The 72,089-nt window shown below is 36.8% G+C and overlaps 2 protein-coding genes and 1 pseudogene across 3 annotated transcripts; 1 reads left to right on the top strand and 2 right to left on the bottom strand.

Moving 5' to 3' along the window:
* Nucleotides 1-17,674: 17,674 nt before the first annotated feature.
* Nucleotides 17,675-22,511, bottom strand: LOC306869061 (uncharacterized protein). The gene is made up of 3 exons (XM_079415645.1): nucleotides 22,475-22,511; nucleotides 22,203-22,270; nucleotides 17,675-19,649 (listed from the first exon to the last, which is right to left on the bottom strand). Exons 2-3 carry the CDS (start codon nucleotides 22,211-22,213, stop codon nucleotides 18,059-18,061), a joined length of 1,602 nt encoding a protein of 533 aa, XP_079271771.1. The 5' UTR covers nucleotides 22,214-22,270; nucleotides 22,475-22,511; the 3' UTR covers nucleotides 17,675-18,058.
* A 3,271-nt stretch (nucleotides 22,512-25,782) lies between these two features.
* Nucleotides 25,783-33,290, bottom strand: LOC306877110 (annotated as a pseudogene). The gene is made up of 2 exons: nucleotides 33,220-33,290; nucleotides 25,783-27,385 (listed from the first exon to the last, which is right to left on the bottom strand). The product of its transcript is annotated as an uncharacterized misc_RNA (transcript).
* A 5,146-nt stretch (nucleotides 33,291-38,436) lies between these two features.
* Nucleotides 38,437-70,372, top strand: LOC306877022 (uncharacterized protein; the record flags this gene model as incomplete). Its single annotated transcript, XM_079428544.1, has 27 exons — nucleotides 38,437-38,442; nucleotides 38,720-38,767; nucleotides 39,317-39,376; nucleotides 39,509-40,219; nucleotides 42,786-42,866; nucleotides 45,140-45,193; nucleotides 52,058-52,114; nucleotides 52,202-52,252; nucleotides 52,936-53,001; nucleotides 53,111-53,182; nucleotides 54,050-54,094; nucleotides 54,168-54,248; nucleotides 55,594-55,668; nucleotides 55,750-55,818; nucleotides 55,935-55,955; nucleotides 56,548-56,607; nucleotides 57,563-57,658; nucleotides 57,736-57,786; nucleotides 58,695-58,745; nucleotides 58,972-59,025; nucleotides 59,100-59,198; nucleotides 59,386-59,472; nucleotides 60,107-60,190; nucleotides 60,345-60,384; nucleotides 60,466-60,520; nucleotides 65,686-66,019; nucleotides 68,529-70,372. 27 exons carry the CDS (start codon nucleotides 38,437-38,439, stop codon nucleotides 68,940-68,942), a joined length of 2,922 nt encoding a protein of 973 aa, XP_079284670.1. The 3' UTR covers nucleotides 68,943-70,372.
* Nucleotides 70,373-72,089: the final 1,717 nt, after the last annotated feature.

Genomic DNA, 72,089 nt, shown 5'->3' with positions numbered 1-72,089 from the left:
ATGAGCCAAGAAACCCTGATTTTATGTTGCATGTTGTTTTATTAAAGGCAGTAATGTAGTTGCTGATGCAGAGATTTGATTGCTAAGTACATTAGCACATGCATGTGTACTATTGCTAATGATGACCTGCACAAAATTTGAGTTAATGTCATGTTTTTAATTATATCACCAATACACATTACTAGTTTGAACAGTTTTGAGTGTTTGCAGTTTAATTTTACATTAAGAAAAAGATACTTTTTAGTAGACTCCAATGAACTTCACATCACTAATGCCTTATAAATATTAGATTTTTTTTAAATCTTGAACCGTTCTTAGCAAATGGTTTCTCAAATGAAATAGGTTAACTTTCATGCGTTATCACTGCCATATCATACTGTACAAAGAGCCATACTGCCAGCATGTCATTTTACAGCATTTTTTTTATTATTATTTTTATTTTTTAAAATGTGAACATCAAGTTAAGTGAATTTAATTATATAAGTTTTGGTAGACCCCATTACTCAATTAAATTGAGAGAATAAGTTACTCAATGAGTTCATTCAGCTTGCAGTATCAGGGTTTCCCATGTATAATAATAAATATCTGACAATATAAATACATTTTGAATTATTGTTATATTGTTTGTGACATCAGATGCTGCTTTTTTCTAAACAAATATGATATGGTTTGAAAACAATGCATATTACAGACTCACGGATAAAAGGAGGAGGACGTTCAATACTGTGATAGGAGGCAGGGCTGTCATCACTGGAGTCAGAGTCATTGTCATGGCGATCCATGTTACTGCCTCTTAATAAGATATTCAACACATTTATGTGTAAGTAAATTAAGCTAGCAATGTTCAACAAATAATTTACCATATGTCACACAGTTAAATAACATCAAATTTTGTGATGCCCTGTTAATGAGTTGATGAAGGACTTTAATGAACACAACTCCATTTAAATGGCATCCTTAAACTGTATAAGGGAGAGCATTTTAAAGGTTGAAGTGGGGGCTCAAGGAACGTGGTTAGGAAACGCTGGAATAGAGGATTCTATTACATTTAGCTTTAAACCATTCCCATATAGCTTAAATAAAAGATAAACTAGGAGTAAATCTTAATGTTCGAAATTAAGTAAAAACAGCAACAATAAAGATACAGTATGCTTCTTCCTGCTTTCTGTCTGTACGTTCCGCCCAAAACAGGTTGAGATCTGACTTTGATCGATTCGTTTTGCTGATTTCTATTAATGAGGATTTCATCATTTACATTTGTTACCGAGGTTTTGCTATGTCGAAATGGGTTATTGCGGGCTGCGAGGAGAGTCTCAGCAGCATACAGTATATAATAAGGTTATTTTATTAGTTTTTTTTTTTTTTTGAAAGATTATTTTTAAAAATGCAATGGAATAGTGATAAATGGAACAATGAATTATTTTAGCTAAAGAATTCCTTTTAATAAATGCCTTTCGATTTTCAAAGGTATTTTCTTTTAAATGAAATGAATAATTTATCCACCACACACCTGTTCAGATTCTTTTTTCATAGATTTACATGGGGATCAAACGGTTTGGATGGTCTGCTGATCCTGGAGTTTCCATTGAGCACATTCATTTATCTTGCATATTCACTAGTGCATCTATTGTATGCCTTACTATTGTTTTTTATGGGATGTATTCTACATTTCTGTTGCAAATTTTACTGATTTGTCTCAAAAGATAATATTATCGAGCTATAGCTGGATGAACGGGTTTTGTTGAATTTGCTTCAGAGGTGTGTAGAGTATCCAAAAAACTTTACTTATGTAAAATTAGAGATACTTACACAAGTGAAAGTAAAAGTAATACTCGAGTAAGAGTAAAAAAAGTGTCCAAAAAAAAAAAACTATTTCAAAAACTAAGTAGGCCTAGTGAGTTACTAGTTACTTATGTCACAAAACAGAAGAATGCAACATGTATTTAAACAATGCCTGCATCCCAATTTGCATACTATCCATCCTAAATTCAATGTGATATTAGGGTGGATAGTACACGGGACGCAGGACGCAGGAAATGTTTATTGCAGGTTTTGGCAGACAAGAGATGATAGCAAGTAAGTAGGGATTGGTAGGTCGACACCCAGTGTTCTGGAGCGTTGCTTGAAATTAAGCTGTCACGTGACCTTTGTGCCGTGGACTCAAATGCAAAGCACGTCGATTTGCCTTGTCCCATACCTGCTATACTTTTAGTGCAATCATATTGGTCATGCATATGCAAGTTCTACTTCTGAATATAGTGCATTATTTAATTCTGTTCGGTTTTTCTTATATTAGTGTTTTATTAGTAGGCACTGTATGTCTCGTGTGTTTGCACTATATCCATACTTTCTAAAATGTAAAATGTAAACTGACTTGCTAGTTGCTAATGAATCTAATTCTGTTCTGTTTAATCTGTTATGTTATAATTCCAACTACAATATTGTTGTAAAGCATTAACCAACAGCAATAAAAGCCCATGATTATGCATGACACAATCGCATACAAGGGACTAAGTGCAGTGGACTATTGTGAGGAGCTCGGAGACACAAGGTGATCTGGACTTAGAGAGGTAATGCAAGTTATTGGTTTTCATTGTCCAGGTTTATCAGTTTGTTTTCGGTAAAGAAGTACTTGAGAAGTCCTAAGAGATCATGCATTATTATTGTCATGATCCCAGTTTAAATGTCTTTACTGTTGTTTCTTGGTCTGCGGTAACTTTTCTTAGTGCAATATCTATATAGGACTGTAACATAGATGAGTGAATTGGTTTTTACTTTTGCAAGAAGTATCGGTCCCACTTTATTAATTTGTCCATATGTCAGAATGTTAGCATGCTGTATATAAGTTCCACACACTAGCCCAATGACAGAATTTGGTTAATGTATGTACTGTAGGTCTTACTTGTATACTTTACAAATTGCATCAATGTAAATCAATTAATTATTTTCTAACATTGAGATTTTATGTTCACTAAGACATGCAATCATTGTCATTCATTTAAGGAAACAATGTGCTTTATTTTGAAAAGCTCTATACAAATGACTATACAAATTAAATGTGTCTGTCTCATGGTGACAAAACACCCTTTTCTATACACATACATTATCACAGCACTGTATCATTGCAATACTCTTTGAATATGCTTAATTTCAATACAGGTGAAGAGAACTGACCAGTCAAGATGTCCAATAAGTAATATTTTCTTGTTCAAAGCAACTGATTTGAGCATATATTTTTTAACACTTTACACAAGATTTCATTGGTTTCAATTTATTTTGATGGTCCGTTTAACACATTCTGTAGACCAGGGCTGTCCAAACTCGGTCCTGGAGGGCCGGTGTCCTGCAGAGTTTAGCTCCAACTTGCCTCAACACACCTGCATGGAAGTTTCTAGTATGCCTAGTAAGACCTTGATTAGCTGCTTCAGGTGTGTTTGATTAGAGTTGGAGGACTCTGCAGAACACAGAGTCCCTCCAGGGCCGAGTTTGGACAGCCCTGCTATAGACTATACGTAACATTGCACCTATATTTCTACTAACTCTCATTAGAGTGTTAGTAGTGTATTAGTAGACTGGTAGGGTTAGGGTTAGAATTAGTTTACATGTACTTGCAAAGTTACTTAGAGTCAGTAGAGTGTCTGTTGAAAGATCGTCACAATAAAGATATGAAGCAGACAGTCTACACCAGGGGTGCCCAATCCTGTTCCTGGCGATCGACTGTCCTGCAAAGTTTAGTTCCATCTCCAATCAAACACACCTGCCTTTAATTTTCACGCGATCCTGAAGACCTTAATTAGTTGCTTCGGGTATGTTTGATTAGAGTTGGAGCTAAACTTTGCAGGACAGTCAATCGCCAGGAACAGGGTTGGACACCCCTAGTCTACACTGAGAGTGTGTTGACATGTAGTTGCAACATTACTTAGTGTCAACAGAATGTTCAATAGGGACCATCAAAATAAAGTGTTACCCATTTTTAAACCTTAGTTAACTACATTAGCTAAAACAAATTAAAAAGGAAAACAATGCAAAAACAAGGAAAACACAAAGCACATAAGAGTCCAAGAGAGCAAATTCCAATTGACATTATAATTTAACCTACTGCACCTTCTCCATCAGTAGGGCGGGTGCTCGTGCAACATAAGCAATAATGTGCATTCAAGCAACAGATGAAGGGAAGTTAGCAAAGAGCATAAAAAGGGCTTTTTTTCTTTCTTTTTTGGCTGTATTACTAAATCACAGATAACAATTATCAATAGCATAGTAATTAACAGAATGTATTTTCTTTGTGTCTAAGGCCAATGCTGTCTAAATCTGATATTTCAGGGAACTCAAAGCTCTTAATGATGAACTGCAGAGAAGCATCAAGGAACTGAACTCATAATTTGACGAAAAGTTTCCAACTCTGAATCGTAAAATAAAGGAGATGAATGACGTCACTGATGAACTGCATTCCATGCACAAGGCCACAATGGTGGGCAGTTTGTCAGGAGGCGTAATAGGAGCAGCAGCAGGAATCACAGCACTGGGTTTGTATTTGGCCCTGTTCACATTTGGTGTTTCGTTAGCTGTTGCTGGTGTTGGAGCAGGTGCAGCAGTAACAAGTACAGCATGTACCGTCACCAACATGATCAAGCAGAAAAACCTACGACAGACTATTAAGAAGATCACAGATGATTTCCAGAATATAATCAACCCAATAATTAAGCATCTAAAGACCATTTCTGACATCATAGAAGAGATTCAGATGAAGAAGTGGGCTTCTAAATCAGATATGATTTTTTAAACACTCGCGACAACTGTGGGTTCTTTGGAAACTCTTTTAGCCTTTTTATCAATTGCAACTGAATTACAAATGGCTAAAATTGAGAATGTAGCCACAAGAACTGCCAGAGCTCTCAAAGTGGCTGGAGAAATAACTAGTAGACTCTCTCTTCCACTTATTTTTCTTGATGCTGTTGGTATTGATCTAGATTTTAAAGAGATCATTGAAATTACTCAAGTAGCAGACAGAGAAGAGCGGAACAAATCCAATCAAATACTTTGAAATTTATTTGTCAGGCGAGAGGACTCTGGATTAAATCGAAAGTGCCGGAGACACAATTAACAGAGAACAATGTGTGCAGTGTGGTGGGATGCATGTATAACGAACATCACGAGGTGTATCTGTGAGTCTCACCCGCAGGTGTTAAAAACTAACACTGAAACAGTTTATAATTTACTGTTTGAAAAAATATTTTTTATAGTTTATTTTCAACATAATTAAGAACCTAATCACTTGCTCAGACAAAAATCTGTAATATATAACTGTTTGTTGAGAAGTGGGACAAAACAGGGTGCAATATTGAAAAAAAACCTTACTCAGACAAATGAAACTACATTTGTGTATCTTACATGTACTAAGCTACTGAGCTATGCTTTGATTCAACCTCCCAGCTTTTTTTTTATCAAAATGTGCTTTTTACCTTTTGCAATCAAACAATCAAAATGTTTTTAGCATTTCAAAACACATTCTCAAGTTAGCAAACAGATTTCATGTTTAATAGAGGAAGTTGTGGCCTAATGGTTAGAGAGTCAGACTCGTAATCCAAAGGTTGTGGATTCGAGTCTCAGGCTGGCAGGGAGAGAATGTACTCTCTCCACCCTCAGTACCAGGACTGAGGTGCCCTTGAGTAAGGCACCGAACCCCCAACTGCTCCCTGGGCGCTGCAGCATAAATGGCTGCGCACTGCTCCGGGTGTGTGTTCACGGTGTGTGTGTGTGTGTTCACTGCTGTGTGTGTGTGTTCACTGCTGTGTGTGTGCACATTGGATGGGTTAAATGCAGAGCACGAATTCCGAGTATGGGTCACCATACTTGGCAGTATGTCACTTCACCATACTTGGCAGTATGTCACTTCACTTCACTTCATATAATGATAAAAAAGAAGGCACTTCTGGTCTTCTTTTCAGAAGCAGTGTGGATAATTAAAGAGTTGGCAAAGAATAATTCCGATGTTGCAAGAGAGGTGACTGCAGTAGCAGATAAATTTCTCAAGATCAAGGATATTCAACCAGAGATGTTGTGTAAATTCATGCATGAAGGATTGTCAGGGAATCAGCAGGTTTTTATCAGGCAGGGGACAGAAGAGGTAGTTTAGGAATATGAGTCAACTGAGGATGAGATGGATTGTTAAGTATATATGTTTTATGTTCTGCAATGGAATGCTAGAAGTCTAGTAGCCAATAGGCAGGAATTTAAGAGATTTATTGATGCATTTGTTGAAAAACCTGACGTGATTTGTGCCCAGGAGTCATGGCTTAAACCTTGTTTAGATTTTGTTATACCAGGATATGAAAGTCTTAGAGCAGACCAAGTAAATAGGATTGGAGGTGGATGTGTCACTTTTATTAAAAATGGTTTACAATATAGTAAAGTAGAGATCAGCATAGAGCTTGAATGTGTGGTTGTTATAGTATGGTCAGAGCAGGGAAGGATTTCTATAGTTAATTATTATAATCCAGGGTTGCAGTTAGAAGAAGAAATACTGGAAGGAATAATGGCTAAAGTTGAGGTGCCAGTGATTTGGGCTGGGGATTTTAATACACATAGTGGAATTTGGGGGAGTAGTACTCGAGATAGAAATGGGTCAGTCCTGGAGGATTTTATTGATAATCATGGATTGGTAGTCTTGAACGATGGCAGGCCAACTTGGTTTCAAACAAGTAGTGGTGTAACCTCATGTATTGACGTAACATTTACTTTCTCTGAGCTTGCCATAGTAGGAGAATGGGATATAATGGATCGGTATGCTATTGGAAGTGACCATGTTTCAATTTTAAGTAGGATTGGGAGAAGGCTAATTAAAGAACCGGGTTATAGACCAAAGAAGTATAATTATTCAAATGCAAGGTGTCAGTCCTGTGTCTTGTTTCCCCCTCCTCTCGTGTCCATATTTGGCCTTCCTGTTCCTGTCCTCGTTCCCTGTCCTCATGAGTTAATTTGTTCCCAGCCCTGCGTTTAATTGCCCCGCACCTGTTTCGGTTCTTCCTCGTTGATTTCCCTGTGTTCTTAAGCTCTGTGTCTCCCTGTCTCCCATGTCCTGTATTGTTCGTCTGTTCCCGAAGCTCCATGGTCCGTGTGTTTGGAAATCTCAATAAAACGCCGTATTGGAAATCTCCGTTTCTCCTTGCTCCTGTGCAAACGTGACACAAGGTGGGATGAAAGTCGCACTCTTTTTGTGACTGTTGAGAGACTGACAAACCCCCCAAGTCAGATTCCCAGTGAAATGCTCTCCGACAGCAAATGCAATGAGTTTGCTTCCTTCTTTTCTGAGAAGATCAATAATATCAGAAAGGAGATTGGCACATCCTCAAGTTATGCAGAGGTCACACAGATTCGACCGCAATTTTAAAAAGAATTGACTATGTGTGTTTTTAAAAAAATTGATAACAAAATTTTGGAAGAAATAGTACAGCACCTTAAATCTTCAACCTGCTATATTGACACACTTCCCACATCTTTTTCAAAAATGTGCTTAACTGTTTAGAAGCTGATCTCTTAGAAGTGGTGAACGCCTCACTTCTTTCTGGGACTTTTCCAAACTCCCTCAAAACTGCAGTTGTTAAGCCCTTTCTGAAAAAGCGCAGTCTTGATAACACCATGTTGAGCAACTATAGACCCATATCAAATCTTCCTTTCATAGGTAAGATTATTGAAAAGATAGATTTTAATCAGCTGAACAACTACTTAAAGTCAAATGGATATCTGGACAATTTTCAATCTGGTTTCCGAGCACATCACAGCACAGAGACAGCACTCATTAAGATAATAAATGATGTTCGCCTCAAATCTGATTCTGGCAAAATATCAGTGCTGGTACTACTAGATCTTAGTGCTGCGTTTGACACTGTCGATCATAACATACTCTTAGAGAGACTGGAAAACTGGGTCGGGCTTTCTGGGATGGCACTCAAATGGTTCAGATCATACTTAGAAGGGAGAGGTTATTATGTGAGATAGGAGAGCATAAGTCTAAGTGGACGGCCATGACATGTGGAGTCCCACAAGGCTCAATTCTTGCACCGCTCTTGTTTAGCCTGTATATGCTCCCACTAAGTCAGATAATGAGGAAGAACCAAATTGCCTATCACAGCTATGCTGATGATACCCATATTTACCTAGCCTTATCTCCAAATGACTACAGCCCCATTGACTCCCTCTGCCAATGCATTGATGACATTAACAGTTGGATGTGCCAGAACTTTCTTCAGTTAAATAAGGAGAAAACTGAAGTCATTGCATTTGGAAACAAAGATGAAGTTCTCAAGGTGAATGCATACCTTGACTCTAGGGGTCAAACAACTAAAAATCAAGTCAGAAATCTTGGGGTGATTCTTAAGACAGACCTTAGTTTCAGTAGTCATGTCAAAGCAGTAACTAAATCAGCATACTATCATCTCAAAAACATTGCAAGAATTAGATGTTTTGTTTCCAGTCAAGACTTGGAGAAACTTGTTCATGCCTTTATCACCAGCAGGGTGGATTACTGTAATGGGCTCCTCACCGGCCTTCCCAAGAAGACCATTAGACAGCTGCAGCTCATCCAGAACACTGCTGCCAGGATTCTGACTAGAACCAGAAAATCTGAGCATATCACACCAGTCCTCAGGTCCTTACACTGGCTTCCAGTTACATTTAGGATTGATTTTAAAGTGCTTTTACTTGTTTATAAGTCACTCAATGGTCCAGGACCTAAATATATTGCTGATATGCTCACTGACTATAAACCGAACAGACCACTCAGATCATTAGGATCGAGTCAGTTAGAAATACCAAGGGTTCACACAAAACAAGGGGAGTCTGCTTTTAGCTATTATGCGGCCCGCAGTTGGAACCAGCTTCCAGAAGAGATCAGATGTGCTAAAGCATTAGCCACATTTAAATCAAGACGCAAAACTCATCTGTTTAACTGTGCATTTGTTGAATGAGCACTGTGCTATATGTCCGAACTGACTGCAATGAATTTTAAGTATAATCATTTTCTTTAAATTTATTTTAAATCAATTTCTATATCATTTTAAAATTCCTTGTTTTTATTATTTTTATTTCCATGTTTTTATTGATTTTTAATGTCTATTTCACTTTCTTTTATGTAAAGCACTTTGAATTACCACTGTGTATGAAATGTGCTATATAAATAAACTTGCCTTTCCTTGCCTTGCCTTTTTGCTATCAGGCTATGGAAGCGCTTACCAGATGGAAGCAAAGTGAATAGACGGTTACCAGGGTGATTTGAGCCTTGATGATTTTAACAGCTCTACTTTTGCAGAGTTTGAGGTAGATGTCCTGCAGAGAGGGGAGAGCAGACCCTGAGATGCGCTCAGCTAAGCGCACAACTCTCTGTAGTGCTTTGCAGTCCTGATTGGAGCTGTTTCCATACCACACTGAGATGCACTGAGTCAATACACTTTCTATGGTCCCTGAATAGAATGTTTTCAGGATTGCTGGTGAGACCCTGAATTTCCTCAGCTGTCGCAGATTATACAGTCTTTGACTGACTTTCTTAACCTGTGTTTGGATGTGTGTAGTCCAAGTCAGGTTCTCGGAGATGTTTACACCGAGGTACTTGAAGCTGCTCACCCTCTCCACAGGGGTCCCACTGATCATAAGAGGAGTGTAGGGCTGCTGCTGTCTCTTCCTAAAGTCCATGATCAGCTCTTTAGTTTTGCTCACATTCAGAGAGAGACAGATGTCCTGGCACCATGATGTGAGTCTCTCTACCTCATCCAAGTATGCGGTCTCATCGTTGTTGGAGATGAGGCCCAGAACCACAGTATCATCAGCGAATTTGATAATAGATGTGGATCTGTGAGAGGACACGCAGTCGTGCGTGTAGAGAGAGTAGAGCAGGGGACTCAGACACAGCCCTGTGGGGCTCCTACGTTCAGGGTGATGGAGTTTGAGGTGAACTGGCCAACTTTCACCACTTGAGGTCTGCCGGTGAGGAAGTCTTGAATCCAGTCACAGAGTGAAGAGTTTAGGCCGAGGTCAGTGAGTTTAGAAGCCAGCTTTTGATGGGGACTATAGTGTTGAAAGCTGAGCTATAGTCAGTGAATAGCAGCCATACATAATTCCCATTGTTGCTGTCCATGTGTGTGAGGGAAGAGTGGAGGATGTGAGAGATTGCATCGTCCGTAGATCTGTTTGGGCGATAGGCAAACTGAAGAGGGTCCAAAGTATCAGGGATGGAGGAGCAGATGTGGCTCTTTACAAGTCTCTCAAAAACCTTCATGACTATAGATGTGCAGGCAAGAGGATTTATTGTTCTTTGGCACTGGGATTATTCCGGATTTTTTGAATGAGGTGGGAACCACGGAGGTGGCAAGGGACTCATTAAAGATAGAAGTGAACAAACCAGCGAGCTGATCTGCACAGGACCTCAGAACACGGCCGGTTATTCCATCAGGTCCGGCTACTTTCCTGACATTCACTTTCTTTAGCGCCCTCCGAACCTCATCCTCTGACACGGTGATTACAGGATCATCGCTGCTCTGCCTGCTGCTTCCTGACATGCTGGACGGCAGAGACGCGCCGCCGCCGTTACAATCGAAGCGGCCGAAGAAGGTGTTTAACTCGTCAGCCAGCAACGGATCTGCTCTCACCTCCGCGGAGGATTTGTTTCCAAAGGCACAGATGGTCCTCAGTCCCTGCCACATCCGTCGAGAGTCATTGAGCTGGAAATGAGACTCAATTCTCTCTCTGTATCTGTGTTTAGCGGCTCTTACTGCGCGTCGAAAAGCATAGCATAATGCTTTGTACTCGCTCATATTCCCGGTCAGAAGAGCCTCATTGTAAGCGGCAGTGCGTGTGTTAACCGCAGCACGGATTGTTCTGTCCACCCACGGTTTCTGATTGGAGAATGTCCTTATCGTTATTGTTTCTGTAGCTTTCTCGGTTAGCGTGTTTACAAAGCTTAATGCTACATCCATGAACTCGCTGATGTCAGAAGAACTCGCCCAGAACATGTCCCAGTCGACGTCATCAAGAGCCGCCTGCAACATAGCCTCTGAGTGGGAGGACCAGCGCGTCACTACTCTCTGCACCGGGGGATCCTGAACGAGCCTTTGTTTATATTCCGGTGTAAGGAAAATGGGGAATGGTCCGATTTGCCAAAAGCCGGAAGGGAGCGGGCTTTGTAGGCATTCTTAAAGTGAGAGTTGCAATGATCCAGTGTGTTTGGTCCTCTAGTTGGACAGGATACATGTTGGTGAAAGTTCGGCATGACCTGCCTGAGGCTAGCTTTGTTAAAGTCTCCCGCGATGATAAAGGCAGCGTCAGGATGTTTGTTAATGTAGCCGCTGAGCACATTGTGAAGTTTAGACAAAGCCAAGCCGGTGTCTGCCTGTGGTGGAATGTACACAGCAGTAACAATGATCGATGAAAACTCCCAGGGCAGATAAAATGGGCGGCAAATAATGGAAAGATGTTCCAGATGAGGCGAGCAGGAACGCGACAGAATGGAGATATTCCTGGGATCACATCATTTCTTGTTAATCATGAAACACACTCCTCCACCCCTGGATTTACCAGCCTCTGCTGTTCTGTCCGTCCGAAAAACAGAGAAGTTATCACTCGGCATTACAGCAGTGTCCGGGACCGAGCGCGTAAGCCATGTTTCAGACAAACAAAGGATGTTACAGTCCCTTATGTCCCATTGGAAAGTTATCCTGGCTCTAAGATCGTCCATCTTATTCTCCAAGGATTGGACATTTGTGAGCAGAATGCTCGGAAGAGGAGGATTATGAGCCCTTTTCCTGAGTATTTGATCCAAAGTAGGCCTAAAGCAAAACAGTACAATTCTGAAATATTTTCACTATTTAAAATAACTGTTTTCTATTTGAATATATTTTAAAATGTAAATTACTCCAGTCACACAATCTTTCAGAAATCATTCTAATATTCTGATTTGCTGCTAAAAAAAAACTATTATTATGATGATGTTGAAGACAGCCGAATAAATTATTATTTAAAACAGTTGAGTAATTTTTTTCCAGGTTTCTTTGATGAATAGAAAGTTCAGAAGAACAACATTTATCTGAAATAGAAATCTTTTGTAACATTATAAATCTCTTTATCATCACTTTTGATCAATTTAAACCATCCTTGCTAAATAAAACTATTAATTTATATAATTTATTTTCCAAAATAAGTAAAATAAAATAATAATAATACGGACTCCACACTTTTGAATGGTATAGTGTGTAATGTTACAAAAGCTTTTTATTTCAGATAAATGATGATCTTTGGATCTTTCTATTCATCAAAGAATCCTGAAAAAAATTACTCAACTGTTTTAAATAATAATAATAATTCAAAAATGTTTCTTGAGCAGCACATCAGTATATTAGAATAATTTCTGAAGATCATGTGACTCTGAAGACTGGAGTAATGATGCTGAAAATTCAGCTTTGATGACAGGAATAAATGTAATTTTCCAATATATTCAAATAGAAAGCAGTTGTACATAGTAAAACTGTATTTTGGATTAAATAAATGCAGGTTTGGTTAGCAGAAGGGACTTACTCTACTTTTAGTCATTTAGCAGACGCTTTTATCCAAAGCGACTTACAAATAAGAAAAAGTAACTAAAACTAAAAAGTTAACACTGTAAATACACACATTTAAGAAAATAAATAATTGACAAATGCATACAGCATTTCAATACTAAACATTTAAATGAAACAAAAAGCTAAAAACAATTCAAAATAGGAAAACAAAAAGGTATGAGTATAATAATGCTTTAACATAACACTAAGCCAAACATGTACATACATATAAAAAAAATTATATTATTTCATATCCATATCGTATGAAGTACTAAAATAACTAAAATGAAATAAAACTAAAACAGAATAAACAACCTATACAGACATCAACACTGAACCAAGCACACGTTTTAAAACAACAACAACTTACACATAGTAAGAAATGGTTATAAAAACTGAAACAGAAGTGAAACTAGTAGGAAAGAGGAGAAATCAAAAGTGATACTTGTATCCTTTGCCGGTGTCCCTGTCTGGTGGAGTCGCACGGTAGAGTCGATGGTCTTTATTTACAGTTGGGCAAAAAAGTATTTAGTCAGCCACCAATTGTGCAAGTTCTCCCACTTAAAAAGACGAGAGAGGCCTGTAATTTTCATCATAGGTACACTTCAACTATGAGAGACAGAATGGGGGGGAAAGAATCCAGGAAATCACATTGTCTGTGAAAATAAGTATTTGGTCAATAACAAAAGTTCATCTCAATACTTTGTTATATAAGCTTTGTTGGCAATGACAGAGGTCAAACGTTTTCTGTAGGTCTTCACAAGGTTTTCACACACTGTTGCTGGTATTTTGGCCCATTCCTCCATGCAGATCTCCTCTAGAGCAGTGATGTTTTGGGGCAGTCGCTGGGCAACACAGACTTTCAACTCCCTCCAAAGATTTTCTATGGGGTTGAGATCTGGAGACTGGCTAGGCCACTCCAGGACCTTGAAATGCTTCTTACGAAGCCACTCCTTCGTTGCCCGGGCGGTGTGTTTGGGATCATTGTCATGCTGAAAGACCCAGCCACGTTTCATCTTCAATGCCCTTGCTGATGGAAGGAGGTTTTCTCTCAAAATCTCACGATACATGGCCCCATTCATTCTTTCCTTTACACGGATCAGTCGTCCTGGTCCCTTCGCAGAAAAACAGCCCCAAAGCATGATGTTTCCACCCCCATGCTTCACAGTAGGTATGGTGTTCTTTGGATGCAACTCAGCATTATTTCTCCTCCAAACACGACGAGTTGAGTTTTTACCAAAAAGTTCTATTTTGGTTTCATCTGACCATATGACATTCTCCCAATCCTCTTCTGGATCATCCAAATGCTCTCTAGCAAGCTTCAGACGGGCCCGGACATGTACTGGCTTAAGCAGGGGGACACGTCTGGCACTGCAGGATTTGAGTCCCTGGCGGCGTAGTGTGTTACTGATGGTAGCCTTTGTTACTTTGGTCCCAGCTCTCTGCAGGTCATTCACTAGGTCCCCCCGTGTGGTTCTGGGATTTTTGCTCACCGTTCTTGTGATCATTTTGACCCCACGGAGTGAGATCTTGCGTGGAGCCCCAGATCGAGGGAGATTATCAGTGGTCTTGTATGTCTTCCATTTTCTAATAATTGCTCCCACAGTTGATTTCTTCACACCAAGCTGCTTGCCTATTGCAGATTCAGTCTTCCCAGCCTGGTGCAGGTCTACAACTTTGTTTCTGGTGTCCTTCGACAGCTCTTTGGTCTTGGCCACAGTGGAGTTTGGAGTGTGACTGTTTGAGGTTGTGGACAGGTGTCTTTTATACTGATAACGAGTTCAAACAGGTGCCATTAATACAGGTAACGGGTGGAGGACAGAGGAGCCTCTTAAAGAAGTTGTTACAGGTCTGTGAGAGCCAGAAATCTTGCTTGTTTGTAGGTGACCAAATACTTATTTTACCGAGGAATTTACCAATTAATTCATTAAAAATCCTACAATGTGATTTCCTGGATTCTTTCCCCCCCATTCTGTCTCTCATAGTTGAAGTGTACCTATGATGAAAATTGCAGGCCTCTCTCATCTTTTTAAGTGGGAGAACTTGCACAATTGGTGGCTGACTAAATACTTTTTTGCCCAACTGTATATTTGAATTACTTTTTTTGTATTAATGTAAAAAGCAAAAAGTGTACACTAGCGGGTTGAGAAGGGCACAAAGTCAGTGGGGTATATTTATTTTATATTTTGTGTATCTTGGTCTTTGTTAATACGGTATTTAGTTTGATTTATGATTTAAGTTATCTAGTCTTAATTTGTAATGTTGTGTTGCTTTTTTTTGTATAAATTTCTCTTCCAAAATGCCAATATTATTGTGTTTGCTTGTTTCAGCCGTTATGGTGTTTTGTGGAGACAATGCAAGGACAATAAAAAGGAGAAAAGGCAAGCGTCAGTGCAAGAGCAAAGAGCTACCTCCCAAAATGCTGTAAGACAATGTTTTCATGCATTACTCACTTAAATGTGAATTATTGGGTGTTAACACAAAGATGTGATTCCTGCACTATGAAGCAAAGTTGTTTTATAAGCAAAACATGTGTACACACATTGCACAAACTATTAAAACTACATATCAGTAGTGGTTAGTATTATTGGAAATGCATGCAAAACAAATTGTACGATGCAATACAATTTATTATTATTTATTTTAATTTTTTCCCCTGTAGATCAGTTTTCAATCATCTCGAAAAACAATTGGTTGCACTCTATCTGAGAGATTTCTCTCTAGTCCAGCAATGCTTGCAGAGATTGCATCTTATCATCGGGACATTTGAAGAAGATTTCAGACGTGCTACAGGAGCATTTACAAATGCAACATATGCTGAAGTAGCTGGAGGCTTGATGATGGGTTTGGGGTTAGTTTTAGCTCCAGTTCATCGGTGCATTTCTGCTCTTATCACAGGAGCAGGAGTAGTTGTGCTTTCAGGCGCTACAATCACTGATCAAATCTGGAACAAGAAGATCATGAGCCTGCAGGCCAAGTTAATACAAGACACTGAAGCTGAACTGAGGAAATTTCAGTGTAAAATCAGCCCTATGATGGACAAGATGAATGAGATCAGCCAGCATGTTCATGAAATATTGAGAGACCTCAGTTACCCAGAGCGTGATGTTGGGTATTTAAATAAATATTTTTCATCTGCCAGTGAATTAGTGCGCTTCATACAGATATATGACATTAGTGTACTGGCTGCGCAGATACAGTCTCAAACGTCATGTTTGATTGGAGCCCATTTCGTCGGAGTTCTGCCAGTTAGAATGGCACTTGATCAGATGTGGATAGAAATGGTTCAGTTACAGAATGCCATGGAAGAAATGACTAAAACAATAGACAGAATAGCAAATCAACCTGACTAAATAACGTCATTTACATACATTCACATGTACGATTACAAACACTGCTTTTACTCTGCATTGCTGAACAAAAGAATTGGTGCTTTGGGCAGAATTATTCAAATTTTATGTTCCCATATAAGACTTGTACATTTTAATACAAAGTAAATGTAAGGTGAATTACATTGCTATCTTTAAAATAGCCCTGTTTATTTTAGGAGAACTAAACAGGGAAAAAAAACTAGCAAGAAACATAAATGTGTTATATTGTGTGCACATGAACAGTATTTATGGTTATCAAAATGTGTTTGCCAAATGCATGACTTTAATAAACTGAAGGTGTTTTGTGCTGTAGCTCTCATCTGTCTTGTTTTGAGCCAGGATAATTATCCACAATTTGAAAAGTGTACATACATTGAGGACATCTAGTGGTGAAAATGATAAGTAAAACGAAAACTGAAACACAGGCTAAAGATCTAAAGCCAGTTGTGTTTCCCAAACATATTTTATTAGATTGTTGCTGGTCTTTTTTAACAGTTAAGCCAAATACAGTTTTAAGAATTTTAGCAAAACAGAATAATAAAAACATTATATAATTCAGCCATAAATTGTCTCGCCATGATAATAGCCACACTCTTGTTTTCCCCTAGTTTTATATATATATATATATATGTATATATATATATATATATATATATATATATATCTCCCATGTGGTAAGCTACCCAATCATGTAAAACAGCTTTTAAAATGTTAAATTCTTTCACTTTATGATGGAAGGGAGTAAGATTACCCACAAAAAAAAAACTTTACGATGGAAAACATTGTAAATAAATGAACAAACTAGCAAAAAAAAAGACTGTATTGAGTACAATCTGTATAAAGTAAAAAAGGGCTTTTGACATTCTGTCACATGTTCAAGAGAGAAAGACCTTTTTCCGTAGCAAACTAATATTTTGTGCAGTTTGGCTGATAGGCTAGAAATCTTTGTAAAATGACTAAAGAAGGTAAGCTAACATTAAATGTGAGCATATTAATAGGTTTCTGTTATATTAATTAGTAGACAGTATGTAACTGCATGTAATGTGTTACAGATAAACGTACATTTGAAATTTACTAATAATCAGTATAATGTTATTTGTAATAATTTATAGCTAATGGTGTATTTGTATTGTATTGGTTATGTGCTTTTACTACACTGTGCACAATAGGAAAATATGTAAAAATAAAATAAAAAAACACTGTCACTGTGAAACTAAATACAACCATTTCGTAAAAAAAAAAGGAAAGAAACAAAAAAAAAAACATTAAAATATATTACTACTACAAGGTTTGACCTTCATTCATACTGCTGCTGCGCTGATAGTGGTTTCAGGGGAAATCAATGGTTGCTGGTGTTAAAATGTTAGTCCATCCAAAAAAAAAAAGAAAAGAAAATGATGTCTTCATTTGTTTTCTCTCATGTCGTTCCTAACCTCTCTCTTTTTCTTCGGCGTGCTCCCTTTTTCAGGGGTCGCCACAGCAGAGTGATCTGCACAACTGATTTTGCACGTTTTATGCCGAATGCCGTTCCTAACCTGTATGTCTTTATTTCCTCTGTGGAACAGAAAATACGCTATTTTAAGAAACGGAAACCAAACAATACTTTGCCCCATTGACCATTGTAAAAACATACATTTCTCAAAATTATGACTTTTGGGCATAATTCTGAGGTTCTTTATCAACTAATAAAATTAGTTTCCCTCCTTTTTTTTTTTTTTTGTAATAGTAGTAGTAGTAATAGTCCACATATTGCTTAATTATTTGGTTAAAGATCCAGTTAGCAAAATTAAATCTGTGGATCCAGGATGTAAATTAGTCACATAATAGAAACATTTATATGGTTGCTGACTTTATCTGTTGAGTTGAATCTCCTCAAATATAAAGAATATAACATTTTGCAATATGAGGTTTGATGGTACAATTTCATATTTTAAGAAAATTATAAAATGTTTATGTGATCTTCATATTTCAAAATGAACTGAATTCTGATTGATGTAAACAAGGGAATGGAAACACATCCCAGAAACACCTGTGCATCAGCTGCACTGATTTCTAATTGTAAGCAACAGGCTTCTACTTCTTTGTTCACTCTGCTGGATTCAATCATTTCCCAGTCAGGAAAAGTTTTGTCAGACCAGCTTTAAGATAACTCAGAGCATCTTTATTGGCTTCATCGGCTACAGCGTTTCTCCTCATCTCCTCCAGCTCTTGGACCCATTCTTCTTTCCCAGCCTCCCTCACTCTGGGGATGAAGAAGTCAAGATGCTGAAGCGTGAAGGCAGAGTCTGGTTTTAATGCGATCTGAGACAGATTCTTGATGGTCTGGTAAGCTTCGGATAGAAGATTTGACTTTTGGTCCTCTATCTCCTTCAGATCTTTGTCAAGATTATCCATTAAAAAAGAATATATCTCAGACTGTTCTTGGGCTTTTAAATATTCCTTTTTTATAGAATCAAACTCCATCATGACGTTTGAAATTCTGATGACATATTTCATGTTTTCTTTGACGTGTTTGCTGTGATGACACTTGCTTGTGCACACGGTGCAGTAGCCTTTTTTCATGACTTCACATTTGCTTGGATCAGAAACCCACCAGCAGTCAAGCTCATGACAGTTTTCCTGACAGATGGTGCAGGTCGTCGCCTTCCTGTGCTTCCATGACTTGCTCTCAATAGGAACCTTCTGCTTGACCGTCTTTTTGACTTTAATGGTGAAGTTTTTACACTCATCAATCTTTTTCTTGTTTTGCATCATTGCCTCCTGAATCTGACGTTTTTCAGCTATTTTCAGTTCTTTCTCTTGAACTCGCAGCTGTAAGTTACAGATGGATGCTTCAAATTGAATGCGCTCCATCAGGACATCTGAAGTCAACTCTAAACTTCTTCTGTTCATTTCATTCAGAGATTGAAGGAAATACGTCATGCCATTCACACTGTCTTCCCAGGCGTCTCTTTGTGCACGAACAAGACGTTCTTTAGTGTGACGTTCTTCAGCCTGCCGGTTGTTGAATAAGAAATGAACAGGCTGGCCACTTTTGTCTCGTCTGCAGGGGATTCTAGCTTTTTTGATGCCACCGAGGACATTTTGGGGTGGCAGACCATCAGAGTGTGTGATTAAAAACACGATGTTGTCCACAATGTCTTTTCCAAACAAAGACAGAATTGAACTGATAATGTAATGCTGTCGGTCTGAAAGACGATTCTTGGCTGCTTGAGTCACAAAACACACTGCATCGACTTCACAAACTCCATATTTGCTTTGAAACAGTGCAGATAAATTCTCAGCAACTTCCAGATCTTTGTCCAGTCCTCTAGTGTCTCCGTAGCCTGGAGTATCAATGATGGTGAGAGATATGGGACTCTTCATAGAATAGACCTCATACATGGTGATTTCAGAGGTTTGTGATTCTGCTTGATCTCCGGCTGCTTCTTCTGTGATTTCATACCACTTTTCATCCTCAAACTTCACTCCCAGTAAGTAGTTGACCATGGTGTTGATGAGAGTCGTCTTACCAGCACCAGTCTCTCCCACTAGCAGAACTATTTTGTCTGGTTTACTGGCGTCTTTTTCCCCATAAGTCCATTTTCTTACTTTCCCATTATCATCAAGAGATTTCTTCTCTGTATGGAGATGGTATCGTTTTGGAGGACCTTCATGAATCACAGTTGGTCTGCGTGGTGGAAGTCTGGGCTTTCTGTAAAATGCAGATGGAGGCAAATATTTTTCAAAATGTTTGTATAGCAAGAATTTAAATACCCATCAGAGCACAGTCATTTTGAGTGAGATTATGGGTAATGTAAACATTTAATTCATACTTTTTTAACACATTGTAATTTCTTCAGACAATATTTCAACAGGTAAGGCCCATCACATTCTGGCATTACTTTTACATAATCCTGTAAAAAGTTTACACCAAGTTGTATTTGAAAGGGCTCATTTCAAAATAGAAAATTTCTTAAGATTATATAAGGTAGGCTACTCATAAGTACTCGTAAAAATATATACTACTAACCTACAGCGCTAGTATGCTAGTATGTTTTCTGAATTCATTATCTGTGTTCCATTAACCTATGTGTTATCACATGATCTTAATTTTAAAGGTATTTTTTTAAGCTCATGCATAAAATGAACCTGCAGATAAAGAAGTAGTTAAAAATAACAACATCAACTTAATTGTTAATTGTTAATCTAAGTAAGAATAAAATCAAGAGTGTTGTTAAGAAAAGACTGAAGGAAAGGTGGCAAAAACAATGGAATAATGATAAAAAAGGTTGATGGTTTTACAGAATTCAAAGGAAAGTGGGAGAGATGAGAAGTGCAGGTAAAAACAGGAGAGATGAGATGGTAATATCAAGAATGAGATTTGGACACACAAGAGGTACACTTTATAAAACGGGTAATCATGATACGGGAAGGTGTGAATTTTGTGGGCAAGAAGAAACAACATGTTATACTGTACTGTAAGAAATACGAGGCTGAAAGTAGAAATCTAACGAAAAAATGCAATTTATACCGAGATATATTTTACAAAATAACTCGAGAAATAGTTATACATTTATTTTTCAGTACTTTAAAACAACTAATTTGTGGGAGAGAATATATATATATATATATATATATATATATATATATTGAGCCACACTCCATACCAGTTGGTAGCGGAAATACATAATTTTATTGTTTGTCAACCGCCAATAAACATTTCAAGAAGAAGCAGCAGCACATGCATATATAAAACGTCACTTAACATAATTTGGAGCGCAGGCCACATCAACTAATCTCAAGACCTCTGTGCTTGGAAGGTTTTGATAAGAGCGCCAATAAGATATTGTTTGAATTTAGGGATAAATTTGACAGAAACTGTTTCTTATCAAGATAATTAAGTCATTAATTCAGAAAAACAGAGCAAAAACTTTTTTCATGAAAAATTATCTCGTAATTCTGAGATAATTAACTCGTTAATTCAGAAAAACAGAGCAAAAACTTTTTTCATGAAAAATTATCTCGTAATTCTGAGATAATTAACTCGTTAATTCAGAAAAACAGAGCAAAAACTTTTTTTCATGAAAAAGTATCTCGTAATTCTGAGATAATTAACTCGTTAATTCGGAAAAACAGAGCAAAAACTTTTTTCATGAAAAATTATCTCGTAATTCTGAGATAATTAACTCGTTAATTCAGAAAAACAGAGCAAAAACTTGTTTTCATGAAGTAGTATCTCGTAATTCTGAGATAATTAAGTCATTAATTCAGAAAAACAGAGCAAAAACTTTTTTTCATGAAAAAGTATCTCGTAATTCTGAGATAATTAAGTCATTAATTCAGAAAAACAGAGCAAAACCTTTTTTTTTCTTTAAAAATTATCTCGTAATTCTGAGATAATTAACTCGTTAATTCAGAAAAACAGAGCAAAAACTTTTTTCATGAAAAATTATCTCGTAATTCTGAGATAATTAACTCGTTAATTCAGAAAAACAGAGCAAAAACTTTTTTTCATGAAAAAGTATCTCGTAATTCTGAGATAATTAAGTCATTAATTCAGAAAAACAGAGCAAAAACTTTTTTTCATGAAAAAGTATCTCGTAATTCTGAGATAATTAACTCGTTAATTCGGAAAAACAGAGCAAAAACTTTTTTCATGAAAAATTATCTCGTAATTCTGAGATAATTAACTCGTTAATTCAGAAAAACAGAGCAAAAACTTGTTTTCATGAAGTAGTATCTCGTAATTCTGAGATAATTAAGTCATTAATTCAGAAAAACAGAGCAAAAACTTTTTTTCATGAAAAAGTATCTCGTAATTCTAAGATAATTAAGTCATTAATTCAGAAAAACAGAGCAAAAACTTTTTTTTTCTTTAAAAATTATCTCGTAATTCTGAGATAATTAACTCGTTAATTCAGAAAAACAGAGTAGATTTTTTTCCCTCAAGTGAATGCAATACGCTTCCGTACTCAACTGATATATATATCAAAGCATTTTTTCTATTTTGTTCAAAAACCATTCAGTCCACTAGACGGCGCCATAAAAACATTACAGCCAATGGAATGATGCACCTTCATTTAATACTTTTTCTGTCTAGTTTTGTCCTTTTAATGATAGAGCACCTGATCAGGACCAGTGTATGAGTATTGGATTGTTATAAAATCAGTTCATAGTTCAGTATCGCTAGAGAATATTAGCAATTAATTACCAATAAATAAACAAATAATTTAGCTTTACAGAAAGCACACGAATTTCAACTCACTGGACATTCATGGTGATCACTGGACTAAATGTGTTCCTCCCAGAAGAACTTTGCCTTCACTCTGCAGTCTGTTTACAGGGAAAACAACAACAACAATAAAAAACAATGAATTATTTAGTTTGAGTAATGTTTTGTAAATGTAAAGTTATGTGTTATTCATTGTTCATATCATTTAAAAAAAAAAAAAAACATATATTTGAGGAATATTATTTCATGTCAATATATTTTTAGAGACACAATTTAGCTATTAAATACATCTAGAATATTCTTACACGGCAGTCTCTGCGTCGAGTGTCTGGCTGAAGTGTCAGCTTTGACGGAAATACTGGTTTGTTTAACAAGTCTAATGAACTGAGGTTCCTCCCAGGCAAATATGCATTCTAATATCTGAATAGCTTATGAATAAAATGGAAACACATGGTTGCCTGCTGGTAGAAGTTGCTCATGCTGGTTATGGACTGCTGTATGTAACTAATGAATTAAAACACCGACTGTGTGTTTTGTATCATGCATACAGATATTTACATGCATTTTTTTTAATTAATGTTCATAGAAATAATTAGGAATCTGAAAAGTGCTGATACTTTAAATAAATAAATATGCACAGTATATGCTTATGCTACCAGTTGTTACATTTTTATGCTTGTTTTGTGTGTTTTTGTTATGCATAGCAGCTGAAAGATTAATTGTTGCATCAAGAGACTAATTGGAGCCAGATGAAATAATGGTTGTCGTCTTGGAGGAGTTCAGACTTCACTTCTGTGGAAATTTTGTGCTGAGTTTAGTCTCACTACAGGAATGTCACTGAATGTCCAAAAATCTGATCAAGGGTGAATGATTGGTTTTACAAAGCTGTCAAGGGGCAGGGTTTATCTGCAACTTTCAGACTCTGGGCTGCTGAAAAAAATAGTTGAAAAGCTGTGTAACCACAAACACAGTTGTGTTTTTTTGAAGCTGGAAGCTGAAAAATGTGACTGAACGAGTGACATTAAACTATCTCTGTGAGTTACAGTAAACACTCTCTGTGAGTATAAGGAAACAAACTCATCTTTGATATATTTCCTTTGTACTTTAGGGTTGCACAATATTGCTTTTTCTACATAAAAAAGTACACCTAAAGAAATACTGTTTAACAATTATGATTATGATCATACGAGATTAATTCAGTAAAGTGGTTTTATTCTTGAATAAAACATTTTACAATAAACTTCCTTCAAATAATACAAAACAAATATTAATTGCACTGATAAAAATGACTCTGTGGTGAAATAAATACTACAGTAAATACAAATGTAATTTCTATATGGGTGGTGATGGCGCAGTGGATAAGACACATGCCGTTGGTGTGAGAGACCCGGGTTCGAATCCACTGTGAGACACCAATGTGTCCCTGAGCAAGACACTTAACCCCTAGTTGCTCCAGAGGCGTGCGACCTCTGACATATATAGCAATTGTATAAAAGCGTCAGCTAAATGAATAAATGTAAATGTATGAAAAAGTTAGTTCAGTCAATAATTAAAAAACAAAGTAAATTTAATCTTGTAGAAGTTTAGACAAAGAAAAAAGCATAGCGTGTAGAAGACAGCGTAAATATAAACATTGTAAAATTAAGTAAAACCCACTCAACGTTTCTTGCAGACACTTATAAAATTAAAGTTAGGAGGGGTTTCATTGTTTCATTGAGGACTGTTGCACTGCAGCTGTCGTCTAACCATGTTTCATTTAGAAACATAGAATCCAGGTTGTTTGTGGTTATTAAATCATTGATCAGAAATGATTTATTTTTTAGCGAGCGAATGTTTAAAATGCTAACTTGTCTTTACAGCAATCTTACGTTATGAAGCGTTACGTCAGCTTTGGTTGTGGAATGCTATTGGCTCTTGTGTGTCACATGCAACCTGGTCTGATGGCATAAACGTACCTGGGGGCACTTTTTAGTAAGACCGTTTTTACGTACCTTACTGCACGTTTCGTCGCAGTTTCAAAGAGAAATGTCCACTAAGTGGCGCTAAAACATGGGTTCAAAACATAAACCCTGGCACGTTTTTATTACGTATTGCTGTGTTTGTATTACGTTGCTTCAGGTAAGTATTGTATCGGTTCAGAATTCTAATATCCGCTGACCGTCACTAAAAAGTAATGCTCTATCGTGTTGGAAATATTCCCTACACCAAACCCAACCCTAAACCTACCCGATAGTGTTGACAAATGCAAAACTGATATAAAAATGCACTTGTTGATGCAATCATGCTATTTGAACTTCCTTATATGCAGATTTGAGCTCCTCACCTCTCAAGTACATCTCTGTACTCGTGAACTACCGAACAAACCTACCATCTGTGAAAACCCATAGATATAAATCTGAATATGTGTGATGCTAACGTTCAAAAGCATGTTTTCAAATTGCGCTCCAAGGAAAGTATACATTTATATAAAATTATTTCTATTTGTTTTTTTTACAAATGCATGTAAACCATTAAATTAAGACAAAGAACTGAAAACAACGAAGGACCCTTCATGTCGAAAAATGACACTAAACCTGACCAAGCGTCAATATTTGACAAGTTGGGAGTGAGAACATGTTAGCACAGTAGTTTCTTTGTGTTTCAGGTGTGGTGCTGTGTTCCTTCGCCGACTCGTTATTTATGGCGTAGAATGTTTGACTGGCACGACTATGCTGGTTTCTTTTTCCTCGTATTTTGTCTTGTTTTTCAGACATTCTTCTCTTATAGCCCTGCATATTTTCATAAGATGTTGGTCTGTACACGAAGAGACTAGTCACTAACTGCAAAGTACACTTGTTATAATTAGCTATAGTTATAATACGCTACTTGAAAACATTAGCATGTAACTTTTAAATTTTTTTAAGCCAATTCTAGTGAAATGTCAGAAAATGATGAATGAAATGCATTACAAATAAGACAAAACTGTTTTAGTCTGTAACTATAGAGGTGCATTAATGCTACTAAGCTTATTCTGTCAAGACTGTGTGCCGTTTGTGCGCAGTTTAATGCACAAATTTATTTGGAAATTATTTGATTTATTTTCTCATCCGTTGCTATGGTTATCACTATGCCAATCTCTGCAATATAGTGAGAGACTCAAGGAACCAAATCTGCAGGATTCAGTGCTGGATTTAAATGCTGTTGTAACTCACAAATCTTTGCAGTATTCCTCTTAGCAGCCAGCGTGACAAACCAAATGTATTCCTAGTGTGAATGGATATGTGTTTACTGCATTAAATACAGCATAGATGACAGTCTTGACATTTTTAGCATACTGTATAATAGAAGTTAAATATTATTCACGGTTGTGTATTTAAGATTTAAAAGTTTGGAACAAGGGTGAAACAGTAACAAATAAATGATAAAAATATGTTTTAGAAACTTTCTGTCATGGCTTTAAGTAGTTTTACAACAACAACAACGAAATAGTTGAAAATTATTAGCATATATTCACATATATACCAGCAACTCCTGTTATTTATGAGTGAAACACCTGCACAGAAAGTCATCTGCATTGATTTCTCTTTGTAAGCAATCTTTTTCATGTTCATTGTTTCATCCGTACTTGTTTTGTTCATTGCCCACCAAAGAAAAGATCTAGTTTTGCCAAACCAGCTTTAAGATAACTCAGAGCATCTTTATTGGCTTCATCGGCTACAGCGTTTCTCCTCATCTCCTCCAGCTCTTGGACCCATTCTTCTTTCCCAGCCTCCCTCACTCTGGGGATGAAGAAGTCAAGATGCTGAAGAGTGAAGGCAGAGTCTGGTTTTAATGCGATCTGAGACAGATTCTTGATGGTCTGGTAAGCTTCGGACAGAAGAATTGACTTATGAGTTTCATTCTCCTTAAGATCTTTGTCAAGATGTTGCATTAAAGCCAAATATGTCTTGGACTGTTCTTTGGCTTTTTCATATTGCTTTTTTACAGAGTCATATTCTATTGTTTTGCTTGAGGTGCTGATGACGTATTTCTTGTTTTCTTTGACGTGCTTGCTGTGATGACACTTCCCCCAAGTCATGAAAGACGGTGCAGAAGCCGTCTTTCATGACTTCACATTTGCTGGGATTTGAACCCCACCAGCAGTCAAACTCATGGCAGTTTTCTTGACAGACAGTGCATGTTGTTGCCTTCCTGTGCTTCCATGACTTGCTTTCAATGGGCACCTTCAACTTAACTGTCCTTTTTATTTGAATTGCAAAGTTTCTGAATTCCTCAACATTTTTCTTGTTTTGCATCATTGCCTCCTGAATCTGAAGTTTTTCAGCCTTTTTTAGCTCCTTCTCTTGAACTCGCAGCTGTAAGTTGCTGATATACGCTTCAAATCTAATGCGCTCGATCAAGACATCTGAAGTCAACTCTAAACTTCTTCTGTTCATTTCATTCAGAGATTGAAAGAGTTGCTTCATATCTTCCATGCTGTCTTCCCAGGCGTCTCTTTGAGCGCGAATGTGATGTTCTTTAGTGTGTCGATCATCAGCCTGTCGATTGTTGAATGAGAAATAAACAGGCTGGCCTCTTTTGTCTCGTCTGCAGGGGATTCTAGCTTTTTTAATGGCACCGAGGACGTTTTTGGGTGGCAGACCATCAGAGTGTGTGATTAAAAACACGATGTTGTCCACAATGTCTTTTCCAAACAAAGACAGAATTGAACTGATAATGTAATGCTGTCGGTCTGAAAGCCGATTCTTGGATGCTTGAGTCACAAAACACACTGCATCGACTTCACAAACTCCATCATTGCTTTGAAACAAAGTAGCTAAATTCTCAGCAACTTCCAGATCTTTGTCCAGTCCTCTAGTGTCTCTGTAGCCTGGAGTATCAATGATGGTGAGAGATATGGGACTCTTCATAGAATAGACCTCATACATGGTGATTTCAGAGGTTTGGGATTCTGATTGATCTCCGGCTGCTGCTCTGTGATTTCATACCACTTTTCATCCTCAAACTTCACTCCCAGTAAGTAGTTCACCATGGGTTGATGATGGTAGTCTTGCCGACGCCAGTCTCTCCCACCAGCTGAACTATTTTGTTTAGTTTACTGTTGTTTTTTATCCCGTTAGTACATTTTCTTACTTTCTCATTTTCATCACTTTTTTCTCTGTATGTACAGTAGATAATATCGTTTTGGAGGACCTTGACGAATCAGAGTTGATCTGCATGGTGGAAGACTTGGCTGTCTATAAAATACAGATGCAAATATTTCTCAGAATAATTGTACAGCATGTCTAGAAATGCTCATAAATAAACACTTTTTTTGTGTGTGAGATTGTCAATTTGTTTAACACATTTCACAATATACTTTGTTTTAAAGCAGCTTGACTGAGTTTCTTTGTGCCAATGCTTAATTGTCCACATTTTAAAATTCAGAGCATTGACAATAGTATAGTTTACATTTGACAATTGTTTAAACAGTCAAGCAGATTTGCAAATGAAGGCTATATTAATCAGAATGTTAGAATAAGTACGAATTTTTATCTTTCCTATATCAGCTGTCTTTGACAACACAGGCAACACAGTAAAGGGTTAACAATTGCGTGGGTGAATTAAAAACAAATTGTCAAAAATGAAAGTTATATTTTGAAAGAAAACTGTGGAAATTAACAATTCCATATTGGCAGGGAGGGTTTGTTTCACAGTTTTCCCAGATGACAAGGTCTTTGCCCTGTTCGACTTTATTTATGATAAATCCAGCTTTTCTTCTTTAAAGACATCCAGATGTTCTTCTCAAATATATTCTGGGTTTTAGAGGTCTCCTGAGACCAGAAGATTTAGGACAGGAGATCAGCAGGAGGGAAGCTTTGATTTCCGCTCGAGAATGTTTTGTCCGAAATTATGTGTGTGTTCTGGTTTCGACCAGTTCCTACAAGTTCGTGGGAACGAAAAGCTGAACAGATATGTTTACACATGGCAAAGGCTACTTAAAGGGTTAGTTCACCCAAAAATAAAAATCCTGTCATTAATTACTCACTCTCATGTAACACAAATTGAGATATTTTTGATGAAATCTGAGCGCTGTCAGATCCGGCATAGACAGCAATGCAACTACAATGTTCCCAGGTTCCCATGTGACAGGGGTTCAACCGTAATGTTATGGAGCTTCGAGAATACATTTGTGTGCAAAGAAAACAAAAATAACGACTATATTCAACCATTCTTCTTCTATTAACTCTGCAGTGGTGTGCCGCCATTGTAGAGAGGATAACAAGGCATGCGCTTGCTTCTGCTTCATGTAAAAAACACATGCGATAAAGAGGAGAATTTTTGACTAAAGTCATCATTTTTGTTTTCTTTGCACACAAGAAGTATTCTCGTAGCTTCATAACATTACATTGCTGTCTATGCAGGGTCAGAGAGCCTTCAGATTTCATTAAAAAAATATCTTAATTTGTGTTCCAAAGACAAACCTGTTTGGAACAACATGAGCGTGAGTAATTAATTACTAAATTTTAATTTTTGGGTGAACTAACCCTTTAACGAAAACCCTCCCCCCAAAAAACTCAGTTTTGATTTCTGCCTCTTTATGCTAGTAAAGCATAGTGTACTAAAGTTAACTCAGTTGAACTTCTGTCCTTTGCTAGATGTGTCACATGGGTCACTAGGTAAGTTTTCTTAACCACATTAAGACATCCTGTTATAGAGAAGGCGTCTTCATTTGTGTTCATTGTTTGTATTCATCTTTTTGCTGTTGTTGTTTTTGTTTTATATCACAAAATATCCAGTGTTGGAGTTGATTTGTTAATGTTAAATCTGTTGTCTGTGGCCTATCTTTCCATTTTTTAATACATGTTTTTGTTTTTCTTTTGGGACAGATAAGTAAACAATTGACCAACAAAGTAGACTGGTGCACTTACACATGTATAATTTCTGATTGAGCCTATGTTAACAGACCGTGATGACACAATTGATAAAATTCACTTTACAGGCCAAATGAAAAATATAGATGGCTTCATTATAAAATGTAGAGTTAGAGAGGTCTGTGATTTTCAAGTGATTTTTTATTTTTATTTTCAAAATGATCAAATTACTACTTACTGTCTTAGAATTCAGTGATATAATTAGTGGCTCGAGAAATCAGTATTACAAATAATGTCTATACATGTATGTATTTATTTACTTGTTTGTTTGTTTGACCATTCTGTCCATCAGATGGAACCAAGAACAATTGCTTCACATCATTTTTGAAAACACTTTATTTTGATGGTCCCTTTTGAGCATTTTGTTGACAATAAGTAACTTTGCACCTACACATCAACTAACTCTCATGAGAGTATTAGTAGACCGTCTGCTTAATATCTGCTAACTCTTTATTGTGATGGTCTCCCAACAGACACTCTACTGACTGTAAGTAACTTTGCAAGCACATGTTAACTTATTCTAACCCTAACCCTACCAGTCTACTAATACACTACTAACACTCTGAGAGTAAACAGATATGCTGGTGCAATGTTATTTATAGGCAACAGAACTTATTAAAGGGACCATCAAAATAAAGTGAAACCGTACATTTTTAATTACTTATTTTTTACTTTATTTAATTTTATCTACCCTTGAAAGCAGGTTGATTTCAGCTTGGAATTTTCACCTGGAATTCATGGGGATCACTGGACCAAATGTTTTCACCTCACAGAAGAACTGTTTACAATTCTTTAATTTATTGAGTAATATGATATTTTGTAATTGTATAATTCTGTGTTATGTATTACATTATTGTAATATTGTTACAGCAGAAGTGTGGAATATTATTAGCTGTCAAAACATTTTAGAGAGACACAATTTAGCTATTAAACAAATATAAACATGTATTCTTACACAATGAAGTGACATACTGCCAATTCGTGCTCTGCATTTAATCCATCCAACGTGCACACACACACACACAGCAGTGAACACACACACAGCAGTGAACACACACACAGCAGTGAACACACACACACCGTGAACACGCACACACACAGCAGTGAACACACACACAGCAGTGAACACACACACAGCAGTGAACACGCACACACACAGCAGTGAACACGCACACACACAGCAGTGAACACGCACACACACACCGTGAACACACACCCGGAGCAGTGGGCAGCCATTTATGCTGCGGCGCCCGGGGAGCAGTTGGGGGTATGGTGCCTTGCTCAAGGGCACCTCAGTCGTGGTATTGAGGGTGGAGAGAGCGCTGGACATTCACTCCCCCCACCTACAATCCCTGCCGGCCCGAGACTCGAACCCGCAACCTTTGGATTACGAGTCCGACTCTCTAACCATTAGGCCACGACTTCCCCAGTCTGATGTGTCTGGATGAAATGTCAGCTTTAACGGAAATACTGAAGCGTAACAGGCTGAAGTCCCTCCCAAGCAAATTGGCAAGCTGGCATTAAATAAAATGCCAGGATCAACACGTTTATGTGTGCATGCTGCATGTTTTTTATTTTTTTTAATGCTTGCCAACTGAAAGATTTGTTAATTTTTCATTTTAACTTTAGCGACAAACTCAATTGTGTTTCACAGAAATAAATAGTATCGAGGAGTTATTATATATATATATATATATATATATATATATTATATATATATTATTCACTCTTATGTTGATAAGGGTGAATAATAATTTTCTTATCTTCACCTCTGATCATCTTTATGATAATCACAACATTCATCTGTGATCGTCATGACCATGCTCCATAAATTTATAAATAGTGTTTCTGTTTTGCTACAGAAGCGTTCCTGTATGTGCAAAAATCTGAGGATGATTGATGGTTTTACAAAGCCGTCAAGATGTTTCTCTATTTGGAAGCTGAAAAATGTGACTGAACGTGTGCCATCAAGCTATCTCTGTGAGTTACAGTAAACACTCTCTGTGCTCACACGGAAACAAACTCATTTCTGATATCTGACCTTTGTAATAATTAAAGGTACACAAACATGTTTCTTTACATGCAAAAAAGCTAGATGTGTGGCTGAATAAATAAGAAATGTATCATTTAGTATTTACAGTATGACGATCTAAATTCACATGAAATAGCCTAAATCCATTGGCTAAAACTGCTTTGTTCAAATTACTTTGAAACTTAAAATAGATTTTAGATATGCTGATTTAAACATTCTGACCTATTTTATGAGATGTCTGTGCATGTTTTAAGGAAAGTTCCATTTGATGTAGACTTCCTCTACTACTACTATGTACAAATGCATGCTAAGATCACTTTATTTATTTATTTATTTGTTTTTTAAGTGGATAAACATTTAAAATATGCAACCTGTCTGTTTTAAAGAAACATGGTGACTGAGTCCAGGAAGTTAAGTGTATCATTAATTAAAGGATATTTTTAGAGAAAACTGGTTACACAAGATTCTTTCAGAAAAATCCAAATGTGTCATCAGTGGAGACGTGACACTTGTTAGAGTAGCTAGACTAGAATATTCTAAACGAATCAAGTTTGCATGTGTATGACATTTGTGTTTGTATGCCTGCAGAGGAATACTGTACTGGACTATAAAAAAATAATAATAATTAATTAATTAAAAATGAAGTAAAAAAAAAAGAAGTTTGCTTTAATAAAAAGGCAAAGATTGTTGTAGCACATTTTACAAGAAAATGTTTTTATAGTTTTTTTTACTTCAGAATTGAATGTTTGATTCAATGTCTTATTGCCGTTTCTTTGTAATTATTTGTGAAATTTGCTAACAAATTCTGGGGAACAAAAAAAAAAAGTTATACCATTTTGTCAGTAAAAATACCTTTCTTTTGTGATTAAGATAGCTGATAATAAAAAAAAAAAAAAAAAAAAATACTTGCATGTCCGGCTCAAAATCCAGCCATTTCTTGCTTTATAGCTCCATCTGCTGAATGTGAAATATTTTTCATTTCTTATCAGACATTGTGGACTTTATAGTTGGTTCTAAGTTACATATCTTACAGTGTTTAATTCATCAAAAAATGCTGCCAAATGTGCAAGCCATTTTGGCAAAAAAAAAAAAAATATATATTAATAACTCAGTGATGAATCAGTTCTGTTGAAATTTTTTTTTAGTAATACAATTGCAACTTTTACAATTCCCAGACACCTGTCATACTTAACAGCCTTTAAAACATATTGATGTCTTTGTAACTTTATATATTTACTGCTGTTTTATCGTTAATGTATTTAAATGTGTTTTGTGTAACCATATGTGATCCAGTTCAGTTTTTCTCTTAATTTCTTACTGAGGTTCATGTTCATTCCACAGATGAAGTAACTTATCTCCATTCATGCAAATCTTTGTGTTTCAGTGGACACACTGAGACTGCTTTCCATTGGGACTGTGACTCTTTATTCAAATGGCTTCGCAGAGCATGAAAATAACCAGTAACTCATACAGCTGGTCACATTAACTATGCAGACTGCATTTGTCTAATGTAATATTTAGATGTTTTGACTAATTATGAGCTATATGTTTATTATAGGTATGTTTGCTGTCCCTGTAGTGACATCATTTTAAAATTAAGCAGTAATTGGACATGTCTAGAATTTCATATGAGGAACAAAACAGCAATTGAAAAAAAAATTAAATAATTAAAAATAAAATACTGACCTGGGAATATAGTAGTTTTGTGAAAAAAAAAAGAGATTTCTTATCAAAGTGATGAAATGTTGAAGTATTCAACACTGTTTTTGTCCTGAATGACTCTATTGTACTCTATTCTGTACCTCAGCACTGTTTGTCTCATATAAATCAAAGTTTTATGTGTGTAGGTTTATATAGGTTGTATATTTATTTTTGTTTATATAGGTTATATGGTACTGAATAGGTAATATGTTCAGATACCTTTAATGTTTTATGTGTTTAATCATGCACTTGACACTTGTCTTGACTCTTCAAATTTAATTGTTACTTGATACTTTGCAATATTTGTGAAATTTACTGGCAGTTTTTTTGAGGCAAAATTGTTCTAAAGTCAATCCTACAAGTTTTTTTTTTTTTTTTTTTACATTTATTTATTTAATATATGCTTTTATCTAAATCGACTTACAGTTGAGGAATACAGCGATTCATCATAAAGAGGTAAACAATCACAGTAAGTGGCTTCAAGGCTTCAGACATTGTTCAGATTAGTACAGATACGCTTTTTCAATGTTTTTCACAGATTTAATTGTGAACATAGTTGCCAAGATAATACAACATTTAAAAAATAATGGATTAGTGACAAGGTCCCAGAAATAATCAGGCCTCTACTGTAGGATTTCATTCTGTTATGAGAGATTTTTGCTAAGAAAAGGGCAGGGAAATTGCCAGTGATTTTCATGCTCTGCCATTTGAATAAAGATCCTCATGTTGCAGCAAAGTCAGAATGGAAATCAGTCTCCACACTGAACTTCTGCTCTGGAGGAGATTTTCCATCAAAGGTAACAAATAAATAAACAGCGAGCTTAATGAATGTTGAAAGTAAAAACACTGAAATAATACAGATGCTCTGATATTTAATCAGCTGCGATGGTGACTGTATTGTATTTGTGTTTCTCTTGTTCGTTTGTCATTTAAGATGTTTTTTTGTTTGTTTTAATCCATTTAACTTGTCATTTAAAATTGATATGGTTGCACAATGTGAGGGGAGTTTTGTTGTTGTTGTTATTCCACCGCATTCCTGATGTCTTTTTTTTCATAAGAGTTTCATTTGAGACTTTTCAGTCTAGTGCACTGATAAGTTTTCATAATTTTACATTTATGCACTTGTGAGTTTTTAGTATACAGACTAATATGCATTTTTTTTCCTATTCCACCCAAAAATGTTCAAACCTGCTGTTATTTAATGATTATCTTTTTTCTGTATGTATTTCAGTGAACAGAGCAGCAGAGATGATCCCGAAAACATTTCATTTATTTTTTTTACTAGGTGAGTTTGTGACAGAATGAAAATCACATTATTATTAGTTATTATTAGATTGGATAATGTGATTTGCAATGTTAACCCAACACAATTTTGCTTTATGAACTTTATTTTGATTTCACCTATTGTTTCTTTTTGACCTCACATGATATCTGATCTGATTTAAGATCAGATTGCTTTCATCCAGAACTGACTGTCAACAGAATTACAGATCAGAAACTAAATGAAACTTGACGTGATTTTTTTCCTCTTCTTCTGCTGTTTATTTCAATGCTGTGCCGTTGACAGGACTTTTCTCGAAGACCTCGTGCTACTTCATTCTCATCCAAGAACCAAAGACTTGGACCGAAGCCCAATCGTACTGCAAGCAGTATCACGTGGACCTGGCTACGATTCAGAGCGATGAAGACAGATATAAGATACAAGAGATCGCAGCCGCCGTGAATTTTCGAAACAGGGCCTGGATAGGACTGTATGATGGTGTGTTTGCCTGGCGCTGGTCTTACCAAGATCAAAACCTAGACTACAGTAACTGGGCATCCCTGGAAGAGACGACCTCCAGGACTCAGAGGATGTGTGGCGTGATCAGAAACACTGGGAAGTGGCATGTTGCATCTTGTGAGCAACAAAAACCCTCTTTTTGCTACCTGGGTAAGATGGGGTTTTTTTTCATAGTTTTTTTTATGGGGTTGTGTGGAATTGTGTCATTTGTTTCTCTTACATTCATGCATTTGGCAGATACTTTTCTTTAAAGTGAGTTGCATCGCATTGGAGGTGAATATTTCATCAGTTTCACGCATGATTCTCTACAGTCTGAGCATGTGGATGTGGACAATATAGTCAGAATTATGAGATAGTTTGTTTGTTTTTTACAGGAAATTACATTGGAGGCAAATTTATTTTCAATGCTGCCAAACTGTCCTGGCGCGACGCTCAGCGTCACTGCAGGAAATACTACGTAGACCTGTCCACCATCAGTTACAGCTTTGAGAACAGCGCTGTGGGTCCGATACTTCAACTCTTCTCTCAGTACGAGGCCTGGATCGGCTTGTCCAAGAACCTGTGGCTGTGGTCAGACCAGAGCAAAGTGACCTGGCTGTCTGTGAAATGGGCCGACGGACAGCCAGATAATGCCAGTGGCAATGAAAAGTGCGGGTTTGTCCATGAGACTGGACTGATTGGGGATGATGGTTGCTCGCATACCTTGCCTTTCTTCTGCAGTGAGTTTGAGTTCTGCTTCAATCCTTCAAGAACCAGAACAGATAACACTGGAGGCAATCTAAATACATACAAACGAGTCAATTCAACTGTAATCATAATCAATGCAAGATCATTTTTATGTCATAAGACAACAAATTGCTGTTAAAAAGAATGATAACTAACAGCGAGTTTTGTTTTGGCTTTAATCCATGAAAAACCAGATCAGATAATGGATTTTAGTTGATTACGGTAAAAAACAAAACAAAACAATAACAATAATAATAGATATGATTTTAAAATATCCATGCAATATTTGCAGAATTTTAAAATGCTGAACAGTATTTGCTTTCAGTAAAATACTGTATTTATAATTTTACACTGCAGTCGTCATTTTAAGGTCATTATAACACACCTAACTACTGTAAGTATAACAAATAATGATTTTTATTATGACCGTAATCTTTAAAGAACCAGATCAGATAAACAGGATAATTACTGTAAAATGAATGAATAAAAATGTGTTAATTAAAATATCGGTAAATATTACCAGGATTTTAAAACACAGAACAGTAATTTCTTACTTAATTCATATTTTTACTATGTATTAGTCATTGTCTATCATAACACAAACCAATTATATTACTAAAAACAGTCATACGTTGTACTTCTAATTTTGCTTTTAAATATATGTATGTTTATGTTTCTTTAAGCTAAAAGGGTGAAAAGACAGATTGTGAGATTTGCAGTGACATCCGCTGGATTTCTGAATGAATCTGCAGTGATGGAGGCCATAGAGAAGAAGGTGAGATGAACCTTTGTTATACTGCATGTATCTGAACATCAGACTGATCTCGTTCACTAATCGCAGCTGAAATCTGCTCTCCAGATGAATCAGATCCTCTCAGATCAGCCGATGGACTCTGGATCCAGCGTAACGTGGAGAGTCCAGCCTGATGAACAGATCTTCCAGCGGCAGGAATAACACACATCCTTTTGAGCACTGCTGTGTTTAGCTTAGAGCCTTATCGGCATTTTTAGGACTGGAAATTAAGTAATTTTATGCAGTACTCTAACGTATAACATAGATGATAGGTTAAGATTTCATTTCAAATAGTATGAAACATGTAGAAAACCTACTTTTATTATAAACAAATTGTATTTTTATTCTTTCACTTATTTTATACAGAAAGATAGATAATGAATGTGTAGTTGAGTAGTTGCTGTTACAGTAATTTTTCCCTTTTTGTTCATTTAGTGTAAACTTGATAAACATACACAATAAGAAATACTTGATTCACATTAAACTAAAAGAAAAATGAATTAATTTCATGATTTCCTTTACGATTGTGTAAACCGATATTGTACAAGACATAATGTTGTTTTCAATATTAAAATATATGCACATACATTATTCATTTAATCACTCGTTCCTTTATTTGGACATTCATTCTGTTCCTGACTTTGTCTCATACCATATTTTAAGCTTGTCTATTCTGTACAAAGCAAAATGTTTTTTTTTTTTTCTAAATATTTATTATTTATGCCTTTTGGAAAGCACTGTTAGAGTCTTGCATGACAACACTAACTTATCTAGCAGCTAAAACGGTCATAATCATCAAGATTGAGTTTACAGTAGAAAGTGATTGTTTACTGCCCTCTTATGATAAGACAGAGAAAGTGCCTAAATTATAGATCAAAAGATAGAAACAGAAACAAGACACGAATTCTGTACCGTAACCAAAGAGCTGGATGCCAAGTGAATCAATGCTGAGATTAGATGGCATTTAATAACTTTCAGATGTGTGGCTCATGATTTTGAAATGCATTTAGAAACGTCAATATAGTCTTAGAAAATTATTCAAGTTGTGTTTATTCCCAAAGCTCTCAAATTGCAGGGTGATGATTCTGATGAAGGAGGAGAAGATTATATTTCATTTGTATGATGGGTAAACATGATCAAACGCAGTCCTAAAGTGTCTCAATGCTTAGATTCTGAACAAGTCTCAAGCAGGTTATTATTATGCGGTCCGTTCGAGTCTCTCAGCTGCCAGGATGATGACATTTGACCTACCTGAGCTCGACAGGACAGGTAGGTTCACATAGTTTCGCTCAGGTGGATGTCGGAGGAGGCGCGATCGAGACTCAGACTTATCTGTTGCGAGGCACTGCGTTCATTTTAATAACACGTTTGGTGAGAGGTTTATTTCTTCCACACGTTTCCTGTAAGCCTCTTTGGAAACTTCACAGCATACATGGTAAGTTTGTTTTATAAAATGCTTCAAACAGACAGAATGAGTTAAATGGCGAGCTGCACAACGTGTTGTTACAGCTAAACAAAAACACAACCGCACGTGTTTCTTTTACAATATCAATATTTCGAATAACTACAGCGGATGTTGAGCTTACAAAGAAAATGCCTCTAGCTAAAACTGTTGCAGATGACTTGGAAATACTACTTGAGGCTATATTATAACTTCATTTAGCTCCACATTATGTATGAGGACTAGTGCACATGTGTATGTCATCACTGACGTCACGTATTTTGACTTTCTATGCGTCATCATGCTTACATTGCTGAAATATGAATATGATTGCTTTTGCAGCTCTTCATGAACAAACGATAAGCACCATTTTAATGCAAGACACAATCCTAACTCTAACAAGGTGAATCGAGTGAAAAATAATAATAATGTTATGTTTTAATATACAAATAAATAAATATTTTTGGGTTTTATTCACATATTAGGGTTAAAGCTTTTTACAGAAGGAATTTTGGATTTTTCCACTAGAAATCAGAAAATACTGTCAACAGACAGAAAAACAAATACATTTGCACCGTGTTTTTAGGAATACGATCTTTTATATATATATATATATATGTATAATCGGGCTGAATGATTGGTTATATGAAGAAACCCCTCTATAAAACCCATCAGAATATAGAGAGGCATAAAACTGTATATTTTGGTGTATGTAAGTGCTGCTGGAACGGAGAAATTGGCCTTTAAAGATATGTACCGTAATTGAAATCACAGATGCAAATAGATAAAGTGCAATAAAATCTATCTCAGTTTCTGTACTGGCTTGTTTGTTAATGGACATTATCGAACCTTATTCCATTCACAGGATGGTGATTCGCTGTTTGGTGTCTCAGGTCTGGTTATGGAGGTGAGATTCTGATTAGCTTCAGCTAGATTGTGTGATTTATTTAATTTTTTTCTTTAAGAAGAATTCACTTCTCTCTTTTTGAATATAAAAGTCGAGCCAGTCCATTTTACACAGCTCATAAAACTGAAGAGTTGTAGATGCATGGAAGAATATATATATATATATATAAGAGAGAGAGATAAATAAACACTTAAATCTACAAAGTAGAGCCTATTTATATGTTTTTGCTCTTTTTATCCAGTCTAAACACTTTAATGTTGATGTTTCTCTCCTCTAGAATGGGATCAGCAGCAGCTCCTGGAATCCTTTTTATTCAAGCCCACAGGTATCAGAGACCATTCAAAACTTTACTGTCAGTAAGATTTTCATAGTAACTAATACTTTTATTCATCAAGGATGCATTAAATTGATCAAAAGTCACAGTGAATACATTTATAATGTTGCAGAAGATTTCTATTTCAAATAAATGCTGTTCTTTTGAACTTTTCTATTCATCCGTGAATCCTGAAAAATAAATGTATCCCGGTTTCCACAAACATATTGATAAGCAACAACTGTTTTCAACATGGATAATAATCAGACATATTTCTTGAGCAGTAAATCAGTATATTAGAATGATTTCTGAAGATCATGTGACACTGAAGACTGGAGTAATGATGCTGAAAATACAGCTTTGATCACAGGAATAAATGACAGTTTAACAGTTTATTCACATAGAACACAGCTGTTTTGAGTTATACAAATATTTCACTGTTTTTATTGGATTTTTGATCAAATAAATGCAGCCTTGGTGAGCGGAAGACAAATCTTACTGAACCCAGACATTTTAGAAAGATTTGTTTCCTTGTATACAATAAAACACTTTGATTCTCAGAGTCCAGTGAATGGAGATCGAGATGCTATTAACACAATCAGAGAAAACCATACTTTTCAGGTGAGCTTGAAATAAAATAGAAAGAAAACTTTATATCGCATCTAAAAATGAACTTGTGTTTCAGATCTTAGCTAGTCAAAGCTCACTATGGCACTGAAATCCTTGTCCTGTTGAATATGTTTGTTTTTGCAGGACTATGGTGTGAAAACGGTTAACGAGGAGAACAATGTGTCACCGAATGAAAAGAGTTTAACCAAAAGCAGCGGCATTCATCAGATGCCTGAGTTTCCTGATGATCCTTTCCCAGCTCCAGACTGGGTTTTGTTTTCTCCGCCTGAGTTTTCTAAAGACAACACACAGAATGGGTTTCAAACCTCATCAGCATCAGGCGTTTGGGGTGAAGAGACAGACATTTTCCAGCCTTTTAAAGAGAAAGCACACAGCAGCTCAGCCAATCAGAACACAGAATCCTGCTCATCGGCCAATCAGAGAGACCCTCTCCTGGAATTCATCCTACCCCGACAGAAGAAATCTCAAGTCACGGCCTCCCCAGCTTCATCATCCGATCCTGCCAATGTTTTCCAAGAAACATCGACTAAAATGAATGGTTTCCTCGAGGCTCCTGCACTATCCACATCCTCTCTGTTCATTTTGAATTCCAGCCCCACATCTGATGATATTTTCAAGACGTTCTCGTCCACCACAGGAGCCAAAGTCTCCAACATCGAGGCGTTTGATCCTCTGTTTGACCCTCTGAATGAAGTTCAGTCCAAACAGAAGAGCAATGATCTACTGTTCACCCGTCAAGATTCAAAACAAGACATTGGAATTTCCCATGATGCTTTGCAATATGGAGTCGTTCAAGAGATAACACCATCCACAAACATCTCAAATGGAGACCTGGTGAGAACGTCTTTCTAATGAGGACCAAATGATTTTATTCTATATTTGTTTTGAGTTCATCTTTATTATCTAAAAAATAACTAAATTAGCATCCATACTCATTATTTTGAGTGTTATTTTTAGTATCACTAAGATCCTGTTAGGGTAAATTCAGATAAATTGGGACACGTTTTGCCATTGACTGGAGAAAAATTGCCAAATTATCCTGAAATAACCCTAACATTGTATTACTATTTTGAATTAGTTTTGGATTTTTGTTAGTTATTTATGTATTTTTCAGTTTTAGTTCTTTAAATTAAACTAAATGAAATAAGAAACGATGCCTTGGCCACCAGCTGAAATAAAATAAGTTATGTAGCAGCATTCATATATACAGTATGTATATATATATATATATATATATATATCTATCAGTCATTCCTTCATTCAGAATCACTCCAGATCCTTTAGATTCAGTTCCATGTTGGTGCTTCTTCTCTTCAGTTCACCTCACTCATCTTCTACAGGGTTCAGGTCAGAGGACTGGAATGGCCAGCAGAAGCTTGGTTTTGTGCTCAGTGACCCATGTTTGTGTTGTTTTTGATTATTGTCCGGTTGGAAGATCCAAACATGGCCCATTATAAGATTTCTAACAGAGTCAGTCACTTGTTGATTTTTTATCTGTTGGTATTTGATAGAATCCATGGTGTCATGTGTCTAAACAAGATGTCCAGGACCTCCAGCAGAAATATAGGCACACAACATTAAAAATACAGCAGTATATTTCATTGTACACATGGGGTACTTTTTATCCCTGTGTTCACCAAACCCATCTTGAGAGTTTGCTGCTAAAAAGCTAATTTTTTTGGTTTCCTCTGACCATAGAAGCCAGTCCCATTTGAAGTTCCAGTCGTGTCTGATAACTGAATATGCTGGAGTTTGTTTTTGGGGGGCTAGGATAATTTTTCTTCAAACCCTCCTAAACAACATGTGCTGATGTAGGTGCAATTTTTTTTAAGGTTTTCTGACTCCGAGACTCAACTATTTTCTGCAGTTCTCTAGCTGTGGTCCTTGGAGAGTCTTTAGCCACTCAAACGCTCCTCCTCGCCGTGCATTAGGACGATATAAACACATGTCCTCTTCCAGGCAGTTTCGTAACATTTTATGTTGAGTTAAAATTCTGAATTATTGCCCTGATGGTGGAAATGGGAATTTTTACTGCTCTAGCTCTTTTCTTAAAGCCACTTCACTAATTTGTGAAGCTCAATTATCTTTTGCTGCACATCAGAAATATATTCTTTGTTTTTTTCTCATTGTGATGGATGATTAAAGGAATTTGGCCATTTTTTCCCCTCCTATTTATATTTCTGTGAAACAGGAAGCCATGGCTGGATAATTTCATGTTCATAATCACCCTGGAGTGCTCAAAATTGTTAATATTAATGGGAATATACTTCAGAGATATTTTACTCATAAGAATTTCTAGGGGTGCCGATAATTGTGTCCAACGTGTATTTGAGAAAAACATTTATTTCATAATGATATTTTAAATTCTTATTATCCAATGAAATGTTAGATTTGTGTGAATTGTTATATAAAAGATCAAAAGGATTAACAATTATTTTAATAGCCGCCTTTGATCATATCAAGGGTGCCGATATTTTTGGCCATGACTGTGTGTGTGTATATATATATATATATATATGTATGTATATATACAGTATTATTTTTTTTATGGATTTCATTTTAGTTTTATTTTAATTTTTAAGTGACGTGGGGCCAAGTATGGTGAATTTGTGCTCTGCATTTAACCCATCCAAGTGCGCACACACACAGTAGTGAACACACACCTGGAGCAGTGGGAATCCAATGCTGCGGCAACCGGGGAGCAGTTGGGGGTTCGGTGCCTTGCTCAAGGGTCTCACCTCAGTCGTGGTATTGAAGGTGGAGAGAGTGCTTGTTATTCACCAACAAGTCCTGCCGGACCCGAGACTCGAACCCGCAACCTGGGTTACAAGTCCAACGCTCTATCTATTAGGCCACGACAGCCCTGTTTTTTTTTTAGGTAACTAATAATAGTAACTCATAATCCTAACTCACATAAACTCTTTAAAATGTAATTTATATTGTATAGTCTTGTTCTTTCTAAAGAAAATACTATTGAAACTGTTTTTTGTTTGTTTTTGTCTGAATTATCATTCAATTTGTACTTTTAGTTTATTCTGGGGAGAAAATAAATAAATAAATGCAATTAATAATATATAGAATAACATAATATCTAATTAAATTAAATTTTAAACAAGTGTCTGTTTATGTATGTATGTATGTATTTATTTATTTAAAAGTACAGTTTTTCTCTTATAAACAAAAATATTGATTATACATGTAGATTTTTGTCCAATAAAATGCTTTCTAAAAAATAAGTAGCCCAGACTTCCTGTTTCAACAGGAAATATGTCAACACAGAAAGGAAATGTGTGTTCATCAGATCATTTCTTGGGGTCTTTAGGTCTTTATCAGAAAGATAAATCCTTTTATTATCTTTTATTTCTCCCCTAACGAAATGTGAAATGTTTTCTTCGTCTAGATGTTCAGGAGGTGTCCACCCAAAGCTGCTCCCCGCAGTAAAGCCCCGAAGAGCCTCCACCAGCCTCCTGCTCTCTCTCAGGTACTGTAGATCTCCTTCAGCTTCCCTTTCAAGCCCTTCATTTTCTGCAAAGTTTTCTGAGGGAGATAAACTCCAGCTGATGGTCATCGACAGCGTCTGATGTTATTTGATGATAATATTAACTTTTGTGCATCCAGACGCATTCCTTCTTTCATGTTTCTCTCGCTTTTTTTTTTTTTTATTGCTGCTATATTATGTAAACGTAAAAAAAGCAGAAAGTTATTGTACAATACAAATATTGTATTTGTATTGATGTATTTACAATATAATGTATATTTACAAAAAAAAATTACTATGTAAATAGATTTTTTTTTTTTTTTTTTTTTTTTTTTTTTTCTTCGTTTTCATAATGTTTTTAATATATAAATAAACTGATCCACTTTTAAAAGTCAGGCTATGTGCTTTTAGTTAATGGACAAACAGTCTAATCAGACACTGTTGTAGGTAAAGCAGCCTTTTGAAAACCTTATAAGGAACCTAATACAGTATCTCACAGAAGTGAGTACACCCCTCACATTTTTGTAAATATTTTCATGTGACAACACTGAAGAAATGGCACTTTGCTGCAATGTAAAGTAGTGAGTGTACAGCGTGTATAACAGTGGAAATTTGCTGTCCGCTCAAAATAACTCAGCACACAGCCATTTATGTCTAAACCACTGGCAACAAAAGTAAGTACACCCCTAAGTGAAAATGTCCAAATTGGGCCCAAAGTGTCAATGTTTTGTGTTGCCACCATTATTTCCCAGCAATGCCTTAACCTTCCATTTGAGGATGCCCCACAGATGCTCAATAGGGTTTAGGTCTGGAGACATGCTTGGCCAGTCCATCACCTTTACCCTCAGCTTCTTTAGCAAGGCAGTGGTCGTCTTGGAGGTGTGTTTGGGGTCGTTATGTTGGAATACTACCCTGCGGCCCAGTCTCTGCTTCAGTATGTCACAGTACTTGTTGGCATTAATGGTTCCCTCAATGAACTGTAGCTCCCCAGTGCCGGCAGCACTCATGCAGCCCAAGAACATGTCACTCCCACCACCATGCTTGACTGTAGGCAAGACACATTTGTGTTTGTACTCCTCATCTGGTTGCCGCCACACATGCTTGACAACATCTGAACCAAATAAGTTTATCTTGGTCTTATCAGACCACAGGACATGGTTCCAGTAATTCATGTCCTTAGTCTGCTTGTCTTCAGCAAACTGTTTGCGGGCTTTCTTGTGCATCATCTTTAGAAGAGGCTTCCTTCTGGGACGACAGCCATGCAGACCAATTTGATGCAGTGTGCGGCGTATGGTCTGAGCACTGACAGACTGACCCACCACCCCTTCAACCTCTGCAGCAATGCTGGCAGCACTCATACGTCTATTTCCCAAACACAACCTCTGGATATGACACTGAGCACAGGCACTCAACTTCTTTGGTTGACCGTGGCGAGGCCTGTTCTGAGTGGAACCTGTCCTGTTAAACCGCTGTATGGTCTTGGCCACCATGCTGCAGTTCAGTTTCAGGGTCTTGGCAATCTTCTCATAGCCAATGCCATCTTTATGTAGAGCAACAATTCTTTTTTTCAGATCCTCAGAGAGTTATTTGCCATGAGGTGCCATGTTGAACTTCCAGTGACCAGTATGAGAGATTGAGAGCGATAACACCAAATTTAATACACCTGCTCCCCAATCACACCTAAGACCTTGTAACACTAACGAGTCTCATGACACCGGGCAGAGATAGTGGCTAATTGGGCCCAATTTGGACATTTTCACTTAGGGGTGTACTCACTTTTGTGGCCAGCGGTTTAGACATTAATGGCTGTGTGTTGAGTTATTTTGAGGGAACAGCAAACTTACACTGTTATACAAGATGTACACTCACTACTTTACATTGTAGCAAAGTGTCATTTCTTCAGTGTTGTCACATGAAAAGATATAATAAAATATTTACAAAAATGTGAGGGGTGGTGTACTCATGTGAGATACTGTAAATAACCTAATTAGTACACCTTTGTTCAGTAATCATGACAAATCATAAACATTCATTAGTCAAACAATGTCTCACTCTGATTCTGACATGAAACAATCCAGAAGGAAATCACATGCCTTTTATTTACATCACTGAATATTCGGTTTCACCGGGTTGTTGTTGCATGTTTGAATCTACAGTAAATGTAATCTGGGATGCTTCACGTGTCGTCTGTGTGTTGATATCTGAGTCATTAATGTCCAGATGGACTTGTGAAATGATTGTGAAATGTTTGCTGTGACGAAATGTGTTATGATCAGATCACGCCGGCTGAGACAGAGAGAGTGTTTGAGGACGTTCTTCTCATCGGTCAGGTGTGTTTGCATTCCACTCAGTGGATATATTACTATTGCTATTTTATTTATTTATTCATTCATTCATATATATATATATATATATATATATATATATATATATATATATATATATATATATATATATATATATATATATATATATATATATATATATTTTTTTTTTATATATATAAATAAATAAACTGTGTAATTAAGAGGCATTTCTAAAAAAAAAAAAATACAAAATGGTAACACTTTACAATAAGGTTCATTAGTTAACTACATTAGCTGACACGGACTAAGAATGAACAATACTTCTACAGCATTTATTAATCTTAGTTAATGATAATTTCAGCATTTACTAATGCCATATTAAAATCACAAGTTTTGTTTGTAATATTAATTAATGCACTGAGAACTAACATGAATGAACGACTGTATTTTTATTAATTAACATTAACAGAGATTAATAAAGAGGGTTATAGTGTTCATTGTTCGTTCATGTTAATGAACACATTAGCCAGTGTTGGGTGTAACGCGTTACTAAGTAACGTTACTTTAATTAAATTACTTATCCACTGAAAAAGTAAAGGGATTACTGTTCATTTTTAGGTAATTACATTTACTTATAAAGTACTTGCATTACATACAGTAAATAATTTCAACGTATGTATTGAAATGTATTCTTTAACTTTTAAGCTTTTTTGTTATTCAGATATTTTGCTGAATATTTCTATTTGTTAACCAATGAAGTTTACATTTTCTTATAAAAATGTTTAAGTATTACAGTTGGTTTAAAGCTAAAAGGCTAAACTATTCTATGTTTGACTCGTATTGAAAGCATAAAGAGTTTAATTTCTATAAAGGTTTATAGGGATTTTAAGATGTAGCCTAATTAGCGATTTGAATAATTAAGTTACTTATTGAATAACTAAGTTACTTTTCAGACAGAGTAATTTAAATTAATTTAATTTAAATACAATATTGATGATGTAATTAGTAACTGTAATTAATTACTTTTTGAAAGTAACGTACCCAACACTGACATTAACTGATGTTAATGAATGACACCTTATGCTGAAGTGTTAACAAAAAATGCTGCAGGCATGTTGGAAAGTCTCCAAAAAAGTCTCTTTTCATTTGACTATAATAACAATGAAAAATGTTAAGTAGAACAAAAGTTCCTGTAGTGGAGGAAACGCCCTCATGTGGATTCATATTTCTTCAAATGGTATGTGTGATTTGTAAAATAAATACACCTGCATGCTTCAAACGTGCTTTACAGGAAAGGTGTGTGGAGGACTGGCCTGAACACAGTCCAGAACTCTCTTCAGAATGGAAACCGGTAAGTTCTTCTAATCAGAAGCATATACAGCGGACCGGTGCAGAAACACACTGACACTTTCTCTGTTGCAGGCGGGGAAGTTCAGGCTTCGGAGAGACTCTGTGCGGGTGAGTCACAGCTCTGTCTGAATGCAGATCAGGGGAAATTACACTATTAAAATATTTTATTTTTTTCTGAATTAAAATAAAATAAATACAAATAGTAGATTAACAACTTATTCCAAGGTAACATGTTGCTTACAAGCAAAGTGAGGGAAAGTTTGAACAAAGTTCAAGCAGTAAAATTACAGACTGGAATAATGTTTTTTTATTTTACTATCATTAATGTACTATTTTAGTTAATATTTTATTTATATTTTTTAAAATATTTGTATATTTTAAGTTAAGTTTATTTATTTTTTTCTTCAATTTCATTAGTCTATATAGATGTAGTTGTATTAGTCTATAGTTTTTTTTTCTTAATTGAGTTTTATTTTTTTTTATTTAGTTTTACCTGTTCTTGTTTTTAATATTCTATTTTATTTCAGTTAATGTTAATTTTAATTGACTGCAGTATGTATGAATAAATAAATAAATGTTAAATGCAACTAAAAACTGCCATATCGCATAACAAAACAAAAAATAAAATTAAATTTATGGGTAAAAAAAAAATTGAATAAAAATACCAATAATAGCAATAATAATAAATAAGTGACTAATTCAATCAAGATTCAAGATTTTTATTTGTCACATACACAATTATACAGGGTATAACCAGCAGTGAAATGTAGGTCAGGTCCGCTCCAAGGACAGTGCAATTATATAGAATACAAATATTAAGAAAAAGAAAAGTAGAAAAAAAAAAAGATAAAAAAATATATAAATATAAATGTGCAGGTCAGTATGTTGCTGACATAAATAGTAATGTAACAGGAATGTGAAAAAGAGTGTGCAAAAAAGTTGTACAGGGTATTTAAATGGCAGCAAATGAGGTAGAAAAAATTATGAAATTATGAAATTAAATTATGTGATAGTTAAAAAAACATAAGTTTGAAAACTGATGGTAAATTAAAAACTGAATATATAAACATCAGAATCTATAAAATATTAGTAAAAACTATAATAGTACATAAATAATATAAAATAAACACTGATGGAAAATAAACATTTATGTAGTTCAAAACTCAAATGGAGACCCAAATCATTTAACAATAAAACTGTTGTTAAAATTAAACACTACATTTTATATATATATACAGTTGTGGTCAGAATTATTGGAACCCTTGGTAAATATGATCAAAGAAGGCTGTGAAAATTAACCTGCTTTGTTAATCCTTTTGATCTTTTATTTAAAAAATTCACAAAAAGCTAACCTTTCATTGGATAATAAGAATTTAAAATGGGGGGAAATATCATTATGAAATAAATGTTTTCCTCAAACACACGTTGGACACAATTATTCGCGGGCCATGCCCCCCCAAACAAGTTACTGTGCCCCCCCACTTTCTATCCTCTCCCCTCCTTGCTGAACGCGATTGATTTCGAAAGCGAAAGTACCGATAAAACAGCGCATATAAGAAAGCGATTGCACACTTTAGCGAGCATCAGCAACTGCACGTGATCACATGAATTAATGAATGAATGATGCATTTATATAGCGCTTTATTGTGTATTGCTGTACACCCAAAGCACTTTACAATCATGGGGGGGGGGGGGGGGGGGGGGGGTCTCTTCTCAACCACCCCCAGTGTGCAGCATCCACATGGATGATGCGACGGCAGCCACAGCACAACGGTGCCAGTGCACTCACCACACACCAGCTACAGGTGGAGAGGAGAGAGATTGCACACTCCCCCCCCCCGAAGCCCCCCCCCCCCCAAGTGCCTTCTGAAAATGTAATCTAAAATGACAATTTTTAGCAGGTTCCTATGTATAGGTTCATTAATTTTACTCCAATGGCAATGTATATGTCCTTTTCTATTAAATTAAAGTGAAACAACTGATCATAAATATAGGAGCCTGATAAAAATGCTAATTTTAGAAGAAAATTTCAGACACTTAGAGGCTTTTGCATCTGAACTCTTCACATATATACACTCCCCTCCAAAAGTATTGGAACAGTGAGGCCAATTCCTTTATTTTTGCTGTAGACTGAAAACATTTGGGTTTGACATCAAAAGATGAATATGAGACAAGAGATCAGCATTTAAGCTTTTATTTCCAGGTTTTCATATCTGGATCTGATAAACAACTTAGAAGATAGCACCTTTTGTTTGAACCCACCCATTTTTCATGTTACCAAAACTATTGGAACGGATAGAATTAACATAGATTAAAGTGAAAAAGACTTAATATTTGGTTGCAAATCCTTTGCTTTCAATAACTGCATTAAGCCTGTGACCCATTGACATCACCAAACTTTTGCATTCTTCTTTTGTGATGCTTTTCCAGGCTTTCACCACAGCCTCTTTGAGTTTTGGGGGGTTACTCCCTTCAGTCTCTTCTTTAGCAGGTAAAATGCATACTCTACAGGATTTAAGTGCGGAGATTGACTTGGCCAGTCTAAAACCTTCTACTTCTTGCCCCTGATGATGTTTTGGGTCAATATCTTGCTGCATGATGAAGGATCTCACAATCAGTTTGGTTGCATCTTTCTGTAAATTGTCAGACAAAATATTTCTGTAGACTTCTGAGTTAATTCAGCTGCTGCCATCATGTGTTACATCATTAATGAAGATTAATGAGCCTGTCCCAGAAGAAGCGATGAAAGCCCAAGCCATTACATTACTTGTGTAATGTGTACTATAATGTACACCTGTGTACACTGTGTTTCAGATGAGCTTGTATGTTTGGGATCATGAGCAGATCCTTTCTTTCTCCAAACTTTAGCCTTTCCATCACTTTGGTCCATAAAATCAGTCCATAAAACCTTGTCCCAGAATTGTTTAGGCTTGTCTCCTATTCTTCTTGCTAATGAGTGGTTTGCATCTTCTGGTGTAGCCTCTGTACTTTTGTTCATGAAGTCTTCTGCGAACAGTAGATTGTGATACCTTCACTCCTGCCCTCTGGAGGTTGTTGCTGATGTCACTAACAGTTGTTTTAGGGTCTTTCTTTACAGCTGTCACAATGTTTCTGTCATCAACTGCAGTGGTTTCTTTCTTCCTCAGGAGATTCCAAATGGTTGTACTTGCTATTGCCAGTGTTTGTGCAATGGTTTGATTGATTTTTCATCTTCTCTCAGCTTCACAATTGCTCGTTTTTCACCCATAGACACCTCTCTGGTTTTCATGTTGGTTACATGTCTAACTAACTATAAATGCAGTCTGCACGGATCTGAAACTGAACGCAGACATTCAGTGCTATTTAATGTTTAAATAATTAATAGGACACACCAGGGTAACAAAACACACCTGTCAGTCACATGTTCCAATACTTTTGGTAACATGAAAAATGGGTGGGTTCAAACAAAAGGTGATATCTTCTAAGTTGTGTATCAGATCCAGATGAAAATACCTGTAAATAAAAGCTGAAATGTTATTCTGTCATCTCATATTCATCTTTTGATGTCAAACTCAAATGTTTTTAGTCTACAGCAAAAATAAAGGAACTGGTCTCACTGTTCCAATACTTTTGGAGGGGAGTGTATATATATATATATATATATATATATATATATATATATATATATATATAAATATTGTAACGGGCCGAAGAATCACACGACAGGTTGCAGTGCAATAAAGACCCCGGAGGGTGTATTTATTGAGATAAAAGTAGTGGGTGGAAGTGCCAACGTGTTTGATGTCCGTCCCCAGTGTTCGGTGAGTGCAGGGTGCTCCGTGTCCTGTGCTGGTGTGGTGGGCTGGTCGATCAGCTGCTTTCTGTGGGAATGAAAGGCACAACGTTAGTCGGCTTCTTCTTGGAGTTGTAGCTCACCAGCGTCTGTTGTGTCGCGGCTTTTGTAGCCCTCTCCTGATCCTCTTCAGCTGGGTTCGATCAGCCCGCCGTGATTGGGAGCAGGTGCATCTCCTTCGTTGCCAGGGCGACGCTGATAGGTGCCCGGGACACATGTCACAATATCTACACTCACCAGCCACTTTATTAAGTATCCCTGTTCAATTGCTTGGTAACACAAATTGCTAATCAGCCAATCACATGGCAGCAACTCAATGCATTTAGGCATCTAGATGTGGTGAAGACGACTTGCTGAAGTTCAAACCGAGCATCAGAATGGAGAAGAAAGGGGATTTAAGTGACTTTGAACGTGGAATGGTTGTTTGTACCAGGCGGGCTGATCTGAGTATTTCAAAAACATTCACGCAAAACCATCTCTAGGGTTTACAGAGAATTGTCTGAAAAAGAGCAAATATCCAGTGAGCGGCAGTTGTGTGGATGAAAATGCCTTGTTGATGTCAGAGGTCAGAGAAGAATGGGCAGACTGGTTAGAGGTAATAGAAAGGCAACAGTAACTCAAATAACCACTCGTTACAACCAAGGTATGCAGAATACCATCTCTGAACGCACAACACATCGAACCCTGAAGCAGATGGGCTACAGCAGCAGAAGACCTCACCGGGTGCTGCTCCTGTCAGCTAAGAACAGGAAACAGAGGCTACAGTTTGCACGGGCTCGATTACCCCCCCGATTTCTGCTGCGACATTCAGATGGTAGGGTCAGAATCTGGCATAAAGAACATGAAAGCATGAATCCATCCTGCCTTGTCTCACCGGTTCAGGCTGGTGGTGGTGGTGTAATGGTGCGAGGGATATTTTCTTGGCACACTTTGGGTCCCTTAGTACCAATTGAGCATCGTTTAAATGCCACAGCCTATCTCGGTATTGTTGCTGACCATGTCCATCCCTTTATGACTACAGTGTACCCATCTTCTGTTGGCTACTTCCAGCAGGATAATGCACCATGTCACAAAGCTCAAATCATCTCAGACTGGTTTCTTGAACATGACAATGACTTCACTTTACTCAAATGGCCTCCACAGTCACCAGATCTTAATACAATAGAGCACCTTTGGGATGTGGTGGAACGGGAGATTCGCATCATGGCTGTGAAGCCGACAAATCTGCAGCAGCTGCGTGATGTTATCATGTCAATATGGACCAAAATCTCTGAGGAATGTTTCCAACACCTTGTTGAATCTATGCCACGAAGAATTAAGGCAGTTCTCAAGGCAAAAGGTACTAGCAAGGTGTACCTAATAAAGTGGCCAGTGAGTGTATGTGTGTGTGTGTGTGTGTGTATATATATATATATATATATATATATATATATATATATATATATATATATATATATATATATATATATATATATATAAATAAACCTCTGCAGACAGTAATTAATCTCAGAAAACATTGTTGTTGACATAATTATCTTCTATGCATGTATATTTACTGTAGTCTAGATTGTATTTGCTTTTTGTATTTCTATGGGTTATGTGTTAAAGCACAGAAACCGTTAGCAAACACAGTAATGTCCTGACAGCTGCTCAGAACACATGCTCACGTTATTAAATCTCTTTCATAATACTGTTGACTCTGGCAGATTGCAGACGCGTCTGATGGCAGTGGTGATGGAACAGTGAAGAGGAACGGGAAGCAGGTATGGCATGAATCAGCGAGCTCAGCGTGATTTTGACGGTGTGTTTGTTCTTCTTCACGTGTGTTTGTGTCTCTGTTGATCTTTCAGACTCTGGGAAGGAAACTCAGACACTCGCTGCTGATCAGGAGGAGCTCGAAGGTAAGAAGTGTGTCATTTAACCACCACTACACCATAAACAATCTGCGTAAAAATAACACGTCAAGGGAATCTTCTATCAGAACATTACAACTAAAGTTTAAGAACATTTCCTTTAACCCTAAAGAAAGTGGTGACTTTAAATCTCATAAATTATACATTTTCCTCACATTTCTGATATTTGTTTTCTCAGAATTTCAAGAGAAAAGTCTGAATAATTATTATTAATAATTATTTAAAATAATTATTAACAATTATTAAAATAATTATGAAATATAAACTCACTTTTGAGAAAAAGTGAAAAGTCTGAAATATGAGATAAAAGTTACCTTTTTTATTTCTTATTTTGTGGCAGAAACAAAAGCTCAGAAATGACCTCAGAATTGTGAGTTTAAAAAGAGAAATTCTGAAAAATAAATTCAAGATTTTGAGAATTAAACTGTGAGAAAGTCAAAATTCTGAGTTTATATATAAATAAATATATATAAACTGGGAAATATATATATATATATTGAATAAATATATATAAATTAAATAAAAACTGGGAGACAAAAGTCTGAATTGAACAATACAAAGTTGCAGATACTGTACCTTTTTATACTTGTATTATTTACTGGAGATAAGCTTTCATAACAATGTAATGTAATTAAACGAAAACACATAAAACTCAATATCTGTGATTTCAGGATAAAATTGGAGATGAAGTGAAGAGCTCAGAGACGAACACAAACTCACTAAGTCGAGGCTCAAAGGTGAATATAATCCTCAGATTATAAAAGAGCATCATGTGTCAGATATTTGTTTAGTAGATTTGCGGATCATATTCATTCTTTCTGTAATGGTTTCTGTATGGTGTTAAAGCTCTTTTACGGCACGGATGAGTTTTTCGCTCCAGAAGAAGAAGAACAGAATGAAGCTGCCGAGTGTAAACCCGTATGAGGCTCTTTATTTCTGAATCCTGTTTGTTTCAGTGACTTCACATTCATGTATTTCATAGCAGAGTTTTTTTTTTTTTTATTTATTTTTTTTTTTTTACTGTCAACAGAAGAAATCTTCAAAACCCAAGTTTATTACAACCCGCAGAGGCTCTAAGGTAAAATATTACCATTACAGCCAATCAATGTTTGTATTTTAATTGTATTAAAAAAATAGAAGTTATTAACTATATCATATTTTATTTCATAAAACAATGAGCGATCTTAATTCTTTTTACTTTTCAAATTCTAAAATAATTTTAATACTTTTACAATTAATTTATATGTTTGATTTTTAAATAATTTATAAATGATTTTATTAAAAAGGAAATAAGTGTATAATATAATAGTTAAATACTTTATAATAATTTGTAATCTTATAATGTAGAAATCTGTAATTTATACATTATAATGGAAACGACATATAATGTGTGTGTGTGTTTCAATATTTAATAAAGATTAATTTAATTTAATTTATTTTAATTTGATTCATGTTGTTCCTGCATAAACCTATTTTATTTGATTAATTAATTTTAATTTCATATAGTCCAATTTAATTTGAATGTTTCCTACCACTTTCTGTTTAACCCTAACACAAAAGTTTCCAATTCTGTACACGATTTTTAAAGCATTATAAAAATAAGCAGTTTATATTTTCATTGAACACATTTAGTGATGCTTGCAGATGATCGTCAAAAAAAATACTACATTCAAGAGACTTCTCGTGAACTGTATAATTATTGGCTGATGGTGTAATGTTTTATAATATGTGCCAACTGTAACATATTATAGCTTAATTGATTATTATATTCATGTGCATCTTCAGGTGAAATCTGCTGAAGCTTCAGCTAAAGTCTCTCCAGACTATAAGGTTTGTACTTCAATAATCCGTTTATCAATGTTAGAGATGAGCAACATTTGATCTCGTTTATATCTCATATTAGGATGATTTAACATCCTCATGGAAACACGCGGATCTCGTGGCTTTGGGAGAGAAGAAAGCAGAAGATGTGGACTGCAAACCGGTACAAACACAATATTCCTCTTTGTGGTTGACGTGCTGGGATTTGAGCGTCTGCTCTCAATCATTTTTATTTAATGATTTATTCATATTGTATTGTTTTGGATATTTTTTTTATTTATTTTTACAGAAGCAGCTGCAAAAATTCAAGCCTCCCGTACCACAGCGACCATCAAAGGTGATTTATTCTGTGTTTGCATGTTTATGAGAAATATAATGTGTGCTTTAGTTTGAAAGCTTGGATTTTAAATCCATAAACCAAGAGTAAGCCATTCTTAAAACATTTAGGAATTAAATTACACAAGATAATTCAATGAAGTTTTACTCCACATAATGTGTGTTTTCATCTTTGCTCCGGCTGTGTCTATTTTTAACTAAAATTAAAACCACAAAAACATTTTTGTTACTTTATAAAATTAATGTTAATTAAAATTTAAAAAAATTTACAAAACTATAGTAATAAAAAAAGAAACATAAGAAATTATTTTATTTCAGCCAGTTGCAAAGGCAAAGTTTCTAATTTAGTTACACTGGAAGTACTAAAATAAATAAAACTAAAATAAAAATGAATAACTACATAAACGTATTTTTAAATGAATAAAATGAGAAGAACATGCAACAAAATTGCTAATACTTAAAATTAAAATGACGACAACAAATAATGAAAAATATGAATAAAAACTATAATATTATATAATTTCTGCTGATTTCTTCAGGATATGTCTGCAGGGGCTAAGTCCAACTAAGTGAACTAAGTCCATGTTTCTAAAGTTTTACCAAATTCATAAAGTTATGTAGTGAATACCCACACACACACACACACACACATATTTAAATTTACATTTAGCAGACACTTTTATTCAAAGCAATTTACAAATGATGACAATTGAAGATATCAAAACTAAAAGAAAACAAGTAAATAGAAAACGAGTCCTATATAGCATCAAGTCAACAAATAGATAAAATAGAATTAGAATAGAGAGTGCTAGAGTTAGCGGGTCAAATAAAGATGGGAGGGATATATGTATGCAAACTTTAAAAACAAGCAACAACAACAACAAAAATACTTATATAATAACAATTCAGCATAGAAATGCATAGAAATGGATATCGTCATTGTCAGTGCAGGTCTGTGTCCAGCAGATGGGCCTCAGTGTGTGACCATTGAACGGCTTCTAAACACTGAATCAATGAATCAAAGGAGCTTATTCCGTTCTGAGTGTAATTTGAGTTTGATTAAATCACTTCAATGAGTGAGAGACAACATTACTGTGTCTATGTAGAATAAAACTGCTCTTTCCACAACGCTGATGTCTTCAAAGACTAACACACATCATCTTCCGCTGCAGATAGCAGACATCGACACACATCTGGAGGATGAGGAGAGAAACACGGAGAAGACTGAGGGACATGCTGATGGACAGGTTGAGATCTTTCTGCTTTGTCTTTTATTTTTCATTAATGCATTGTTTTACTCACTGTTAGTGTTATTATAATATTTTTAGCAGAAACCGAAAAAGAAAGTGCGCGTTAAGTTTGTTCCTCACAGAGGGTTTGTTATCGGTTTATCCAGGGTGAGTCCTGATGACACTTCTACTTTCTGTTTGAACACTTCTCTTTGTGTTTGTTATAATTTATGCAGATAATTATTTTTATTTTTTTCCCTTGTGTAAATAATCATGAAACAAAGGAGGAAATACCACATCTAAAGGTACAATGATTTTCAAAACAAAATATAGTTTACTCTTTACTGGATACTCTTTTTCTTTTTTTTAAGCCAATTTAGTGTAAAAATGTGGCAGTGTTATTTTACAATCATTGATATAGTTTTATTTTATTAATAGATTAAAATTTTTTATTTTATTTTTATATTTACAAAATGTGTTTTTGTTTGTTTTTATAGTTTTTTTTATTAGTTAGAAATAGATATTGTCAAACTATGATTGCAAACTTTATAAACAAACAAAAACATAACATTTCAGCAAAGAAATGCAAAAAAAAAAAAAAAGGCAAAGATTCTGAACTGGATCAAGGATGGTGTAGATATGTTTGTTTTTAACATAATTTTTATTTTATTTAAATTGATTTTATTTCAAGTGACATGACATAAAATATGATTTTTTTTTTTTCTTTTCTTTTAGTTTAGTTTTTATGCATGTTTAAGTCAAGATCTCTGAGTTTTTAGGGATTCAGGGATTCTGTTTCATGTTTATTTTGGCAAACGTTCATCTGTGTATTTCATGCAAACATATTAGTGTGCAGCAGTGAGTATTTACGGTAGACCTGCGTCGTGTCTGTTACAGGACAGTGACGACTCTGAGCTGAAGGGGGCTTGTGGATTCACTCCTCATCCAGATCTGAAGGTGTGTCCGAGTCGTGTGGATGTTCTTGAAATCCTCCACTTTGTGTCTGTATGTTTGACATTAACTGTGGTTGTAGGATGATGAGGGGTTTGATGATCTGAAGGGAGCGTTTGGTTACAAAGCTCACGAGATGAAGGTAGAGCAGACGTCTGCATGAGAGCATGGGTTTGATTTCCCTCTCCGTTCACTGATATCCTCTAATATATCTGTTTTTAGGAAGACACAATAATACTGAGTTATTCACCCAACAACATTCAGGTTCAGACTCTTTCTTCTCACACAATCTCAGATTCTGCTCACTTCTGCTGAGATCATTGCTTATATGTGTCCCTGGATCACAAAACCTGTCATAAGTGTCAATGTTTTTTTTTTTTTTTTTTTTCAAAATTGAGATCCATACATCATCTGAAATCTGAATAAATAATCTTTCCATTGATATATGGTTTGTTAGGATAGGACAATATTTGGCTGAGATGCATCTATTTATTTAAAAATCTGAAATCTGAGGGTGCAAAACAAATCTAAATATTGAGAAAATCACCTTTAAAGTTGTTCAAATTGAATTCTTAGCAATGCATATCACTAATCAAAACTTAAGTTTTGATATATATACGGTAGGGAATTTACAAAACATCTTCATGGAACATGATCTTTATTTAATATCCTAATCATTTTTGGCATAAAAGACAAATGGATAATTTTGAGCCATACAATGTATTGTTGGCTATTGCTACAAATATACCTGTGCTGCTTATGACTGTTTTTGTGTTCCAGAGTCACATATGACTTGTGTCTTTTCTAGAGTTCATATTCCAACGGCTTTATGAGTCCTCCTTCATGGGATTCAAAGGGAAGAAACAGCACTAATTGTTAAACATAATGCCAAAAACAAGAGTCAGAGATCCATAAACAAGCATCAGTGCTGCTCATTCGAAGGCTGTGTATGTTTTTTCAGGCGTCTGATCTGGAGACGGATCTCCATAAAGCCTCGGATCTCTTCACACTGTCAGACAGCTATGAGAAACATCTGGAGATGACAGACTGTCGGCCGGTGAGCTTCCAGAAAGCTCTTATGATCGCTGTGACGATTTTAATTGCATTTTAATTGTTTCTTCACTGTTTGCACAGAAGAAATCATTGAAGTTTAAAGTCCCTCGCATTCATCGCAGACATTCAAAGGTAAACCATCAAACTCAGAGCCGAGAGAAAGAGATTATTTTTGTTATTCTTCCATTTTTTTTTTTTTGGTTTAATTTTAGTAATTTTGTTGTATGTTTTTGTCATTTTTATTAGTTTTTATTTGATAGTTTACACTAATATTTTGAATTTGTTTTTATTTTTGTCTTTCATTTTCATTTTAGTTCATGTTTTAGTAATTTTGCTGTTTTTATAATTTAAAAAAAAAATAATATAATAGTTTAATATTTTGAATATTTGTTTTTTATATCTTCCATTTTCGTTTTCATTTTAGTTTGTTTTAATAATGTTGCTGTGTTTTTATACTTTTTATAGTTTTTTTAATATAATTGTTTGTTAATATTTTGAATTCATTTTTATTTCTATATCTTCCATTTTCATTTTAGTTCGTTTTAGTGTTTCTGCTGTTTTTTCTGCTTTTATAATTTTTATAGTTTTTTAATATAATATTTTATCTTCCATTTTCACTTTAATTTCAAAGTAATTTTGATGTGTTTTGTTAGTTTGTTTTAATATATATATATATATATATATATAAAATATACAATTTTCATAATACTGTAAAGCTTTAAATTTCAGTTTATTTTAGTAATTGAAGTAAAATTTTATGAAAATGAGACATTTTGCCTTGCTGAATTATTTTTTTAATTCTATTTAATTAAATTTATTGTTTATTTTATTTCAAGTAATGATTTTTTTTTAAAGGTTTTAGTTGTAGTCCACAATAAACCTCTAGCTTTTGATTGCATAATTTTGGCTTATTTAAAATATTCTGACCATTTATTGAATATTAAATGACCTACAATAGGAGTAATGGATATTTCTTACTTAAAAGAGCAACTGAAGCAAACACAAAGTTGACAGAAATCACTGATGTTTGTGTTTTCTAGAGTATCAAAGTCCCTGAGATCAAGCAGAGCAAAGATCATCACACTTCAGAGGTGAACAAACCTGTCATTAACTTGTAATGTTCTGGGTTTAGTACAGATTTTATGTACATCTATCCCGCGTACGTCTTTTATTAGTGTGATGCTGTATGAGTTTTATCTTTTTCTTTCTAAATGAGTGGCAAGTCAGAATTATTTTGTGCAGTGCTGATATGCTCATTTGTTTTGTTTGTAGTCCATTTCCGATTATTTTCCCAAATAAATGTATTTTGTATTGCAGATAAAGAAGCCTCCTCTTCTTAAAGTGCCTCCGCTGTCCCATCGAGACTCAAAGGTGAGTGACTGATTTGTTCTGAACTCACTCTTTAAACGTCAGGATTTTGAGGATATTGTCATTGATGTCTCCAGAGCTATGAAGATGACGAGTTCCTTCAGAAGGGTGCAGATCTGTTCAAGGCGGGAGACGTGGAGCTCGCGGAGGACGCCGGCTGGGAGGAATACACGCCGGTAACTTTATCATTTCATTTTCATGATTTGCTGTCATTCACACAAACACATGTGACGCTGAAGGTTCCTCTCGTGCAGGATAATAAACCACAGAAACCTAAAGAGACTGACACACATCTCAGAGGGTCAAAGGTAACTGTGTGCATTTTACACCTTCATCTCATATCTGTCTACCTGCTTTTCTCAGACTAAAGACATGAAGGAGTTTCCTGAAGATTTTCTGGATCCTCCAGGAGCCACATCTGGAGACTTTTACCTGTCTGATGTTGCTAAGGTATATCCAAGCTCATTTTTACAAAGACGTATACATACATGTAGCATTCAAATGTTTGAAAGAAGTCTCTTCTGTTCACCAAGACTGCATTTATTTGACCTAAAAACAGTAAAACATATGGATTAATATTTCCATTTACAAAAGCTGCTATCGGTTTGAATATCTGTTAAACTGTAATTTATTTCTGTGATCAAAGCTGTATTTTCAGCATCATACTCCAGTCTTCAGTGACACATGATCCTTCAGAAATCATTCTAATATACTGATTTGCTGAATTTCTGATTATTATCAATGTCGGAAATGGTTGTGCTGCACAATATGTTTTTGTGTTAACTGTGATACATTTTATTTTTCAGGATTCAGAGTTAAACAGAAAGTTCAAAGGAACAGCATTTATTTGAAATAAAAATCTTTTGGAACTTTATAAATGTATTTACTGTCACTTTTGATCACTTTAATGCATCCTTGGTGAATAAAATTCTATATTTCTATACGTATTTTATTACATGTATGTAACATATGAAAGATGACCTAGATAATCGGGCAAGATTTTCTGGATATGATTCTAGTTAATAAAAATGTATTAAATTGCTAGTCATTTCTCTCTTTCCTCTGGTCCGTGTCTCGCTGTAAGGCTGAGTGGACGTCAGCTCAGATGGACATGAGACGACTGAGAGTTCAAGAAGAACAGCAGCGGGAGGAAGAGGATGATGAAGGGGTCAGTCGGACCGAAAATAATCATGTTTACTTTATTCCATTCATTATGTCTGTAGATTCTATTTATGCTGCAGTATGCATTTGTGTTCATTTCAATTAAGTTTCTCTTGATATGATTTTGAGTTTGTTGTCATAATTGTGAGTTTTATTGGCAGGACACTGACAGTCTGATGGAGTGGTGGAATACAGTGGAGTGTGAGTTGATTAAATCATTCACTAATTCACCACACACACATCAGATCTGAGCTGTTTAACATTCAATCTTTGTGTTTTCAGTTTGGGATGAAATACCTGCTAATGAGACAATCAGCTCTAAAGAAGAAGAGACCATGTAAGACTTCATCAATGATCTTCTGCTGAAAAAAAATGTTCTTCCTCTGTATTTTTGTCTTGTTTTCCATTTTATCAATGATTGACTGATTGATTGACTGGATGATGAAACGTCTACACTGTTTAAAAAAACAAAAAAAACGTCTCAGGTTACGTATGTAACCATGGTTCCCTGAGAGGGAACGAAACACTGCTTCCTCTAGAGGTCGCTATGGGGAACTCCATCTACGTGACCCGTGTCTGAAGCATATATACAAAAACACCAAATTTTGGCCGGCGACAGCCTATGACGTCACTCCCGGTGCGACCACAGTATAAAAGGGCGCCGGGAGAAAGCATCATCCACTTCTTCGTCTGAAGCGGCATCCGAAGCATGGCCTGAAGTCTAGAGGACGCAGTGTTTCGTTCCCTCTCAGGGAACCATGGTTACATACGTAACCTGAGACGTTCCCTTTCAAGGGAACTTCGAACTGCGTCCTCTAGAGGTCGCTATGGGGAACGATATACCCACGCCGCCATGCTGAGGGGAGTGCATGCCATTCCACAAAGGCGAGCACTAAGCATCAACTCTAGCAAAAAGAATAAGGGAGTTGTCCCTGGGATGAATTGATGGCTGTCAGTGACATTATCCCCTTCGGCCAAAGGCCTGAGTTGCATACCCCGGAACTCACATGATAGAGGCCGGACCTCCTGGACCCAGGGTAGAGCTCAAGGCTTGGAATCAGAAAAGGGATTCCTTTAAGGGGATACGACCAAGCGCTTAGGATAGTAACTAAGCCTGGCCTGTCACCCAGGGGCTACTGCTTGCTCCTACAAGAGCTAGCTGAAGGAACTGTATCAACAGATCCTTGGTAGTAGCGCGTAACCCATACTATACAGGATTTTAGAAAAGACCGCAAAACACTTGGTGTGCGATCTTACCACAGCGTGGCTTTCAGAAAGTGCACAGAGATTAGCGTGTGCACTTACCATAAAATGGATTTTAGAAACCGTATTGTCAGATGCTCTCTGGAGGGAGCAGCATGTTCATAGATGACCCTCTAAAATGAGGGGAGCAATGCTAACTCTACCAAGAAAAAGCTCTGGAGAGCGGAGAACTTAACTCTCAACATGAGAGGGAACTCAGACGCTCAGAAGGGAGCGACATGCTCATAAGTGACCCTCTAAATAAGGGGAACGATGCCAGCTCAGCCAACAAAGAGAGCTCAGAAAGGGAGCAACATGCTCATAAATAACCCTCTAAAGTGAGGAGAGCAATGCTAGCTCAACCAACTATGAGAGCAACCTGACAAGGAGGCCTAAAGAAAGGCCTGACGTGCTGAGGTTTCTGAATAACAGAGCTCTGGGAGCGGAGACTCGACTCTCATATGAGAGGAAACTCAGACGCTCAGCAGGGAGCGGCATGCCCATAGGCAACCCTCTATAGCGAGGGGAGCAATGCCAGCTCAACTAACAGGGTAGAGCTCGGAGGGGTACAGCAGCAACGAGGAGCAGGTTGTTAAGTAACAAAGCTCTGGGAGCGGAACTCTACTTACAGCCAAAGAGGGAACTCACACTCTCATACGAGAGCAGTATACTCAAGGTGACCCTCAACAGTGAGGGGAGGAAAACTAGCTCTATCATGATAAAGCTCTAGAGAGCGGAGAATCTACTCTCAGCATGAGAGCTCAGACACTCAGGAGGGAGCGGCATGCTCATAAATAACCCTCCACATTCTAGGCGAGGGGAGCAAAGCCAGCTCGACCTACAAACAGAGGGATACCTAACAACCCGAACAAGCTGCTGGAAAAAGTATCAGGGTAATAGGTAGCTGAACAGAAGGCAACAAGGGCTCAGGGAAACTGCTACTTAAAACCCCAATAAGGGTGGGCAGTTCTAAGCTAAACCTCATGCACCTATTATGGCCTCGTTTGAAGAACAAAAGGGCCAGACTAGAAAATGCTGCTCCTCAGAGCCAAAGCATTGTACTCACCCATCCATGGATCCCGCGCAGAAGAACAGTCCAGTGTAGGGGCTGAAATAAGGGCGCAGGAGTTGCTCACCTAACCTCAGTCAGGTGGTAGAAAACTGAGGTTGAAGGGGAATTAGAGAGGGGAAGATGAGGGCTTTAGATGTACAGGCCCCCTGAGGGAAGGATAGATGTTCAACTCTTACCCTGGCCTGGACGAGAGCGTTGCAACGCCCCGTCCGGACCACCTCCCTCAGGTCTTGCTACCTCTCTTTGACCCGCGCCGCCCTTGAAACCCTACCCGCAGGCGGGGAAGGGCGCGAGTCGCGACACTAGCCTTCTGTGCACATCTCTGATCCTCAGATCGGGATGGGCCAGGACCCCTGCGATGTTTGGGCTCAAACCTGGACGTTCTCATTTAAATTAAGGTTTTAAAAGCCGCTGAACACGCCTTTGCCTCCCTAAACTTTTAAACCACCGACTCGACGGAGGTACCAAAAAGTACAGAAGGCGAAACCGGAGCATTGAGAAGAAAGCCCTTCTCTCTCTTCCCAATATCTGCCAGGTTCACCCACAGATGTCTCTCCGTTGCCACCCTGGCCGCCATAAAACTGCCCATAGCAGAGGCGGCCTGCTTAGTGGCTCAAAGAGCCAAATCGGCGGTGCGGCACAGCTCAGCAACCTCGTCAGGTATATATATTTTTTTACAAACCTTTTATACCTTTTTTACAAACCTTTTATCCAGGTCTTTCAACAGATCAGCCTGGTATGCCTGAAACACTGCCATAGTGTGTAATGAGGCGACAGCCTGACCTGCTGCTGCATATGCACTGCCATTCCAGCGTTTTTTTTTTTTCTCAGATGATGTCAGCGAAATCGCGTCATTGTCATCCAACAGCTCGCCCTCGCTCGCGACTGACGAGCGCGAGAAGGAAAATCCCTTCTATAACTCATTGGCGAGAACCACCTGCAAACCCCATGAGCTCATTTTCTGAACCGCGGCAAGCAGACGGCTGCCCCTCTTTCCTCGAAAAGAGAGACAGACAAGAGCAGAGCTTTTAGAAAACGCTCGCAGTACGCGCAGCGTGCAAACAAAAGACGCAACGATCATGTGAGTCATCAAGCATCAGATAACGTGGATACGGATGCACACATATCTTAACGCCTTGCTAGTGTTCGCCTTACAAAAGTAAATCATACTTATCCTGTAAGATGCACGCTTCAAACAAACAGCCATTGAAGACGAAGAAGAGGATGATGCTTTCTCCCGGCGCCCTTTTATACTGTGGTCGCACCGGGAGTGACGTCATAGGCTGTCGCCGGCCAAAATTTGGTGTTTTTGTATATATGCTTCAGACACGGGTCACGTAGATGGAGTTCCCCATAGCGACCTCTAGAGGACGCAGTTCGAAGTTCCCTTGAAAGGGAACAACAACAAAAAAAAACAACAATCTTAATCTGTATTTTGGTGGTGCTGTTTTTTTGTTTGTTTGTTTGTTTGTTTTGTTTTTTTCAGTTTAAATATCTAAACATATTTGCATCAAGATACATGTACTGAAGAAAAAATATTAAGTTTTGTTTTGTGGAACAAAATATCAAAATTAAGTGCATTTTTACTTTACAAAGAAAACTAAGCTTTATTTGAAAGCAAAACAAGGTTATTTTTCTGACCCAATATTTTAGTAAAAAAAAAAAAAAAAAAAAACAAAGATTTTTTTTTTTCTTTAGAAAACAGTCAGTTTACTTCTCAAGTAAATGTATATTGATTTAAGAATGTAAAATGTACAAAACGCATTAAAAGATAAGAAGTCTTGTTTTCTGAGAAATTGATTTTATGCTCATAATGAAAACAAATATCTGCCAGTTGAGTACAAAAAATAACTAATTCAAAGGGAAATCTCTTTTTTTTTGTGATTTTTATTTTTCATGAATATATTTTTTTTTAATTTTGAAAAACATTGTATTGTAAAAAAACAGCACATTTTGCCCACAGATGTTGACTAGAATAAGGTGAGTTTATGCTTAAAAAAAGATCTAATCAGTCAGATTCTAACTGCACTGGCAGATATCTGTTCACACTTAATTTTAGTAAAAAAAACTAGACTTATTATCTTAGTCATTTTGCATCTTAAGTACATTCTAAATAAAGATACATTTACTTGAGAAATAAATGGACTGCTTTCTGAAAAACAAATCAAAATATAGTGAGTTTGTGTTTAAAACTAAAAATGTCTGCCAACTGAGTCAGAAAAATAATCTTATTTTGCCTTTTGAATTTTGAAAGTTTATTTCATACTCATTTGATATTTTTTTTTAACTGAAAACAAGACTTGACATCTTAAAGCTGTAGTCTACGATGTTGAAAATCAGTCGAGAGCCAGAATTTTTAAAAAACTCATCCCGCCCCTCCACACGCACACCCCTCCCCTCTGTGCTACCTGATCCCTCCCACCGGGAAACGACCTGAACAACATCAGCCTATATTGATTCGGCTTTGAGTCCGGCATTCTTCACATTTTTTTTTAATCTCTGCTCTTTCCTCAATTGACTTTCTCTTTCTTCCAACCTTGACTGTTGGGGCGAGCAGGGGCCGCTTGCTGCTGTCTGTTTGTTGGTTTTTCTCCATTGCTGAGTTGATGCTGCCTACTTTCGCGCAAAATTTCATGTCGCAGGAGGGGGCGGGGTGGGGTGCGGTGGGTGGAGACGCGAGTGGAGCAGGGGATTGGATGAGAGCAGTTAACCAATGTAAGCTGTCCGGCCGGACAGCTTACATTGGTCAATTTCTCTGCGGGTGTACACCCAATAGAGTGAATGGATTTTTTTCATTCTTTTTTCTCTTCATATTATTAGGATTGTACTGTAGAACCATAACCAGCATCTAAACGAGGTTATTGATAATGAACAATCTTTGAAATCGTAGACCATAGCTTTAATTCATTTGGCTAAAGAATCTTGATTTTGTTTAGATATTTGAACTGGAAAAAAAAGACAAAAATACAAAGAAAGATAATCATTTTTTGCAGGGTAGAGACACTATCCACCATAAAATCAATCACTCCAGCATCGATAAACCATCTGGTGATCTGATCTTCTAGGTGTCTAATCTTGGTCCAGGTTTTAAGGGTCTGGGTTGTTCTGGTCTTGACTCCATCTCTGCTTTATCACACTGAAGGCAAACACTCAGTCTTCATGAAGCCGTTCTCTGTGTCTCCTGTCAGATCGTTTAAAGCGGTCGCTGATAAGGTCCACCGTGGTCTCCGTGTATATCTGAAGCTCTTCATGGAGCGCGCCGAGCTGCTCTACCAGCATGTGTTGATCTTATATGGCATCGCCGATGACCTCAGCAACTTCCACCACCGCACTAAAATTGCAAACATCACAGGAGGAACGACCACCGCAGTGGGAGGAGCCGCGGCCATCGCTGGGCTGGCGCTGGTTCCTGTCACGTTCGGAGCGTCCATCATCATCTCGGCCATCGGACTGGGCGTCGCTACCGCAGGCGGCATCACGGCTGCCTCCGCCTCCATCTCAGACACCATCAACAACATGCACGTACGTATGTCCAGTGCTGACATGCACATGCACCCAATTAATTAGAATTAGTCAACCTGATGCTACTCTAAAGCCATATTAGGTAAACTTATATTGTATACTTGTATACCATATTGTAAACTTTTTCAATCTTTTTACAACACTCTAAAAAATGCTGGGTTAAATACATCCCAGGGCTGGGTAAAATATGGACAAACCTAGGGATTGGGTTGTTTTGACACAGCGGTTGGCTTAATACCCAGAAGGACTCACGTCTGTGGTCATGAAGTCACTTGAGAGACTGGTCCTGGCCTACCTGAAGGACATCACTAGACCCTTGCTGGATCCTCTTCAGTTTGCCTATAGAGCAAACAGGTCTGTGGATGACGCTGTCAATATGGGACTGCATTACATCCTGCAACACCTCGACAAACCTGGGAATTATGCAAGGATCTTATTTGTGGACTTCAGCTCGGCCTTCAATACCATCATACCTGACCTTCTCTCAGACAAACTGAGACAGCTCTCTGTGCCCTCCTCCATCTGTCAGTGGATCACCAGCTTCCTGACAGACAGGCAGCAGCTAGTGAGGCTGGGTAAACTCACATCCAGGACTCTCACCATCAGCACTGGCGCCCCTCAGGGTTGCGTTCTCTCCCCACTGCTCTTCTCCCTCTACACGAATGACTGCACATCAAAGGACCCCTCTGTCAAGCTCCTGAAGTTTGCAGACGACACTACAGTCATAGGCCTCATCAAGGATGGTGACGAGTCTGCTTACAGACAGGAAGTTGAGCAGCTGGCTGTCTGGTGCAGTCTTAACAACCTGGAGCTGAACACGCTCAAAACTGTGGAGATGATAGTGGACTTCAGGAGAAACCCCCCTGCTCTCCCCCCACTCACCATCATGAACAGCACTGTGACTTCAGTAGAGTCATTCAGATTCCTGGGCACCACCATCTCCCAGGACCTGAAGTGGGACAATCACATTGACTCTATTGCGAAAAAGGCCCAGCAGAGGCTGTATTTCCTCCGCCAGCTAAGGAAGTTCAACCTGCCTCAGGAGCTGCTGAAACAGTTCTACTCTGCAATCATCGAGTCTGTCCTATGTTCTTCTATAACTGTTTGGTTTGGTTCAGCTACCAAAACAGACATCAGAAGACTACAACGGACAGTTAGGGCTGCTGAGAGGATTATCGGTGCCCCTCTGCCCAGCCTCCAAGAACTTTACACCTCCAGAGTGAGGAAAAGGGCTAAGAAAGTCACTCTGGACCCCTCACACCCAGCTCACTCTCTCTTTGTACTGTTGCCCTCTGGCCGGCGCTACAGATCACTGAGCACCAGAACAGCCAGACACAAGAACAGTTTTTTCCCCCAGGCCGTATCCCACCTGAACAACACATAACACACCCCGGTACTGTACATCTGTAAATAACCCATCAAACCTTCATCTGCACATAGGACACATGCACATTCACAGTTCTGTCTATGGTCATGTCTCTTTTCTGTATATTTTTATTTTTATTACTATTGTTATTCTTAATTATTGTATATTCTCTTCATTAGTGTTCTTTATCACCTTAATTATATGTTGTCTGCACTATGTTTGTACTTTCTGTACTGGAAGCTTATAACACCAAGACAAATTCCTTGTGTGTGCAAACACACTTGGCAATAAAGCTCTTTCTGATTCTGATTCTGATTCTGATTAAACATTTAACCCAATTGTTGGTTGAAAACAACCCAATCGCTGGGTATGTCCATATTTTACCCAGTACTGGGTTGTATTTAATCCAGCATTTTTTAGAGTGAAAAAGGGTTCAAATGTCATAAATTATCCCATGCAACTCGTTCTGTATTCCAAGTGTTCCTAGGCGTATGGTAGGGTTTGCCGAGAAACAAATCTGAAATGTAGTCTACACTCTAAAAAATGCTGGGTTAAGTACAACCCAGCGCTGGGTGAAATATGGTGAAATAAGCTGGGTTTGTCCATATTTCACGCAGCGCTGGTTTGTATATAACCCAGCATTTTTTAGAATGTATTAGTAAGTGAAAATCTCCAGTCATCGCATGTGTGCATTTATACGAGCAGTTTCCGCCGGCACGCCTAAAGCACACAGGAGGGTCATTTTGTTACATCAAGACAAATACAACTATGACTTGAAACGCAACACTTTTTTTACTGAGGTGAATACCTCTGTTCTGAGACAGTCAGACAGTATTATACAGACACATGCCTTTGGTGTGAGAGACCCGGGTTCGAATCCACTGTGAGACACCAATGTGTCCCTGAGCAAGACACTTAACCCCTAGTTGCTCCAGAGGCGTGCGACCTCTGACATATATAGCAATTGTAAGTCGCTTTGGATAAAAGCGTCAGCTAAATGAATAAATGTAAAATGTAAATGTAAATGTAAATATATATATATATATATATATCTCAAAATATGCATATATATATATATATTTGTTTATATGCTTTAAATATTTTCTGTTATTTTAAATGTTGAACTCTCTCATTTGAATACAGGACCGTAAGAAGATTGAACTCATCATTATGGACTACGAAGCCCAGCTTGTGGAAATGCAGCGCTGTCTGCGATTCATCATTGAAGGTCTTTGTCGACTGCGCTCTCATCCTCTGCTACGACGGAACAACTACTACACCGGTGACTGGGAGGTACGACGGGCCCTCCAAACCATTGGCTTAGTCAGTGACCCAGTAGATCGAGCCGAAGAAATAATTAACCACACGCTGGCCAAGTTAGCCAGTCTGCAGAAAGGAATAGACAAGTACTTCACCAGAGACTCGAAAGAGGTAAGGAAGGGCTGTAAGAAGGAGGTGACGGCTGAAGTACGGAACCTGGCCAAACAGCTTCACGAAGGTTTAGCAGAGCTCAACTCCATCAGAGAACAACTGCTTGACGCAAGTGGAAACATCTAGTAAATGTCAAAGTTTTGGATCCAGCTGTCTTCGCTCCCATTGGTTGTTGCTGCAATGCTTTGCTGCTTATTTGCATAAAACGGAATTCTGATTCTCAGCAAGTTCCAACTCTCAGTGAGATTAAATGAAGTTCAGATGCATTGTTGATGCAAATCGCTGTCAGTGTGAATGCATCTTACAACTTAATTCAATAGCTGAGTCCAGTTATGGTTGAGTTATCATGCAATGAAACAAGAAATCCATTCAGCACGCACCAATGATCTACAAGATTCCTCCACATACATATTTAAGAGACTTGTAAGCAAGCGTGACATTTTCTAATTTGAACCTCACTTCTCATCATGTTTTACTATGTGCTTCCCATCATGATTGCTGTACGACCTGAGAACAGTCTAGAACAGTCTTCTAAATGATTTTTATCTGCCTTTTTTTTTTTTTTATGTAACATTGTTCATGGCCATTTGTAATTTGAATGTGCGCGGCTTCATTCGTCTAAAAATAACTTGTGATGGTGCTTGATTTTGCAAACTGGCATTTCTTATTATATTTTAATTCACTATCGTATTCATAAATACGCTGGTTTGTAGCGCAAATACTTTTACGTGTTGTTATTCGTGTAGGCAGTTTACCAACAGCGGCTAAAGAATCGGATAGTGTCGCACATTCAGATTCAAAATGCATTCACGTTGCAAAATAAGGATATGTTGTCACAATTACACCACAGTGTATTTAATTGTACAACTGTACTGCTGTGGTCACAGTTTGTGGTTAAACTTTTTGTTCAACAGAAGTGTTGTTTGAAGTTTTTGTTCAAGAAGTGATGTTTTTTAATGTAATTCTTGTTTTTGCACAGTAACAAACCTAAAGCTGTTACTCCCAAAAATGTTATTTCATGTCTTGACATGATGTTGTTGCAATACAGCAATGAAGACATTTAAATAAAATTACTGAACATTTGCTGTCTGGGTGAATAAAAATCTCGGATCCAACACTATATATTTAACCCTATAAACCATGCAACTTTTCTAAACGGAGAGGGCCATCAAGGAGCTCAAGTTCTAGCGGAAAATCACAATTTTGTTCAACGCCCCGCGATCATGTGCTTTTTCAAAGAAGAGTCGGTGGACTTGGGAAAGAGGGTGTCTTCTCATCTCAGGAATTGAACACTGTTTGTTTTGTTTCATGTTTTAGTGCTTTTCTTAAGAAGTCGGCCTTTTTGCAGCGAACGGCTGCTTTTAAATGTTTTAGATCATTGAAGACCGCAGGGTTCTGTGTTTGTATCCCTTTGTTTGTTTGTGTTTGCCTTTTCTTGTGGATAAGAATTTAAAGAAAAGACAGTCACAATCAGAGCAAGGTAAGCACTGTTTGTTGAGACTGCTTCGTGTTTTGTGTCATCAAACTCCAATCCTTTATGAGGAAGTCGAAACAGTAAAAATATCAAAAACACAAAACAGCTGTCTGTGGGAGTTTTGTGAGTTTATGATTTGGTTATTGAATGTGTTGCCTTGTGGTTTGCAAATGAAAAAAGATTTGCGAACACGTGCCAATAAAAGTTTATGTATATTCCATCGCCCGAAGCTAAAGTACAAACTCTTAGCTTCTGAATATTAATAAGGTCACGTTGACCTTCATGTAGCGGTCGATCTTATAAGCTAATTAATATTCATGAGCCAGCTGATAACACACTAGGGCTGCGTCTGAAACCGCCTACTTCTCTACTATATAGTAGGGGAAAAGCAGTAGGTGAACGAATAAGTATGTCCGAAACCTCAGTATTCATATAGAAGAGTAGTCGAGAAGTTCCCGGATGTCCTACTGCTTTTGCCCAGATTCTTGAGTGTTCATCCGATGGACACTTTTCTATCCCAGAAGCCCACTCGAGAGGATACGTCATCATCACGTGATGGAGATTAGCGATGCGGGTGTTTACAAATGTGAGTATTATCGATCAAAAACGAAGCTGTTACAGCGCTTTTCTGATTCTTGATTTCTGTGCATTTGATGCAGAGCTTTTGTGCTGGAGCAGGTGACAGCGGGATTCGTGGAAAAAAGGAAATATAAAGTCTGCCTGCAGCAATGATGGACAGCAGAGACAGGTGAAGGTGGACACGATGGTCTCTAAAGCTGCAGAACTGGCCCAGCTGTGTTGAGATGCAGTAGGATGTGGGTTCACTGCCTGTAAATACAGGATTGTTTGAATAAAGCTTTTTCATGTGTTGTTGACTTATTTATTGTCATGGTTACTTTTATTTACATTTTACTCATTTGTTCATGTTTCCTGTTGTCAGTAAATACAATATAACTGTTTCATTAACATATGCATTAATTCATTGCTTGAGATGTATTCACCTTGGCTGCATTTGTCTAGTGTGCAGTCATGTATAGCTATGGTTTCACTAAACAATATAATTAATTATTGGTCAGCATTTATCATTATTATTGTTCATAAGTGTTGGGCACCCAATGCATTCTGAAGGAATCTTAATTTCTAAGTAGTAATACTTTCATTTTTCTAGTAAAATCAACAGTCTTCTCCAAAGGTAAGATCTTTGAGCAGCTGATTGACACCTCCTTTGTGCAGAAATTACAAACATGGAGGAAACAGGGTTGTGGATTTATTGATGCTTTGAGATGTTTGTGCACCTGTCGCTCTTATTTTATTTGTATTATTATTAGTTATTACTGCAGAATATACAAGCTCAGGGAAAGATGGTAGCTTTAACAATGAACAATCATAATGACACAAAGAGAAAGAAAACAACTAGAATTGGTTTGCGTACATCATGGTATGAGATTATATACACAGGAACAAAAAGATTAAATATCTTTGAATAATCATAAAATAAATATAATAATGCATTAAAATTGCATTTGTTTTTGTTATTTATAAGCCTCAGGGATGAAACCAGAGGGACATTCAACAAGAAAAAGAGGAAAACAGGAGATTTAAGCCAGTTTTGCATGTGGATGACCGATTTTGGTTTTTCGTAATAAAAAATTATTTATTTAAGGATGAAACTGGGTTATATTAGTTGACTTAAAAATATAAAATCTTAAATCAACCCAAAATTTGTTGGTTATACTACAATCACAAGAGCAGCTGTTTCTTCAACAAGACCAAAAATGAGCAAATTTCATCAGCATCAA

This window comes from Barbus barbus, assembly GCF_936440315.1.
Source record: "Barbus barbus genome assembly, chromosome: 1".
Classification (NCBI taxonomy): Eukaryota; Metazoa; Chordata; class Actinopteri; order Cypriniformes; family Cyprinidae; genus Barbus; species Barbus barbus.
Note: the sequence above shows the minus strand (reverse complement) of the source record. Positions and strands in the feature narration are given on the sequence as shown.